The 72,089-nt window shown below is 34.8% G+C and overlaps 5 protein-coding genes and 4 pseudogenes across 5 annotated transcripts; 4 read left to right on the top strand and 5 right to left on the bottom strand.

The window, feature by feature from the left end:
• The first annotated feature begins 7,611 nt into the window (after positions 1-7,611).
• LOC120127932 lies at positions 7,612-11,906 on the top strand (annotated as a pseudogene).
• Positions 11,907-12,442: 536 nt separating this feature from the next.
• LOC120127733 (beta-glucuronosyltransferase GlcAT14B-like) lies at positions 12,443-17,714 on the bottom strand. The gene is made up of 2 exons (XM_039145582.1): positions 17,435-17,714; positions 12,443-12,732 (listed from the first exon to the last, which is right to left on the bottom strand). Exons 1-2 carry the CDS (start codon positions 17,712-17,714, stop codon positions 12,443-12,445), a joined length of 570 nt encoding a protein of 189 aa, XP_039001513.1.
• A 532-nt stretch (positions 17,715-18,246) lies between these two features.
• LOC120127709 lies at positions 18,247-21,938 on the top strand (annotated as a pseudogene).
• Positions 21,939-23,644: 1,706 nt separating this feature from the next.
• LOC120127734 (G-type lectin S-receptor-like serine/threonine-protein kinase At2g19130) lies at positions 23,645-24,424 on the bottom strand. The gene is made up of 2 exons (XM_039145583.1): positions 24,301-24,424; positions 23,645-24,219 (listed from the first exon to the last, which is right to left on the bottom strand). The coding sequence occupies exons 1-2, from the start codon at positions 24,422-24,424 to the stop codon at positions 23,645-23,647; spliced, it is 699 nt and encodes a 232-aa protein (XP_039001514.1).
• Positions 24,425-25,670: 1,246 nt separating this feature from the next.
• LOC120127735 lies at positions 25,671-34,598 on the top strand (annotated as a pseudogene).
• An 8,476-nt stretch (positions 34,599-43,074) lies between these two features.
• On the top strand, positions 43,075-44,213 carry LOC120127928 (VQ motif-containing protein 19-like). Its single transcript, XM_039145739.1, has one exon. The coding sequence runs from the start codon at positions 43,290-43,292 to the stop codon at positions 44,055-44,057; it is 768 nt and encodes a 255-aa protein (XP_039001670.1). The 5' UTR covers positions 43,075-43,289; the 3' UTR covers positions 44,058-44,213.
• Positions 44,214-45,877: 1,664 nt separating this feature from the next.
• Positions 45,878-50,292, bottom strand: LOC120127927 (probable bifunctional methylthioribulose-1-phosphate dehydratase/enolase-phosphatase E1). Its single transcript, XM_039145738.1, has 12 exons — positions 49,885-50,292; positions 49,069-49,205; positions 48,704-48,799; positions 48,446-48,565; positions 48,109-48,198; positions 47,688-47,864; positions 47,368-47,523; positions 46,985-47,134; positions 46,806-46,907; positions 46,606-46,715; positions 46,399-46,517; positions 45,878-46,057 (listed from the first exon to the last, which is right to left on the bottom strand). The coding sequence occupies exons 1-12, from the start codon at positions 50,096-50,098 to the stop codon at positions 45,966-45,968; spliced, it is 1,563 nt and encodes a 520-aa protein (XP_039001669.1). The 5' UTR covers positions 50,099-50,292; the 3' UTR covers positions 45,878-45,965.
• Positions 50,293-51,085: 793 nt separating this feature from the next.
• Positions 51,086-53,321, bottom strand: LOC120127737 (serine carboxypeptidase-like 44). The gene is made up of 10 exons (XM_039145584.1): positions 53,107-53,321; positions 52,875-52,979; positions 52,691-52,783; positions 52,510-52,602; positions 52,331-52,416; positions 51,932-52,231; positions 51,708-51,841; positions 51,528-51,626; positions 51,326-51,440; positions 51,086-51,235 (listed from the first exon to the last, which is right to left on the bottom strand). Exons 1-10 carry the CDS (start codon positions 53,297-53,299, stop codon positions 51,086-51,088), a joined length of 1,368 nt encoding a protein of 455 aa, XP_039001515.1. The 5' UTR covers positions 53,300-53,321.
• A 15,368-nt stretch (positions 53,322-68,689) lies between these two features.
• On the bottom strand, positions 68,690-70,942 carry LOC120127738 (annotated as a pseudogene).
• Positions 70,943-72,089: the final 1,147 nt, after the last annotated feature.

The raw sequence follows: 72,089 nt of genomic DNA on the forward strand, positions 1-72,089 counted from the left end.
TCTGGAACCTTCAAAGAATGGGTAATACCTTCTTACTTTCTTATGTTGGAAGATCCACCTTTTGGTGGCAACCACAAAGACAATAAGAAGATATTACACACTCAAATCTGGCTCGGATACCAGGTATTGCAGGTTCTTTGCATCATGGTATTGCTGCCACTAGAATACTCGCATGCAAACGTGGTGTCTTCTTGTTATATGTTGTCCAATAATCGCTCTTGTAGTTTGTTTGTTACTCTCTCAACGTAAGATCAATGTCTTTATTTTTTTCTTCCATCTTTTAGAAAACATCCTAGATTTTTTTAATATTTCTATTTTTTATTTATAAAATTTTTATAAATAATTTAATCTTTTTTAGTTTTCATATTATATATATTATTTTTATATGGTATTAATTATAACATATATCATATTTAGTGTTCGAAAATTTTTTAAAAATCTAAGATAACTTGCAAATTTACCCATCAACCATATTATCATTAACCATATTTTAAAAAAACTTAATTAAATTTAAAATAAAATTATTTTAAGGCCTTCTCAGAATCAAAAATGCAATTTTGATACCGATACTAATGATGAATATTGATTTTGGAGGTTGATATCGATACTAAGGGATCAATATCGATACCCTTATACTAGTTTGGGCAAGAAGCCTAATGTTTAGTTAAGAGCTGAGGAAGGGGTTAGAACTATCCTAAATGCCCCAATTAAGTTTGAAAGTGAAAACCCATAATATTGTGTGCATAAGAAAGCATAAGGAATAATACATAAGACTTATGTCTTTGTTTATACTCGGGAAACAGTAAAGATAGCTAAGTTACTTGAGTGAATATCAATCGTCTACAATAAAAATACGTGAGATGTCCGAATATATCCTCATCAGTGCTATGACAATGTAGATCAACGCTGAGGAGCTTTAGTACCAGTGCTGATACACTTTAGTTATTTGATGGAAATGCCTCTATAAGTTGTATTCATAAGGTATACAATACTTTGTTATGATCTATGCTTGGTGCATTTCGTTGTTTCATGACTATATTTGTTAGTATTTGCATTTAATGGATGCATGTAGTATAGTAGAATTATATTTGTGGCACTGAACTCGCAACTCAGCGTTTGGAATGTTTTCATTCGTAAGTTTTTAGGTGTTATTTCGATGAGCTTATCGTCATGTTACAAATTCTATATTCGGTTGAGCTTCAGAGTACAACTCAATTATTTTAGATGGTATGTATTTCATAGACCTTATGTATAATTGAGTCGTACCTCTTTTATTTAAACTATAATGTTTTGAGATGTTATTTTGGGATGGATGATTATTTATGTTTATGGGTAATGATTTCAAAAAAATGATTAGTCGCTTCGGTGGTTTCTTGTAATGTTCAAATTTTTTGGATTTCAGATCGGATCAGACTTGAGTGTTACAAATTCACAATTTATTTTTAAAATTATAATTTTATGAATTTGTTAATTCATAAAATTATTTTATAAATAAATTTTATTTAATCCAATTCTCCATTTTTTTACAGTGAAAATACTGAGATTATGTAGGGCTTTCTAAAATAAGATTCTAATAATGAAAATGCACAAACTTAACAACTAACAAAACAATAATAATAATAATAAAACCGTTTAACCAATGTGATTGAATTCTGCTAACAATTTTAACGAGAAACAGAAAAACAAAATTAGACGGAAATGGATAAGACCCAAAAATAATAAAATGTATGCGCGATTTAAATGGAATAATTTCTATTTACAATTCAACTCCTAAGACCCCCAAAATAAACGAAAAATAAAATTAATTTCCGAAAAAAATGTGGGGGGGGGATTACCTACCATCAAGAAAATGTAGGCCCTTCTGTTGATTTTTAACTTTCCTTCTTTGGTTTTCTGAGGAATGCTTCTTTGTTCTGGTGGTGATTGTGTTAGTTGGGGGGAACTGAAAATTCACTAAATTAATTTTTCCGTTCTACGAGTACCAAATTGCAAATTTACCAAACAATTCACTGACGTTACTAAAATATTGCATAATGGCAAAAAAAAGCTTTCAATGTTTATCACCTTTTAAATTGGACTTTGAATTGTTTTCCTTCGATAATTTAGGCCTGAACATTTCAATCTTTTTGAATAATCAATTAACAGAAAATATTTCAATTTTTTTTCAAATAAATCAATTTTTAATAAGCAAGTTGAGAGCATTTTTAGTATTATGTATTATTCACTCTTGATTTGAAAATTTATCTTTTTTAAATAAAATATTTAAATATTTATATTTAATAATCGAACACAAAAACAGTATACCTATATACAAATACTTTATCACTTGTGATCATTTATTGAACAACTTTTTATAAATCTTATTTATATAAAATATTTTCATTCTCAGTATGAATGTATTGAAAATCTAATATTTAAATCCAATCTAATCCAACAAAATGATTTCAAAGTGTTAGTGAGCCTAAGTTGGGTACTGATGGCACTTAGGTGGTGTTTATTTTTGCAGAGGTAAAAGGTCTGCAGTCTGCGGACCACATCTGCAGACATCTGCAGTAGAAAAGGTGGACCAAAAGTTGCAGTCTGCAAGAAGAAGACTGTTTGTTTTTTAACGTCTGCAGACTGCTAAAATGAACTGAAATATAAATAAACTGATTTTTTAAACTTAAAAGAGTTTTGCAATACTGAGATTTAAATAATTTTAGTTTTACACTACTGAAATTTAAATAATCCATACAACTAAAATAATAAATTATTTAAAATAAATCAATCTATATTTTAAAATAAATCAACCCATACTAATAAATTATTTAAAATAAATCAATCTATTCAACTACAATAATAAATCAATACATATTTTAAAATAAATCAATCGATACAAATAAATTATTTAAAATAAATCAATCTATACTAATAAATTATTTAAAATAAATCAATCCATATTTTAAAATAAATCAATCCATACTAATAAATTATTTAAAATAAATCAATCCATATTTTAAAATAAATCAATCCATACTAATAAATTATTTAAAATAAATCAATCCATACAACTACAATAATAAATCAATCCATATTTTAAAATAAATCAATCCATACAAATAAAGTATTTAAAATAAATCAATCCATACTAATAAATTATTTAAAATAAATCAATCCATATTTTAAAATAAATCAATCCATACTAATAAATTATTTAAAATAAATCAGTCCATATTTTAAAGTAAATCAATCCATACTAATAAATTATTTAAAATAAATCAATCCATACAACTACAATAATAAATCAATCCATATTTTAAAATAAATCAATCCATACAAATAAATTATTTAAAATAAATCAATCGATACTAATAAATTATTTAAAATAAATCAATCCATATTTTAAAATAAATCAATCCATACTAATAAATTATTTAAAATAAATCAATCTATATTTTAAAGTAAATCAATCCATACTAATAAATTATTTAAAATAAATCAATCCATACAACTATAATAAAAAATCAATCCATATTTTAAAATAAATCAATACATACTAATAAATTATTTAAATAAATTATTTTAAAATAAATCAATCCATATTTTATAATAATTTATTTTAAAATAAATTATTTTATAATAAATTATTTAAAATAAATTATTTTAAAATAAATAACCTTATTAAATTATTTAAAATTATTTTAATAAATAATTTTTTTTTATAATTGTTCTTGAAGAGGTTTGAAGACCTTTGAAGACATAAAACCAAGTCTACACCAAGAAGAGCTCGCACAGACGTTTGAAGAGCTTCTGTCTTCTAAAATACAAACAGTCTGCGAAGCTTAATGTCTGCGCGTGGTCTGCGCGACGCAGACATAAGTGGTTTGAATAGCTTACACAATGAAAACAAACATCACCTTATTGATGATAATAAAATGGTGAAAACGATGGATATTAGACAAGCTTTTGTCATTGGTAATTGAGGATAATCAATGTAATAAGATAAGGTTTAAACTGGTGCTAATTGAAAACAAATGTGAATTTTATTATCTAATTAATTAATTTTATAATTATTTACATTTAATTTATTAATTCAAATTAAATATCATAAAATATTATAAAATAAATTTTCCAATGATTCATACATATGTAAAATAAAACATTAAAATTTAAATTTAAATTATTAAAGAAATTATAATTTTTCGATGAAATTTTAAGACAATCTCTTATTATTATGCCTTTTCTAGAATGCAAAAGAAGCATGTTGATTGTTAGCAACTAAAAAGCTGTCTGAAAAAACATTGAATTTTCATTGACAATGAAGTAGTGGACCAATCCCAAGCAATCCTTGAGTTCTAAAACTGGGCCCCGACTGTTTGTTCATTTCTCTCTTTGAAAGAAGGCGACGTCTTAAATATCCCATATGCATGACACGATGAACGATATATTCGAACCGTATTTAGTTCAAGTTCGAATTAAACTTGATTAAATTTATTAAATAGTCTTAATAGTAAAAATATTATTTTTTAATAATTATGGATCCGAGTAGCATTGTTATGTGTGTTATCAATATTTAAAAAAATTATCTGAACAAATACTACATTGCAATCATATCAAATATATAGTTTTTTTAAAAAATTAAATTAAATTTAAAAAATATTATTATTTATAATAAATGATTTTGAACTAAAAAACAACAAGCACATGAGTTGCATTGGATCCATGTGGGATGGTTTTTGAGTTATTTTTTCTATTTGTCTCTTAGTGAATAATGAATGTAAAATGTACAATAGAAATAGGTCCATGTCAACTAGAATTACTGTGTAAAACAAGTTTGCTAATAATTTTTTTACATATGATTGACATTTGCATCAATTAGATTATAATTTGTAATTAAAAAATGTTTTTCCAAAGAATCCGATAAGAAGAATTCATTTTTAATATTTAGTAAAAAGAACTGCTGTATGGAGAAAGTCAAAGTTTAATATAATAAAACAATGATTTTATTTAGGGTAAATCATATTAGATACCATTGAACTTTAGATTGTGCACTTTTTATTCTATTGAACTTTTAATTACTTCAATTGTTACACTAAATTTTGGTTTTAACTTCAATAATACCTTTAGGTCGTTAAATTTTAACGATGCGATGACATGGACAAAACTATGTTGTTTTGATGCGACTATTAATGCCTAAAATGATGATGTTTTAGACACTAAACTTTAGAAGTATACTATTTTCATCGCTAAACTTTTAAATAAATCATTTTTTTCATTTCACTTTTCTATCAGGTAACACTAAATCATTTCATGTCATCTATTTACGAAAAGATTAAAATCAAAATATTCACATTTCACTCATCTTTCTTCACATCAAATTTATTTTCATGAAATCTACCCTCAAAACCGACGAAAATCATCTAAAGATTAGATGTGCTAATACTTTGAACTTATCCCATGGACGTTTGATGAGTTTAATTTTAAATTATGTTGTTTGTCTTCTTAAAATAATAATTTTCACTGTTCATATTTTCGAATAAATGACGGGCAACGGTTAATATCAACGATGGTCGAAAAAGTGAAGTGCCAAAAAGTGAAATGTTGAAAAGTTTAGTGACAAAAACAATATACTCCTAAAATTTAATGCCTAAAAGGGTGTAATTTTAAGTATCACTAATCACTTCCCAAAACATCGTTTATTCATATCATCACAACATTTGAATTTTAACGGTCCAATTATATAGTTGAAATTAAAATTAAAATCAAAATTTAATATTATTATTAAAAAAATTAAAAATTCAATAATATAAATAATATGACACCAAAATTTAATAATATATAATGTAATTTATATTTTTATTTATAAAACAAGTGTGTAACATGAAATATTGTAACATGAAATACTAATAAATAAATAAATGCGGTTACAATTATAATTATGTCAACTTACTATACCATAACAAATTAGCTATTTAATAGTAAGTGATTAGTGCATGGAAAATTATATTTTTGTTCGAATTAAAAATTCGTTGAGAAACTAAACTCCAACCGTCCACCTAAAACTAGGAAAATTGACTCACAAATGCAATTTCTAGCGAAAAAAATAGAGTGGGATGATGTGATTACAAAATTAAGCAAATTTTGACCAAAAGATTAGAATGGACGTAATGGTGTCATTGGAAATTGATTGGGAAAAGTGGGACCCGGGAAAGGAGATGATTATGGTGTAAGTGAGTTAGACTGTAACATCTCTTACCTAAGACCCAACAGTATTTGTTTATGGAGTAGAAATTTATAGGAGTAAAGAAAAGCCAAAACCACCTTCTTTCCTCAACTATTTTTTCTTTCTGTAATCTAAAGTAGTTTTAACATTTCCCCACTCTCACTCTCACCGAGTGAAACATACCCCCTTTTGTTAAAACTGAAAATGAAAAGGAACGGGTAGTATATATTAAAGGAACATTATGCTCAAGTGTTATTATTTAGACATTATGTATTACTTTTACTAAATTAAAATAATAAAAAAATTATTTTTATATTTTAAATTTCGAATTTGAACAATATAAACATCAAAAATATAAATATTTAATATAATACGATTAAAAATTATTTTAAATAGATATAATTTTATATTTATTGTATATTGATAAAAAATATAAATACAAAAATGTTCGAAACCTTCCATTTATGAAGCGCGTGAGCTCAAGAATGTCTTTTTACACATTGGTTTTCACAAACCCTAAATCCTATAACATTTAAAATGAAAATAATTAAATACTACTAAAATGGATGCCGTTAAAATGTTAATATTATCAATAAACTATTGCTCCCCAGTCCCACCTCAAATATTATTGATTTCTCCCAAAAAGAGAAAAACTCTCGTAATCTGAAAAAAAAAAAAACTTTCTATATTTGCTCCTTAGATCCATTTCTCCATCTTTCCATTTTGTTCCCTTGCAATCCCCTGATCACTTAACCCTCTCTGAGGTTTTCCAAGTTTCAATCCTTTCTAGCTGCAAAGGTGCTTTTCTCTTAAAGGTACCCGGAAAAGGTGAAGACTTTCATTTTTTAAAAGTTATTTTTTAATCTGTTATGTATTTTAAAACTGTGGGGTTTGAATAATTTGATTGGATGAGGAGAGCAGGAGAAAATTTGAGTGTGCAAAGAGGTGTCGTTTTCTGGGTTGGTATTTGGATTTGCATTAGCTTGTATTATCTTTGAAAGCTTTTTCAGGATTTTTTTGGGGTTAAAGGTTGTAGTTTTAAGAGAGCTTCTAGAGAAGTAGGCTCTTGTTTGAACAAATGAGGTTTTGATTAGATTGGATAGTATGTATATAGTATTGGGGTTTTAGTGAAGCCCAGCTTTATTGGTTTCTATTTCTAGAAACACGGATTTTTTATTATTTTCATTTGGTAGAATGCTGGTGCAGAAATAGGATTTATTATAACATTTCAATTTGGATGGGATATTGGAAGTTCTGTTTTTAGTCAGATTTTTTAGCGTTTTGAGTACGTCGGTAATGGATGAGGGGGATAATGTTGCAAAAAAAATAAATTTCTTGAAGAAATGAAGCATATTTAGTTACTGTAAGAAGAACTGAAGGAGGTACTGTTTGAAGGGTAGTTTTGGTGTATGATGGGTTGTATTTGTTGTAAGCCTTCTGCAATTGAAGATAGTAAGGAGAGTCCTAGGGAGAGGTTTTCGAGTAAAGCCTCAACAGAAGATAGAGCAAAGGATCGGTCTGATAACAATGAGGTGCGAACGATGTTAATTGATAAACAAGTGAATGGCTCGGTTGGGATGCATGGTGAGAATTTGGATAAGAGGGAGAAGATGGAGTATGTTGTTACTCAACACCCCGGGATGGGTAGTCTCCCGAAAGCTACAGAAGGTGAGCAGGTGGCAGCAGGTTGGCCTGCTTGGTTAGCTTCAGTGGCAGGAGAAGCAATCAGAGGATGGGTGCCGCGGCTTGCAGACGCATTTGAGAAGCTGGATAAAGTAATTATGCTCTTAACTTATTTCTTAGTTTTGGGTGTTGTTCATTGTATACTATGTTGCTCAGACTTCATTTTTCTTTAACTACTCGAGTCTGACACTAGAATTTGGGGATATGACCTTTAAGGATACTCCAAAGTCCAAATACATAGAAAAGTTTGAAGAATTTAGCCATACCCCTGTCGGATACATATCTGTGTCTAACACTTACACTCGAGTCCGAATAACATAGAATGTATACGATTTGTCCTTATGTTGCAAATTTCATTGATAATTTCCTTTTTTTACATATCAGTTTATTTTAAGTAGTTCCCTTTTAGTCTCTGCTTTGTTTGTTAATATTCAACTTTGTGCTATTATATTTGGATTCACACTTCGTTGTAATCCTTTTGGACATCTTTGAAAGATTGTAAAACATCTTTTTTTCAATTCTTGACTAATAAGTCACTATCCTATTAGAATTTCACCTACCTCTAAATCAGGTTAAGTTCAATAAGATCAAAACAGTACCAATTTACAACTTGAAGAAAAATTCCCTCTAAGTCCAGTGATATATCTTTTTCAACATTAAGGCATATTAATATTTCGTTCACCTCCACTGAGGTGCCCTCTCTATTGGTGGCTTCTGGATGTGTTGTTGTGATAATGAAACTTTAGTTAGGATTTTTGGAATTCGGTCTGTTTTCTTGATTCTGTACTACAGTCATTTAGTGTGTGTGATGTCTCTTATCTTATAACCAAACAATATGCTCTAAATTGACTGTTTCTTGTGGCTAGTAATTGTATCTGTCAGTTGAACTTATATATTCTATGCAGATTGGCCAGGGGACTTATAGTAATGTTTATAGGGCACATGATTTAGATCAGAAAAAAATTGTTGCTCTGAAGAAAGTAAGATTTGATAACCTTGAGCCGGAGAGTGTTCGATTTATGGCAAGAGAAATTCACATACTACGTAGACTTGACCATCCAAATGTTATAAAGCTGGAGGGTCTGGTTACCTCAAGGATGTCTTGCAGCTTGTACCTTGTTTTTGAGTATATGGAACATGATTTGGCTGGTCTTGCTTCAAACCCGGGTCTGAAGTTTTCTGAGCCACAGGTATGTCAGATTGTTCTGCAATTTATTTTCCTCTTAGCTGCAATCTGATATCTTCTAAAATTTACTTGTTTGTAAGTAAAAAATTACATTGGGATTCCATGAATTTCCCCCTTTAAATTGCATTCTAAAGAAGTTGAGAATATTCTGCAAATCAGACATTTATATTTGGCATCTATGGGGTATTCTTATGTTCTATTTATTGAACTTTGGGCAGGTTAAGTGCTACATGCAGCAACTTTTGCGTGGTCTTGATCATTGTCACAGCCATGGTGTCCTACATCGTGACATAAAAGGTTCAAATCTTCTAATTGACAATAATGGCATCTTGAAGATTGCAGATTTTGGTCTGGCAAGTTTTTATGATCCTCATCAAAGTCAGCCCTTGACAAGCCGTGTTGTAACTCTTTGGTATAGACCACCAGAGCTTCTACTTGGAGCCACTTCCTATGGTGCTGCCGTGGATTTATGGAGTACAGGTTGCATACTTGCCGAGCTATACGTAGGCAAGCCTATTATGCCCGGAAGAACTGAGGTGTGCTTTTGTTATTCAATGAGAGTTTTCCTACGCAGTACTAAGAGTTTTAAAATGAAACTTTAGTCTATTGGTATATGCATGACTATCGTTTTAGTGATAGGATGTGTCATACGTTGTCGTTAGAGCTCTAGAATTAAATGAATGATCAAGGTCAATGTCCTTTTGCTTTATAGGTGGAGCAGTTGCATAAAATTTTCAAACTTTGTGGCTCACCTTCTGAAGAGTATTGGAGAAAATCAAAGCTGCCTCATGCTACAATTTTTAAGCCCCAACAACCTTATAGACGCTGTGTTTCTGAAACTTTTAAGGAATTTCCTGCACCAGCATTAGCACTCATGGAAACCTTACTTTCCATTGACCCTGCTGATCGTGGATCTGCAGCTTCTGCTCTCAAGAATCAGGTATGTTTTTAAGAAATTGTATTTTATTATATTTCAGGCAACTATAATCAATGCATGTCTGCAAGCATCTTCCCCTCCTTTTCAGGGTGAATGTTGGTAATGAAGGTTGGCCAAGTATCTAATTTCCATGACTTGTGTTTTTACTTTGTTTTTTAAGTTCTTTATCAGAAATCCGCTTCCCTGTGATCCTTCAAGCTTGCCCAAGTATCCTCCTAGCAAAGAGTTTGATGCAAAAATGAGGGATGAGGAAGCTAGAAGGTGAATATTTTATAATTACAATGAGAATTTAACTTTATTTATTTATCTTTTAAAAAAATCCCGAGATGCTTCTGAAGGAGAATTTCTTTTAACTTTGTCACACTTGTGTGGGAGGTTACTTCCAAAAGAAATCGAGTGCTTTGAAATCTTTAGTTCTCGGAATAGGTGCAAAACTGCTAACAAACTATTTTTTTCTATTGGCAGACAAGGAGCAGCAGGAACCAAAGGTCAGAGACCTGACCTCGACAGAAGAGCAACAAGAGATTCTCGTGCCATGCCAGCGCCTGATGCCAATGCTGAACTAGTTTTGTCAATGCAGGTAACTTAAGATTTTGTTAACACTGTCCATTTCATCTATGCATCAATGATTTCTATTTAAATGATTTAACATAATTTGTGATTCTTTTTATCAAATTTTCTCTTTTTAGAACACCACCACCCTTATGCATTTGTAACATTTTCTTTGAAAAAAAATTACTTCGACATTCCAGAAAAGACAAGGCCAACCCAATTCTAAGAGTCGGAGTGAAAGTTTAATCCTCATCCTGAAGTAGTTGCCTCAGGCTTTCCTATAGATCCACCTCGACCATCACAAGCTGTAGAATCAAATGTGGATGCTCAGGGGAATCATCACAAGAGAGCCTCCCATTCAGGGCCAATGGCTCACAGAGCTGCATGGGCAAAGTCTGGTAAAAACCTCGATGATGCTCCAAAACTTTCTACTGGGGCTGACTTGTCAGTGATGCCAGGTTTAATGGCAGCAAGGAGAAGTAATCTTATATCTGAAGATGGCAGAGAGGGAACTGGTTCTTCACAACCAGAAGCTCCAAAAGTATTTGCAAGATTTCCCGGTTCCTTTAAGGAGGCCTCAGAATCTTTCCAACAGGATCCGAAACGAAATGTGCAGCAGAAAGAAGTAAGAATTAACATCAAAGATCCAGTTCTGGTAAGTAGTGAACCTGTCTTTTTGCTTTGATGATTGGTTCTCATGGTCAATTTTCCATAAAAGAAGAGCCTTGTCATTGATTTTTTTTCCTGGTCAAGTATTGTTATTCGTTGGTTGCTATGGTAACTTGTATTCATTTCAAGTATCTAATGCATAATTCTTAATGATGTGTGTTTCCAGCTTGGTTATGGCTCAAAGGGTCACAAAATTCACTATTCTGGTCCACTATTAGTCCCATCAGGCAACATGGATCAAATGCTCAAGGATCATGATCGTCAAATTCAAGAAGTTGTTCGACGAGCACGCCTGGATAAGGCAAAGATGAAAAAGGTTCCGATAGAAGGCAACCAAATATCAACCAATTCATTATTTGTTTCTCGTCGTTGAGCTAAACTTTTGAACCGCAAATCAGGACAAACATCAAGATGATGGCAGCAAATAATAGGCTGCCGATTCCCTTCTGAAATATGAACCGAAGTCGTTTTCTCTGCTATTTTTGTATAGCTCGATGCTTATAGGGAGATTGTTAGTGAAGCATATGTAGTTAAGCTTATAGCTGATGGAGAGATCTTTCTCTGTGATTAAACATGTGCATTTCTTTACCACTACAACTGCAATTTGCTAAGATATAACCCTTTCCTGTAGATCTGCCACAAATTAAATGCAGAGATCTTTAGATTATTTAATGTAATGAAACAAGCAAATTCTAGCTTGTTTACCAAATTACCTTGCCTCTTCTCAAGAAAATTGCAGCAGCATTAATGTGTATGTATATATGCATGCATGTATGTATATGGATAATAAGGCATTCTCATTTTGGTCAACTTTGGTTTACACGATGTAATTAATCAATTCTAAAGAAGGGAACGTCTATGCAGTAGAAAATGTAGACATCTATTGATAATCAGAAACTTCAACATCAAGAGTTTTCCCAGTTTGAGAACAATATTGCAAGCTAACTACATTGATCAAAATTCTTCAATTTACATAGCTTTGTCCCGCCTCACCCCATCATGATTACTATGTACATTGATATTGACCAATATAAGCTTTAATAGCTAATCTATCTAAGAGACGGGGAAGCCTTTGAGCTTCAGGAGTTGGTTCAAGCTTGTTAATGTCCCCAACATCCGAACATTTTGGTTCCCCGGACCAACCACCTGGAGTGAAGCTCGCATTAACACAGCCAAGCAAATCGACGTCAATCATATCCAATACACGAGCGTCTCATTTGAACTTGCGAGCGAATGCAGCATTGCTCCAAATCATCCTGCCTAGATCGTTAAGAGAAAGTACATGTGGGTGCTGTTTAGGAGGATTGTCCCATTTAATGTAATACATATCATGATTGATGACAGTCTTGGCGAATTCCGGAATATTGCATACCACCGTCTGGAAGTAGCCTTCAGGGGAAGAGATGAAGTTTGTGTAATACATGAGAAGGATTCTGGGTAGATTATCCCATCCCATAATAATATACTCGATGAACGGACGCGACATGATTGTCCATGCCGAACCTGCAACCAATGACAAGGATCTTGTAAAAGCAAAACTAATTTACCACCTCCATGAAAGTGGAAATTAGGCTTCTAAGTTTCAGTTTCTAGCATTTGAGAAGAGCTGCAATATGTCGATATGAACTATTTATCTCCATGAAATGTAATATACAGTTCATCCATTTCTGCATCACATCACTAAACAGGTGTGTATACACAGATACATACATATGTATATATTTCATAAATTTTGACACACCCCATAGCATTAAAAGATTTCACTTTAGATAGAAAAACAGATGGTAACACATGAGAAGTGCTGCAATATGCCACTGTGAATTATTGCAGACATGTATGATATGCGGTCCAGCCATATCTACATCACAAAGCAAATGCATATATATATATATATATATATATATATATATATATATTATCGCAGTCCTCACATTCTTAAATACTAAACTTACAAATCGAACAATATCAGGTGTATGAGAGAATGCTAGCCAGTATATAATTTAAATGCTGTAGGCAATTTTCTTCTCTTCGTGGCCCAAAATACTTCAGTCTTGTTGACCAATAGAGTCCCGGATCTAGAATTATCTATTAGAAGAATATAAATATTTTAGATTAAATGACTAAGATATTATATCTAGAATTCTCTATAATTATCTTGAGAATATTTTAGATTAAATGACTAAGATATTAATATGTGTCAACAATCTAATTGCCACTAAAATCTATAAATAGGGGTGAATTTTACCATCATAATAAGAGTGAAAATGAGAAAATGAATACCAAAAGAACGAGTTAGATAAAGAGAACTTAAAGGAAGATAAGAGAACATTAGTGAGGTAAGTGTGTAATACTAGTGAGGTGTGTAATATTATAATTGTTTTTTGTATTAATAAAAGTGTTCGCTTCTAGTTTATTCTTAGTTTGTTTTAAGTTCTTAGTGCACTTGAGTTACTTTTATTATATGTCGGCTCTGCCGTCTATTTAATATATGGTCGATTTATCGTCTAGTTGATATATGGTAGAATTTGCCACCTAAATGATATATGATCAGTCTGCCGCTTAAGTATTATTGTGCACTAAGAATTTATCGTATAAAGACTAATCAACGTCATAGAATTGATATATTAGTGGAATATCCTAAGTTCTCTATAGTAGGTGCATTAGATTCATCGAAATATTTTGATGCATTGTGTGATGTATCATGACGTGATCCTAAGAATATATATCATACTCTTGGCCTCTTTCACAAAGATGCTTTATTTTCCATGGTATGAGGTGAATGGAAATTGTTTTTTGAGGTGGAACGACACAATCAAGTGTGCTCAGAGATTGGATTCAGCGTGGAATTTGCAAAGCTAAAGCTAGACAGTATGTTTTCCTTGTATATTGCACAAATCCAATTGCTGTCAAATTTGGAAAACTTACGATCATTTTGTATAAACAAAGTTTTGGAGTGCCACTGTAAAACAGAGAAGTGAGTGATTTTTTTAATACTGTGAAACAGGGAAGAAGTGAGTGAATTTTTTTTTGAATATTGTGAAATAGAGTTGAGTGATTTTTTTTTCTTTGATTGACTAATTGTTTGCAATAATTTCCATTCCTAATTAGATCAATGATTAGCTTTAAAAAGTTTAGATTAAATTGACTAAAATACAATATAAAATTAAATCCAAAAGTTATGTATAATATAAGGTCCAATAGTAACATTTTACCAATTAACTATATGCTTATGGAAACAACTAATGATTAGTTCAAACTACAATTAGCTCCTTTTAGTGTAGAAGGGAAAATGAGATTCGCTCTTTTGATAACCCGAAGGCATCTTACTCGGCAAATCTTGATAGTGCAGCTGAAGTATGAGCTATAAACTTGATTAATGTTGTTGTATACTATTGAAATTATACCGTGTTATGATTGGTGAGCTTAGAGATAAGCTATGAGGTTTCACCCACCTTTCTAGGAAGTGGATTCCTACAACGCTATAGTATACTATTGGAATTATACTATATCATGATTGGTTACCTAGAGTCAAGCTCTGATGGTTAACATTAGTGAGGTAAGCGTATTATAATTGTATTTTGTATTAATAAAAGTGTTCGCTTCTCAGTTAAGTCTTGGTTTATTTTAAGTTCTCAGTGCACTTGAGTTACTTTTATTAAATGGTCGGCTCTGCCATCTGATTAATATATAGTCGATTATATTATCTCGTTGATATATGGTAGAATTTGCCACCTAAATAATATATGCTCAGTCCTGCCACTTAAGTATTATTATGCACTAAGAATTTATCATATAAAAGACTAATCAACGTCGTAGAATTGGTATATTAGTTGTATATCCTAAGTTTTCTATCGTAGGTGTATTAGTCTTATCGAAATATTTTGTTGCAAGTTTCTTGGACCATCTACCAACCAATCGTCTTCTGTCAACCAACAAATGCAACCTTTGAGCATCTTGAAATTCTAACTCGACTTATTAATCAAATAAACCTAAGGGTAAGGAGTCAAGTCAGCATATCTGACTTCCTGTGGTTAAGTTCAGAAGGGGTGCACGTATATTTTGAAGGATACAATATCTCACAGTGTCTGCTCACAACTGCAGAGTGAATCTTCAATGCCTATGGGGATACAGAGAATAGTGTGATGCACTATGAAGTCAACGAGAACCTACAGCCTCCTCTTAGCGTCAATCAAAGTGATGCATAGCTTAATAAAAATTGCATCTTGAAGTGGAGTGACACCATAAAGTTTGCTTTAGAGATTCGATTCAAAGTTTGAAGATCCCATTACAGTCTACCTTTGAAGATTTACATCATTTGTTTGATCAAAGTTTCAGCAATTTACAGTATCACTAAGAAGCTTATTTAATAGTTTACGTCAATTTTTTCTTTTGAATTACAAGAATTGACTGTGATTATTTACAATGATTAGCCATATTTTTCATTTCTTTATATCGAGTCAATATAATTAGATCAACAATTAGTCAAGTTTTCCATTCCTTTATATTGAATCAATATGATTACATAAAATCAAAATTCATTTATATGTAAAGAATTTATTTAAAATGACTTTATTTTTTCTAGATGCTAATAGTATCACATATATCAAAATTATTATTTAAATTTTAAATTACTCTTTAAATTTAAAACATTTTAATTGTATTAATAAATTAAATTATGCCCCTCTTTAAATTTACACCATATTTAAATTGACATTTAAAGTAAAAATTGATGAATAAACTAATAAAAAAACATGATCACAACATACTTTAATTAATGGTTTAATTGAAACACTTTAAAATTTAGGAATTAGTTTGGATACAGTTCAGAAATGAAGGACTTTTGATAAGTTAACCCTTTATTGTTCTATATTCCGATTACTCCCCCTTGCTGTTTGTAAATCACATAAAGATCCCATACGTACTTCTCTATAATAGCGTCCTTTACTTTTGAAATCAGACTGTTCCCTCTACTTGTAAGGTAAGCCAATTCAATTTATTTATTCATTTTCTTGTTCAATTTTCGATTCCCTGAATCCAAAAACTGGATTTTTTTAGCTTTGGTTCTTAATCATGTACTTAAGAGAAGGCCGCATTTAGATGTAGAGTAAGATGGATCCCCTCAAAATCCACCCGTTGACATTTTTCACATTAATATTTTAACATGATTGAACATTACATCATAATTATATGAATCTGTAATTATAATTCTAATAATTATACGAGTAATAGTTTTAATTATCTAATTATTTAACAAATATAACGGAATTACGGTTTAATTTTGAAAAATATACTTAATTGTAATTATAAGGGTTCAGGATGTTTAAAAACTAAAAAGAATCATAATTTATTAGTATTAATTAAATGCAATGTTGAAATAAATAATACTGAGATTTGTAAGTTTGAACTTTAAAAACAAATAAACAAACTTTACCGGTTTCCAAGGGGTGTCCGTTTCGCGGACAAGTTTAAGGATACTCTTGTAATTTGAAGTCTCAAACCTCGGCTCTCGTAATCATCGATGACGCTGACGTAAGTCAGATGATCTGAGAAATAAGAACACGTGTTAAAACAAAAGCGAGGACTACCAATGCATAAGAGAACATACTATGGATATCAAGGGGACAAAAAGCCACCAATCACTCACTTATCCCAATTATATATTCTTTCAATTTCTTATTAATATATATATATATATATATATATATATATATCTTTCAATTTTTTGAGAGTTTGTGTTATCGTCCGTATTATATTGTTTTTATAATTTATAATTTATTTTTTAAATACCAATTTATAATTGAAAGTGATTAATTTTTTAAGTAGTACATATAGCCATTTACCAAAATTAGCGTCTGAAACAACATTAGCAGCAATACAATCAGGGTAATCATAATTAAATGAAACAAACAAATTAGTTGTTGCAGCATATTGAGTGAGTTCAGGTGGATAGCATATTGAGGCCATGAGTAGGGATGGTCCTGAGCGACACCATTTACAGAACGTCGAATAAAACGAATGCAATATTCCGGATGGAAATCCAAAAGATGACGAGTTTCCGTTCAAAACCCATCGATTTCGGTCCCATGCACATCTCTCCCCTAAGCGACACCATTTACAGAACGTCGAATAAAACGAATGCAATAGTCCGGATGGAAATCCAAAAGATGACGAGCTTCCGTTAACGTAGACTGCAGTACCAACAAACCTGTATGGGGATTAAGAACTTGATTAACGATGTTAGTTGCATTTCTTTCTATGATCATATGTGAGTATCCATGTTCCACAGCAAAACGAAAACCGCAACAAGTAGCCAACGTTTCAACTAAACCAGCATCACGTGGACAAAAAAAAAACAGAGTACGACCAGTAATAACCAGTCCCTCAAAGTCACGCGCAATTACCCCTATGGACGTTGATCCCGACTGCGGCAGACAAACACCATCAACGTTAATCTTGATAAACTCATGATATATAAAATTATTCATATCTCAAAAACGAAAATAATCTATTTAAGAATTTTATCTTTACTTATCTTCTTATTAAATAGAATGAAATTGAATTTAAATCTTTATTTTTGATTATCAATATCTTCAATAATTTTGTTTTCTAAATCCTAATAAATAAATCATCATCGACTCGTATCCTCTCTCCCACAAGTTAAACATAAATTTACATTGATAAAAAACAGCACTCTTTCATGATACAAATTTTAAAAGAATTTTAAATTAAAGTGGTAAACTTTAACTCAATTTATATAAATATAAATTTATACTATTGGATTTTTAAAATTTATTTATAAAATATAATAATATTTACATATTTTAAAATTATTATATAAAGTTAAAAAAATACCAAAAACAGCAAAACAAACCATAGTCCTCTTGTAACTGCCAGCTTTGGCATAAAAAACGTTAGCCCACTGTTTTTTAGAACTAAAAAAAAAAAAAAAATTGTTTCACTTAAAAACCCATTTCCCCCCTTCATTCTCTCTCTCTCTCTGTCTCTCTGCATTGATATAAAGCTAAAATCTGTTATATTTCTTGTGCTTCCCTCTCCTATTTCTCTCTCTGGTAAACAACAAGATAATTCCGAAACAGAGAGAGAGACTGAGATCTTAATCTCTTATATCTCTTTCTTTCCTGTAAAAGGCTTTTTCTCCTCTCTTGATCATCTCTCCAAATGGGTAATCATATAAGTTTTTTTTTCCTATCTGGGTTTTTGTTTGTCATTCTGTTGATTTTTCTCTCTCATTCACAATTCAATATTTTGGATTTTCTTTTTCTTTTTTTGAAAAAAATATCATATAATTTAGCATGATAGTTTTATTGATAGATAATGGTTTGATCTTGTGCTATAGCATGTTATCATTGATTTGATTGTCCTTTTTTTCTATCTGGATCATGTCTTTGTATTTTTCTATTATACTAGATCAAGCATATATATCAATTTGATGTTGGTTTAAAGATCTCATGTTGAATATTTTGTTTGAAATTCCTCTGTTTTCTAACTCTTTTGATTTGATTAATAAAGAAGCTACCTAAAGAAATGGCTTTAGATAGTTTTATTTCCAATGCTATTGTAAATCCTTGAAATTTTGTTTATTTATCTGTCATGTTACCATTTAGTAAAATGAATCGCTTTGTATTGATCTTTTTTTCTCCTCGTTCTTTTTTATAAATGAAATGATATTTATATTTTGTTCATATAATGTGGTATTGTAATCTTTGTTAGGTTTATAATTTGTTCGTGATTAATGAATATAGAGATTGTGGGATCAAACATGGCGCAAGTAGCTGAAGTAGACAAATCATTTTTGCTTGATAAGGAAAATGTGAAACTGGACAAGGATACTGTTCATAATGAGACCATTAAAGTTGTTTCCGGTGCCAAGGAACTGGATAAGGGAGACGGGAATAACGCATCGAATGCTAACATCCCAACGGATGCAGTTGATGAGTGGCCTGCAGTTAAACAGATTCACTCGTTTTATTTTGTCAGGTATCGCCTTTATGACGATTCGGAGATAAAAGCCAAAATCGATCAGGCTGATAAAGAGCTACAAAAGTGGAATAGAACCAGGTTCAAGATTACTGATGAATTAAAAGCTCAGAGGGTGAGTGAAAAGCTATTAATTTCGATTAGACGCGTGGCATGATTAACCGTTCGTTTTTGTTCTTATATAAGATATATATTTGTCATGTCCTATTCGGCTTTTAATTGGTTCCTATAGTTTAGGTGACATTATTGCTGTGACGAGTCTTTCGAACTTGTGTTTAATGCGATCGGGTGTGCTTTTAGTAATAAATGATGGAAATTAACGACCGTGAGCATGTAGTAACTATTATGATGCCAGTTTTAGCCTAATCTCACTTACTTTTTAAAGCATTATCTTTATGTCTTCAGTCGGATCGAGCAGAGTTACTTTCTCAAGTGAGAGCCTTGAATGTTGATTTTGACCAATTTAAGGAGATTTTAGGAGAGAAAAAGAAGGAAATAGAACCATTGCAGCAGGCTTTACGCAAGCTTCGCACCAATAACTATGCTTTTGGTGGTCTATGCTCATCCGAGGAAGAGCTCAATGCTGTTGTATGTTACTCCTAACTGTTTCTAGAATTTGTCGATTATTTTTTTCTGCAGTTAATCCTATTCTGTTTTAATCACTTAATGGAATTGGTGAACTACAGATCCATTGCTTGCAATATCGCATTCAGCATGAAAGCATCCCATTGGCTGAGGAGAAGCAACTTCTTAGAGAAATCAAACGACTAGAGGGAACCAGGGAAATGGTCCTCGCTAATGCAGCAATGAGAGCAAAGATTCAGGATTCAATGGGTCAGAAAGAAGCTATTCAGGATCAGATTAAGGTACGAAACTTTTGTTTAGCATCTCTTGAAGTTTTCTTTCCCACTTTCCTCCTGTATTAATAAGACCTTCATTGTTTTACACTAATAAACTTTCTATATTTGTTTTATCGTAGCTTATGGGAGGTGATTTGAATGGAGTAAGGAAGGAGCAGCACGCAGTCCAGTCGAAGAAGAAACAAATTAAAGATAAATTGAATGTGATAGAGAAGAGAATCAACATTTTACAAGAGGAGCTGAAAGATGTGACTGAGAAGAGGGACAAAGCATATGAAACCATTCAGGAACTGAGGAAACAACGCGATGAAGAAGTAGTCTTTTCTTTGCTTGAAGCTTTAAAATTTATGTTTCATATGCACACATGACCATATCTGAACGTTCATTTATGTTTGAAGATCTTCATGGAAGATTGGCATCGTTTGAGTAAACCATTTATTTAGTTAAATTTTTATCTGGTTTTGCCAATATGCATAGTCTAGCTTTCAAGCTTCATCGTGTGTGCTATTTCTAAGGACTCGTTTTAATTACTATTTTCTTTCAAAATTTCAGAATGTGTACTTTTTCCAGAGCCGTTCACTCCTAAACAAGGCCAAATTTGTAGCTGCCAAGAAAGATATGAAGGCACTTGAGGAGCTTGCAGCTGTTGAGGTTTGTTGAGACTGCTGATTAATGCTTTGTTTAGAGAATCTCACATGCTTCGTATTCAATTGATCACTTATCTTCTGTACTGGTTTTAGGCTGAGAAGTTTATGTCTCTCTGGAACGGTGACAAAGCCTTCAGGGATGATTATGAGAAACGGATTCTGACATCCCTGGACAGTCGGCAATTGAGCCGGGATGGCCGGATAAGGAATCCTGATGAGAAACCACTGGTTACACCGGGCGTACGGTACCTTTGCAAACTGAAACAATTCTGAGACCTAGTTCGAGACAACCAAAGGAAGAAGCCAAGTCCTCTCCCCAACCAGGTACTAAAAAAAAGGTCCAGAAAGATGCTGACACCAAAGTAATGGAGTCAAAATCCTCTCCAGAGAATGTTGTAGCAGAGAAGGAGATTTCTGGATCGGGCAAGTCGGAGGACACTTCTGCAAGCACCAAAACCGATGCTGCAAAACTGAAAGAGAAGAAGAGAGAAGAGGAAATTGCAAAAGCAAAGCAAGCTTTAGAAAGGAAGAAGAAGATGGCTGAAAAGGCAGCTGCCAAAGCAGCTATAAGAGCTCAAAAGGAGGCTGAAAAGAAGCTCAAGGAAATTATTTGCTTCTCTCTCTCTAGTTTTGTTTCTGATAATTAGTGTGGGTTAAAACTGAAATCTTGCATTGTTATTTTTTTTCAGGAGCGTGAGAAGAAAGCAAGGAAGAAGGCAGCAGCATCATCTTCAACTGCTGTCAATCCCGAGGAACCAACTGAACCCGAGGCTGAGGCTTCAGAATCCGAGAAGGTCGATGTTAATGCTGATGCACCTGTTCCTGCTCCTGTTTCAGTGAAGGACAAGGCGCAAAAGGAGAGTACATTTCGGTACAGAAATCGAACTAAAGGACCCGAGGCACTTCCAAGAGCCATACTGAGACGTAAGAAGTCGACCAACTACTGGTCATGGGCTGCTCCTGCTGCGCTGGTGGTGCTGATACTTTTGGCATTGATTTACTACTATTATCTTGTCTGAAACATTAACAGAGTTGAATGAGACCGAGAGTTTTGGTTGATCGACATTGCTATTAGCTGGGTCCATAGCGGCAAAAGTTAGTTAATTCTGTTCTTTGCATCCATCGAAGGATGCCCTAAGAAAACTCATAATGTTGCTGGTAGTTCAGTTTGAATATTTTTTGAAGCCAAAACTTAGTAATTCTGGTTTAATTGGTTGTATTTTTGAAATTGTCTTCCATTAATTTGAGAATGTCATCAGAATCCTTTATAGACAATTCCTGTTCTTATAGCATTTCCATATTTGTTTAATAAAGTAACAATTACTCAACAAGCATGATGCCATTATACAAAGCAATATTCATTTCATACTGAACTACTGGTAAAATGCTTCTCATTTGTTGAATACAACTCGAAAACCCCTTTAACAGCTTATGATGGTTTGGATAAACCAGGGAATTGGTGGGATATTGATCTGTTGGACTCCTTCAAGGATCTGAACAACTTTCGCCATGGATGGTAAAATGCTCTGGTGACTTCTTTTGCATTTGCATCCCGCAACTTGGGATCCAACAAACTTAGTACATCTCCTCCGTTGCTTAAACAGATTGCAGTGCAAGCCGGGAAGTAATTGTTGTTCTCATCATCTCTTGTCTCCCAGTTTCTCCTTCCTGATATAATCTCCAAAGCAACATTCCATAGCTAAAAACATCAGATTTTGGAGTGATGGGCTCACCTGAAATAATTTCCGGCGCAAGGTACCCTCTTGTTTCTTTCATCGAAGTCAAAACACGACTGAAATCCCTACCAAACAGCTTTGCTAGTCCGAAGTCTGAAAGCAGAGGATTATAGTCGGCGTCAAGAGAATGTTCTCGGGCTTGATATCACAGTGTATGATGCATACTCTGCACTCCTCTTGGAGATAGACTAATCCTCGAGCTTTTCCCAATACGATATGATGCCTTGTTTTCCAGTCTAGGATCTCCGACTCCTTATAAAACAGATGACTGTCCAAGGAACCATTTGGCATGTAATCATATACCAGAAACCTTTTCATCCCCTTCAGGCAAAACCTAAGAAGGCGCATGAGATTAACGTGATGAATCGTCCCTATGGTGCTCACTTCAGCGCGGAACTGCTTGTCTTCTTGGTCTTGGCATTTGAGACTCTTGACAGCTATGGCATCCGAATTCGGAAGCGTTCCTTTAAAAACAGTACCAAAGCCACCTTCACCTAATCTTTCGGGAAAAAAATTTCGTCGCACTCTTTAAATCACCGAACTTAAAGATAACAAGATCATCAGTCGGTTTAGCATCTGCGTAACTTGTCATCCTGCGTGTTGAAACTAGGAGTCCCAAGATAGCAATCAAATCACAGTTGCTGCAGCTGCACTAACAGTGAACCGCTCGATTCTTATCCTCTTTTTAACTCCGCCAGCTTCCGGAAGCCGGAGATACAGATCTCTTCCGAGATTGTCGCCATATGACAGGTATTGGATGTTCACCAAATCTTCTCGCCATATGGAGCAGTTACCATCATATCCAATCGTGTCAGTCTCTTAAGCAGGCTGTTTACACTCTTCCAAGCTCTTATCATTTGTTAATGACACTTCATTTGCCGGTAATAATATGTTTTGAATCACTTGAAAGCCATGTTTTGCATCTTTACTGCACTGCAACCGATATCTTCTACGACAACCACTCGTATAATTTCCCGAATTCCATTCTCCAGGAACTTTAGGTTCAAAACCATCCAAGCATCTACAATGATGCAAACCAAATTGATTGCAAGCACCGTTTGCTCCACAGAAACCAAAGATTTCACAATCTTCCTTTGGTTTTTCCCAAATAGTTTCCCATTTCCGAGAATCATTTTTCCATACAAGTTTTTGCACTTTCCCTGATACATCAATCTTAAATCTTACAGGAATCGAGGGGCTGGTGACCGAGTAGATTCTCTTCCTTATTCGAAACATATTCCATGGTGGTATACTTGTCATCCACTGTTTCAGTACTAAAAGAGGAAACTCTCTCAAGCCAATTACAAGTCCAGTGCCTATGCCCATTTTTTAGTACATGATACTCCTCAGCTCCATCGAGCACCAGGGAAAACGGTCCAGGCGAAGGATCATTCGAACTGCTCCAAGAAACATAGCTTTGACTTTGCCCTTTCCTGTTCATCTTACTTCCACCAAGCTTGGCACCAGGCAACCATGTATCAGTAGGATGATCAAAGCTTTCCCATACTATGACCGAAGAGCTCGAACTCGAACCATTTCTCAAAACAAGATTCCCACAATCCTCAAGAACAGCAACAATGAAATCATACACGGTGTTTGATGACGACCAAACTGGGATTGCAGATTGGTTGTAAAGAACAAGGCTACCCTTTTCGGTGAGCTCGAGTTTCCAACCGAAAGGATCAAGGAGTGGCTCATCTCTGTTAGCCACCCACACCACAATATCAACTGATAGGCTGTACCAGACACCTACATACTAGCCTGTGGAGTTACCTGACTTGAAGAAACCAAATTTAAACCTTTAATTGCTTGAGCTTAATGTTCGGTTACCAGAGAGTGATTGGCCTGGATACATGGCGTTTGTATCCATTTTAATGGAGACATAAGTTTCAAATGATACGAAGTAAACGATGAGAACATGGAGAGGAAGCAAAAGCTTTGCTCTGCTTCCCATAGGAGAAAATTTGTATGGATTTGTTTATCTTCTGTTTCACCAAAAGAAAGCACTTTTTCATCCTTATTTTCCAAAGCTCAAAAATTGACTTCTGGATTCTTTCAATAGAAAAAAAAAATTAAAGACTTATTCAACTGAGTGCAAATGGGTCCCCTTGAAATATTAACAAAGGAAGTATGAATACTCCTTTAACGGTTAGTTGATTTAAATATTAACAAAGGAAGTACCGATATTCTCTTTAGGAGTACGATACTTCTTGATCTGGGCAATTTATTTTGCACGAAAATTGATCCCAACGACTCCAAACAAACTCCAACAGTTAGAAACGACCACAACAACATTCTAACACATAAATACAAATTCAAAAAACTTGAAGAAGTGTCAGAATACTTATCCAAGCAATCAAACACAAGAGAATAGTTTTTCAATCTTATTTTAATTTCTCTTGTAAATATTTTGTTTTTGTGAGCTTAATTCTTGTAAACACCTTCTTTTCTAGAGATTTTTCTTGTTTACATTTTTTTTTCTTGTAAAGGGTTTTTGGTTCTATCTTAGCCATTGAAAAGATAAGGAATTGTAAAGATTATCTTTATCCTTGAAAAAGAAAGAATCTTTAATTGCTTGAAAATTTCAAATTAAAATTAATGGTCGAAAAGCAAGTTTATGTGATCTCATCACTTTTCCATAAAATGTTCATAATCATTTAAAATGGCTAATTATAGTAGACATCCTTAAATTTAAATTGATTTGACAAAAGATTAAACATCTAAAATAAATAAAAGATGTAGTTTTTATACCTATTTTTCAATTAAGCCTGTTTAATAAAACACTCATTATTTTTAATAGGTTTAATTAAATAGACATCCTCAAGCTATGGGTCAAATTTTAAATTGTTTCAAATATATCCAAATTAATTGATATATTATTTCAATTAGACCCTTTTATCTTATTGTCAATTTTAATATTAAATATCGATTTAAATTTGATATATTTATTTTTAAATAAAGAATTAATAAATATTTTTAACAAATCAAATACAATAAAAAAAACACATGACACTTACAGTGTGGTGAAAAATATTTTTGAAGAAAAAGTTTTTATTATTTAAATAATAAATCAAATTTAAAGAATAAAAATAAACCCAATTGGTACCACACCAAGCCCATATATACCTCCCCGACTCAAACAACCTTCCAAAGTATTTATTTCCCTCGAAAATTCAAATTCAAAAATTCAATAGCCTCACTTTCCTCCTTTCTCTCCTCAACGGTGATGGCGACGCCGACTCCGACAAAAAACCCATCGGGAAAATCCAAAAGATCTCACTCTCATCTTCACCAAACACGTGACGCTTCCTCCACTTCTTCGTCTCTGTCCCGTTTCGAGGCCTACAACCGCCTCCAAGCTGCTGCGGTGGCCTTTGGTGAGAAGCTTCCGATCCCGGAGATCGTGGCGCTCGGTGGGTAATCTGATGGAAAAAGCTCTCTCCTTGAAGCTTTGCTGGGGTTTCGCTTCAATGTACGTGAGGTCGAGATGGGCACTCGGAGGCCTCTCATTTTGCAGATGGTTCATGACCCTTCTGCTCTTGAGCCTCGTTGTCACTTCCAGGTGGCTTTTGTTCTTATTTATATTTTTGCGAATTTGGATTCCTTGTTATTATTAGTGTTACGGAAGACGGCTATCGGATAGAGCAAAATCGCAACTGATAATTTGAGAAAATAAAAATGAAGATAAAAGAGACACAAAATTTACGTGGAAAACCTTTAAAAATTTAGGGTAAAAACCACGGGCAACGGTAGAAGAATTTCACTATGAGAAAATAGGAATTACAACTTCTCTCTATCGACCAAGGAGAAAACAATGATAATTCTCTCTTGATAAAAAGGAGAAAAACAACTCTCAAGAAACTCGAAACTCTCTAAATTCTCTCTAGTATTGGAAGAAAGCTAGAATGCTTTGGGATGGTTTTGAAGCTAAATGGGATAGGGTATTTATAGCTAAATCTTAAGGACTTAATCTTGTAAATACCCTAAATTTTAGTGACTAAATGTTGTAATTATCCCTTGCATAATTCAACAAAAATAATAATTAAAAAATAAATAAAAGCAGCCTAAAGCAGCCGGCTGCTATTTGATTTTTCAACAATCTCCCACTTGAAGATTTGATTGGAACAATGATATCTTCACATCATTCTTTCTACCTTGTACCTTCATGTTGCTTACGTCTCTGATAGGCCACAAGAGGATCGACACCAAGTAAATTTGTCTGCATTGATCGCCTTCGTCATGAAATCTGCTATGTTGTCTTTGGTATGGATCTTCTGTATATCTACTGTCCCTTCTTCCACCTTTTCACGAATGAAATGGTATTGAACTCGTATGTGCTTTGTCCTTGAATGAAATGCTGGATTCCTTGCTAAATGCAAGGCGCTTTGACTGTCACAAAACAGAGAGACATACTCTTGATTGTGCCCAAGCTCCTCCAATAGCATCTTCAACCAAATTGCTTCTTTACTGGCTTGTGTAGCTGCTACATATTCTGCCTCTGTTGTGGATGTAGCCACAACTGACTGTAATTTTGAAACCCAGCTTACAGCTCCACCAACAATTTTGAACACATATCCTGTTGTAGATTTGCTTTTATCCAAATCCCCTGCATAGTCAGAATCTACATAACCATTTATTACTAAGTTTGATCCTCCGTAACATAATGCAACATTTGAGGTCCCTTTGATGTATCTCAGGATCCTCTTTACTGTATTCCAATGCTCTTTGCCTGGATTCGCCATGTATCGACTAACCACTCCCACTGCTTGTGCAATGTCTGGTCTTGTGCATATCATAGCGAACATTAAACTTCCCACTGCTGATGCATACGGTACTCGAGACATCTCCATCCTCTCTTTTTCTCTGCTAGGACTCATACTAGAGGATAATTTGAAGTTAATAGGAAGAGGGGTAGAAATTGGCTTACAGTCTTGCATGCTGAATCGTGACAAGATCTTCTTCAAGTAATTCTTTTGTGAAAGCCAAATCTTCCTATTACTTCTGTCTCGGTGAATTTGCATCCCTAGAATCTTGTTTGCTGATCCCAAGTCCTTCATTTCAAATTCCCTAGCCAGTTGTGCCTTTAATTCTTCAATATGATCTTTGTTGGGTCCTGCAACCAACATGTCATCCACATACAACAAAAATATAACAAAATCATTATCATCATACCTCTTGAAATAAGCGCAAGGGTCTGCATTAAGTCTGTTGTATCCAAGGCACATTATGAAGGAATCAAATCTCTTATACCAACACCTCGGTGCCTGCTTTAGACCGTACAGAGATTTGTTTAACCTGCAAACCAAGTTCTTCTTTTCTTCTTCTTCAAAACCTTCAGGCTGGAGCATATAAATCTCTTCTTCAAGATTTCCATGAAGAAAAGTTGTTTTAACATCTAGCTGCTCTAGATGTAAGTTCAATGTAGCACACATTGCCAAAACTACTCGAACTGTTGTTAGTCGAACCACAGGAGAAAATATTTCATTGAAATCAATACCTTCTTTCTGAGCATATCCTTTGACCACTAGTCTTGCACGATACCTCTCCACTTGATCGTCACCATTTATCTTGATTTTGAAGACCCATTTGTTACCAATTGGCTTCCTTCCTTGTGGTAGTGGCACAAGGTCTCATGTATTATTTTTATGAAGGGCTTCAATTTCCTCTTGCATCGCCATCATCCATAGTGAAGCATCTGAGCTGTTTATTGCCTCTTGGTATGTTGATGGCTCACCATCCTCTATTAAAAGGCAGTATTCAATATTACCTTCTATAACATAATCTGAGTGCCAATTGGGACGTCTTCTCACACGATCTGAATGACGAGTTGTTGGAGTTTCAGAACACTCTGGTTCTTGTTCATCATGTGCTGGTTCTGCTTCAGAAGAATCTCCTTGTTCAACCTCCTTTTCCACATGTATATGTGTAGTCTCTGACTTTTCAGCGCTATCATCGTCTTCTTTTCTTTGTAGCTTATCTTCTACAAAGATAACATCCCTGCTAATGATCACTTTGCTGGCAGTGGGATCCCACAAGCGATACCCCTTTACACCATCAGCATACCCCAAGAATTTGCATTTCCTGGATTTTGGATCTAGCTTTGAAATTTCTTGGGGGTTGTACATCACGTACACAATACTTCCAAATACATGGAGGTTTGAATAATCAGCTGGTTTACCAGTCCACATCTCCATTGGTGTCTTCATCTCTATTGCAGTTGATGGAGCTCGATTCACCAAATAACAGGCGGCATTGACTGCTTCTGCCTAGAATGATTTTTCTAGGCCTGCATCTCTCAACATTGCTCTTGTTCTTTCTAACAAGGTTATGTTCATCCGTTCTGCCACTCCATTTTGTTGAGGAGTGTTCGCCACTGTGAACTGTCTTTTGATGCCTTCTTTCTTGTAAAAGTCATCAAATTCTTCGCTTGTGTATTCTCCTCCATTATCTGTTATGAAACACTTGATCTTATTTCCAGAATCAAGTTCCACCCGCGCTTTGAAGTTTTTGAAAGTGGAAAACACATCTGACTTCTTCTTAATAGGGTACACCCAACATCGCCAGGAGTAGTCATCAATAAATGAGACAAAGTACTTTGCTCCGCCTAGGGATGTAACTGGTGCTTGCCATACGTCAGAGTGAACCAATTCTAGAACACTTTTGCCTCTAGAATTTGATGTGTTGAATTTTAACCGGTGCTGCTTACTTGTTATACAATGCTCACACAAAGGAAGTGTTACCTTTGTTAAGCCGGGAAGTAGCTTTTGCTCCACAAGGACTTTCATTCCTTGTTCTGACATGTGTCCAAGTTTCTGATGCCATAGCATTGCAGAATCTGAACTACATGAGGCAACAGAGGCTTCTGCTTCTAGCAAAGTTTCTCCTTTTAGCATGTACAAGTTTGCTGCTATCTTTTCGCCTTTCAGCACCACAAGCGCTCCACGGAACACCTTCATGATTCCTTTCTGTGTTTCAATCTTGCTAGCATTATTATCCAACAATCCGCAGGATAATAAATTTTTCTTCAGGCCTTTCACGTGCCGCACATCTCGAACAACTTTAATTGTTCCATCATACATCTTCAATTTGATGGTTCCCACGCCAACGATCTCTAAGGCATGATCATTGCAACTATACACAGATCCTCCTGAGACAGGTTCATAATGATGGAACCATTCTCTTCTTGAGGTCATGTGATATGTTGCTCCTGAATCAATGAGCCATATATCTGCATATTTCTTTCTACCTTCCACGGTGGTTGACGCTTCACAGCATAGAGCATCTCCATCATCTGAAGTGTTTGCGGTATTGCCTTGTGGATTTAAGTTTTTATTGAGACTCCAACAATCCTTCTTCAAGTGACCCTTCTTTCCACAGTGGTAGCACTTTAAATTCTTTTTGCTTCTGGACTTCGATCTACCATATTTGTGACTGCTGCTTTGGCCACGTTCTGTTGATCTCCCTCTCGTCGTTGTCAACGCTTCTGCTTGTTACAGATTTACTTGTCTGTCTTCCTTGTTTTTGCATCAATTTTCTTCTTGTAGAACAGCAGCTGCAACGTCATCGAAGACTAGATTGGTGACATTACTATTTGTCAAGTTGATGATGAGTTGATCATACGAATCCGGTAGACTTTGAAGTAGAAGTTCAGCACGTTCTTGTTCTCCTATTTTACAGCTTAAGGATGTAAGCTGAGAAAATAGCGTGTTCAGTGTGTTTAAGTGCTCCGTCACTGAAGTAGATTCTGACATCCGGAGAGTATACAATTTCCTCTTAAGGAAAATTTTATTGTGCAACGATGTGGCCTCGTACAATTTGGTGAGATGATCCCATATCTCCTTAGCTGTCTTCTTCTCATCGATGCTTGACAATACTTCATCTGCTAATGCTAGATGAAAGTTTGCCATAGCATTCCCGTCCATCTCGTTCCATTTGCTGTCATCTGCGAAATCCGTCGGCCTTTCACTGATAGCCGCTAGACACCCGTCTTTTCTCAGGATGGCCTTCATCTTCAATTTCCACAATGAGAAATTTCTCCCATTGAATTTTTCAATATTAAATTTTGTTGCCATAGCTTCTATTACGGATATCTCCCACTATTTCACTATCGTGAATAGTTCTCTAGAACCTTAAAGAATGGGTAATAACTTCTTACTTTCTTATGTTGGAGGATCCACCTTTTGGTGGCAACCACAAAGACAATAAGGAGATATTACACACTCAAATCTGGCTCTGATACCAATTATTGCGGAAGACGGCTATCGGATAGAGCAAAATCGCAACTGATAATTTGAGAAAATAAAAATGAAGATAAAAGAGACACAAAATTTACGTGGAAAACCCCTAAAAATTTAGGGTAAAAACCACGGGCAACGGTAGAAGAATTTCACTATGAGAAAATAGGAATTACAACTTCTCTCTATCGACCAAGGAGAAAACAATGATAATTCTCTCTTGATAAAAATGAGAAAAACAACTCTCAAGAAACTCTCTAAATTCTCTCTAGTATTGGAAGAAAGCTAGAATGTTTTGGGATGGTTTTGAAGCTAAATGGGATAGGGTATTTATAGCTAAATCTTAAGGACTTAATCTTGTAAATACCCTAAATTTTAGTGACTAAATGTTGTAATTATCCCTTGCATAATTCAACAAAAATAATAATTAAAAAATAAATAAAAGCAGCCTAAAGCAGCCGACTGCTATTTGATTTTTCAACAATTAGTTAAATCAAGATTTTGTCTGTGTTTATTTAATTCTGGTTAGAAGAACTGCAACATTGTTTAGTCAAAAGGAAAACCTGAATTTTGAGGAACCTAATTGCAAAACGTAATCTTATTCTTTATAATAGAATTTAGACTGAATAATTTGTTAAACATTTGTGTTAAAGAGTTGAATTTTACAACACTTTTTATTATCAAGCAGCGAAAATATCCACAATTTAGCAGTTTACGAAGGATTTGTTAGGTTTTGGATGAGGTTAATCTTGATTTTTGGCTTTAACTATTTTGCTAGCATTTTCCCTTTTTTTGTTTAGGATTGGGTGTTCTTCATTAATAGATGCTCCATTTATACACCCTGCCATGTTTCCCTTGTTATGTTTTATCTCTTTTTCATTGATTTTAACTATTAAAAACAGGAAGAAGATTCTGAAGAATATGGAAGTCCAGTTGTTTCAGTATCAACAATTGCTGATATTATAAAATCAAGAACCGATGCACTTTTGAAAAGGACTAAAACTTCAGTTTCTCCAAAGCCAATTGTAATGAGAGCTGAATTTGCACATTGTCCGAACCTCACTATCATTGATACTCCAGGATTTGTTCTTAAGGTACGTTGTTTCTTCATTTGAGGAAAAAATCTGAGTAAATTGGTTGAAATCTTGAAACAAAATGATTTATTTATGAACCAAAATATGTGGTTGGAAATTTGTTGGCAGGCAAAGAAGGGAGAACCAGGGAACACACCAGACGAAATTCTTTCAATGGTGAAATCATTAGCGAGTCCTCCCCATCGTATTCTGTTGTTCCTTCAGCAGAGTAGCGTGGAGTGGTGCTCATCATTGTGGTTAGATTCAATTCGTGAAATCGATCCAACCTTTAGAAGGACAATAGTTGTAGTCTCTATGTTTGATAATAGACTCAAGGTACAGATTTCTTGCTCTCCTTATTTGGCTGTCATCTTTATGATATGTAACATTGAGCTAATACATTCACACTACATTGATGTATTACATATTGTGGCACTGAAAGTATAAGCCTTGTCTGTTGCTTGATATGGTGTTTCTCTGTGTTGTAACTTGACGTGTATATGAAATTGTGTGGAATGTGATTGCAATAATTCAATTAATGCAGGAGTTTAGCGACAGATGGGAAGTGGATCGTTATTTGAGTGCAAGTGGATATCTTGGAGAAAATACTCGGCCATTTTTTGTGGCACTGCCGAAAGAAAGGAACGCCGTCTCAAATGATGAATTTCGAAGGCAAATATCCCAAGTGGATGCTGAAGTTTTACGTCATCTGCACGATAGAATCAAGGGAGGTTATGATGAAGAAAAGTTCAAGCCCTATATTGGTTTCTGTTCATTGAGGGAGTGTTTAGAATCAAAACTTCAAAAGAGATACAAAGAAGCTGCTCCGGCAACACTGGCATTGCTTGAGCAGCGGTGCAGTGAAGTTAACATAGAACTGACAAGAATGGACTCCAAAATACAAGCAACTTCTGATGTTTCTCATCTTCGAAAATCAGCCATGATGCATGCAGCTTATATCTGCAATCATGTGGTGAGGCATTTCTGTTATACAGGTTTTTCATTTGGTTCAGTTAAAATAGTCTCATCATGTTAGATTCAGCTAATTTAGAAAATCATTTGCCCTTGAGGTAATGTATAATTATTTATCAAATTGGACCACTCTCAAGCCTCAAGTTGAAACTTTTGAGGTAGAATCATATTTTCCAACATCTTCAGCTTAGTATATACCAGTTTCACGACCTGAATCCATCATGTTGAATCCTTCATATTTATCAAACTGGACCACTCTCAAGCCTCAAGTTGAAACTAATCACATCTTTTCTTTGCTTATTAGGGGGTTTTGATTGATGGAGCAGCTGATCCTTCCCCAGAGCACTGGGGAAAAACAGCAGAGGAGGAAAGATCCGAGAGTGAGTTAGGGAGTTGGCCAGGTGTTAATGTTGATATAAGACCTGCTAATGCTGTTCTTCGTCTTTATGGCAGAGCTGCATTTGAAAGAGTTATGCATGAATTCCGATGCGCTGCATATTCCATTGAGTGTCCCCCAGTATCAAGAGAGAAGGTAAATATTTCAAACTTTGAAATTTTCTCCAAGAATATCATGTTTGAGCATAAGTAAATAGAAATATTTTCCTGAAACAGGTTGCAAATATCTTACTTGCACATGCTGGCCGAAGTGGGGGTAGAGGAGTAACAGAGGCTGCTGCGGAAATAGCTCGTATTGCCGCACGGTCATGGCTTGCTCCTCTCCTCGATACTGCTTGTGATCGCCTTGCCTTCATTCTAGGCAATCTTTTTTGATATTGCTCTAGAGAGGAACCGCTACCGTGAATCGGAATGTAAGAAGTCATTTTTCCATCACTGACTGAACTCTTTAGCCATCATTTACCTATTTGTTTCTATTAATTTGCACAGATGGGAAGAATACTGGAAACTGGGATGGGTATGTTGGGTTTCACGCTGCTTTAAGGCATGCTTACAATCGCTTTATAAATGATTTGGCAAAACAGTGCAAGCAACTAGTTACACATCATCTTGATTCAGTCACAAGTCCATATTCTCAGGTCTGTTATGAGAACGATTTTCAAGGCGTCTTCGGCTCGAGTGCAAGCTCGTATCACATATATAAGCAAGCTTCAGCTTCTTCATTTTGCCTTGAGCTATCTGATGGTGGCCAAGTAACACGCGACGAGACAAACGATCGGGAGAACATGCCTCCCAAAAACACTGCAAAGCGGACCACGGCAGGAAAAGGTCAAGAAGCTAGAGAAGCTCTCCAAGAAAATCGAATGACAGTGCCAGAGACCCCATCTCCTGACCAGCCATGTGATGTGGTATATGCTAGAGTCAAGAATGAGCTCTGGAATTGCATCGAGGTCGGACCGAGGAAACGTATAGCAAGAATGACTGTCAATAGAAATAATGAACAATTGGCTAAAGTTCACAATGGTGGTAGTCTTTTATTTGGTAATGGTGATACCAGAACAGGCTCTAGTTACTCTGAAATCTGCTCATCAGCAGCACAGCATTTTGCACGGATACGTGAAGTCCTTGTCGACCGCACTGTGCCATCAACCCTGAACTCTGGGTTTTTGACCCCATGGTCAGTTTTTTAATCTATTCCTTTATAATTTTATTCGTATATGTGACATAACTTCTTGAATGTGAATGTCGGATACTAATATTTGAATGCAGCCGGGACAAGCTCGTGGTGGCACTCGGGTTGGCCCTGTTTGCTGTTAATGATGAGAAGTTCATGGATATGTTCATAGCTCCAGACGCCATTGACGTGCTGCAAAAGGAACGACAATCTCTTCAAAAACGCCAGAAGATTCTTCAATCTTGTTTAAATGAATTCAAAAATGTTGCTCCAGCATAATGTTCCAATCCATCTAGTGAAAAGAAAAATCTCACTTCATTCATGATGTTCTTTATGTTGGCAACCATTTTTTATCCACAGTTCGATTGTTCATCGTAATATTTGACTTAAATATCAAATTCGTTTTACAATTTTTACTTTTGAGAATCGGTGAAATCGCCGATGCAATTCTGCCATTCTCTCACATCAATTATCATCATCCTTTTGTTCATTTGTTTACAGTCCTCTTCTTTTTACCCAACAGGAGGGAAACGGTGGGGTTGCCTATTGGGTGGGATCCCCGAGGCTCAAATTTCAACGGTTAATTAAAAATAATGAAATTTGAAATATATATATAAGAAATTGTAAAGTTAGCCCAATTAAAATGGCAAAATATACATATATCTTCTAAATTTTTAAATTTAGCTACCTATAAGATTACTGTAACAATCGTCCTATTTCAATAATTAATTCTTCGAAGATAATATCTGATGAATTTTTTATTTTCAATGCATTATTACGTGAGTTTGCCCTCACATCGTGTTAGCAGTCTAATGTAAGTGGGTGTGCAGCTGATTGTAACAGATTGTAACTAAGTCATGCACGTGGCATTTGCTGAATGAGTCAGCTGTTAGTTAGTTAGCAATGCAGTTAGTGTTAACTGTTTATATGAGGCTTGTGCTTGTGTATATAAACTAGTACCATATCTCAGCTGAAATATACAAGTTCTGTAGTACTTTTTCAGTGTGCAAATTACCATTCCAATATGGTATCAATCGCCATAGATCTTGGGGTGCTTTCTTTCGCTGCTTAAAGCCTTTCTTGATGGAGTTCAACACCAACGCCAAATCGTTCACTCACAAGAAAATAAATGATGTTCTTGATGAGATGAATTTTCTCCTTTGGAAGCAGCAGATTTTGCTCACCATTCGGAGCCACCGTTTGGAACGGTTTCTTACCGGTGCCGTGACAACTCCACCAGAAACTATTGTTAATGATGATGGTATCACCCGAGTCAATGACGCCTATGAAAATTTTGTTGCACAAGATAGCGCACTTGCCTCATGGTTGTTATCCACCATCAGCAATCACTTGCTCCCTCAATTTGTTGGGGCTGAAACTGCAGCAGCCGTATGGAACATAGTTCTTCAGTTCTTTGCCAATCGCTCCACGACTGCAGTAATGAGTCTCCATTACAAGCTTCAGTCATTAAAGAAAGGAGGTGATAGTATGCGTACTTACCTTACCCGTGTAAAAGAGGTCTGTGATGCCTTAGCTTCTTGTGGCAGTGTTGTACCTCAAGTTGAACACATAGCAAGTGTTTTGAAAGGTCTCCCTCGAGAATACCAGCCTTTCATGGCAGTTATAACCTCTATGAGGGAAACGTTGTCCCTAGATAACATCTACACAATGCTTCTTGATGCTGAGACTCAACTTGCGAGCCTTGATGACCAGCTGGAGACCTTACCTATGAGTGCCAACGTTGCCCAAAGGGAGAATCAAAATTTTGCAATATCGAATTCAGGCTATGATCATCGCCCTGGAACTCGAACTGGTGGCCGAGGTCGTGGTAGGTTATGCTTGCAATGCCAACTTTGTGGGAAGATTGGCCATCTCGTTGATCGATGCTGGCATAGATTCGATGAAAATTTCTCTTGTGTTACCACTGATCGAGGATCCAGTCACTCGGACCGTAAGTCAACTTCCTCTGCTTACAACTCCACGTTGTCATCTTCTGATGCTGGGTGTGAGTATTGTGCCAAGCATAAGTCTGGCTTAACTGTGGCTGGGCAACCACAAACTCATGCCTCCTCCATGTCCTCTGACCGTTGGATTGTAGACACTAGTGCCACACACCATGTCACCTCAGATTCCAACAATGTATTAAATGCGACTGAATTTCTTGGCCCAGGTAAACTGCTAGTCGGTAACGGTATGCCACTTAATGTAGTTTCTACTGGCCACTCTCATGTTTGTGCTAATTCACACATACTTTTGCTGAATAATCTACTGCTTGTTCCTCAAATAACCAAGAACCTACTGTCTGTGTCCAAGCTTGCTAGGGACAACGACGTTTTTCTAGAGTTTCATGCAAATAGGTGCTATGTCCGTGATGAGAAAACCAGAAATATTCTACTTCAAGGTGATGAGCATGAATGTCTATATTCGTTTTCCATGAATAACAACTCCTTGGGAGTGAATCTTGTTGAAGTCAACACTAGCTCAGTTTCGTACTCTTTAGAAGACCTTTGGCACAGGCGACTTGGTCACCCAGCTGCTGAAACATTAGTGAAGATAGCTAAAGAAATAGGCATCAAGATACATTCTAATGTAAATAAGACCTGTGTAGCGTGTCATATGGGAAAAAGTCATAGACTTCCCTTTGTTGAATCAAATACATCAGTTGATTCTCCTTTCAATCTTGTGTACTCTGACTTATGGGGGCCACCTCATATGACATCAAATGGATTTCGCTTTTATGTTTCATTTGTAGATGCCTTCATAAGACATACGTGGATATATTTGTTAAAAACGAAAGGAGAAGTTGTGCTGGCATTTCGTATGTTTCAAAAACTGGTGGCAAATCAGTTTGGCAGCTCCATTAAAGCTTTGCAGACTGACTGGGGAGGTGAATTTCGTACCTTGTCACCCATGCTAGCCAGTGAAGGAATCTTGCACCGATTAACATGCCCCCACACATCTGAACAGAATGGGGTTGTTGAGCGTAAACATCGCCACGTTATTGAGCTAGCACTTGTTTTATTAGCTCAAGCATCTTTACCAGTCAAATACTGGTCATATGCTGTTGTTTCAGCAGTCCATTTAATAAATCGTCTCCCTACTGCTGTGCTACAAGGAGTATCTCCTTTTGAGAAACTTTATGGCAAGAAACCGGACTACACTATGATGAGGGTTTTCGGTTGCCAATGCTTTCCCCACCTGAGGTTATTTCAGAAACACAAGCTCGCATTCAGATCTCAAATCTGTACTTATCTTGGCATCAACCATCGACATAAAGGATTCCAATGCTTGGCATCAGATGGGAAAGTTTATATCTCTAGGCACGTTGTATTTAATGAATTCATTTTTCCTTTTGCAGGACAAGCAGCTTGTGAATCCTTGAAATCGCTTGAGCCTACAAAATCAGTACGTTGGTCCTCTCAACCACTAAGGGTTGTTGCTCGAAATATGCCATCTGCACTTGAACAACCTACTGTAAATGATGGACTCAGTTTTGACTCTAGTGATGCTGCAACAGGAAGTGTTGGATCTCCAGACTCTAACAGAGTCAATACTGGTACGAATATCACTGAAGTTGACGATGCTCATGAAAGCACTAGTGCTGCTGCAGAATCTGGAAGTATTGAGCCAGCAACAGATGTGTGCAGCAGCCCTGCTGAACCCAATACTGATGAAGCAACAGATGCGTGTAACAGTCCTGCTGAACCTGATACTGATAATCATCGTCAAGACATTGTTCTCGATTCCAGTACTATGGGATCTTCAATGCGTGTTCATCCTATGATGACACGTAGCAGGTGTGGAATTTTTAAACCCAAAGTATTCTTTACTGCTGAAGAGGAGGATGTTCCAACTACAATAAATGTAGCACTAAAATCACCACATTGGTCTACTGCTGTACATGAAGAATACAATGCCTTACAGAAGAATGGCACTTGGTCTTTAGTAAATCTCCCAGAAGGAAGAACCACTGTTGGATGCAAATGGATATTTCGAATCAAAAGAAATCCGGATGGGACTGTACTTCGATATAAAGCCCGTTTAGTTACTAAAGGGTTTTCTCAAACACCCGATTTTGATTTTGGAGACACATTCAGTCCAGTAGTTCGTTTCTCTACATTCAACACTGTTCTATCAATTGTTGTTTCTAAAGGCTGGGAGCTTCGACACGTTGATATAAACAATGCATTCCTGCATGGAGATTTAAATGAAGACGTTTATATGCAGCAACCTCCTGGATTTGAGCAAACTGACGAGAGTGGCAAACCTCTCGTGTGCAAGCTTCTAAAGGCTTTGTATGGTCTTCGTCAGACGCCTCGTAATTGGCATATAAAACTCAAAGAGAGTTTGCTACAACTTGGGTTTACAGTATCTCGTGCAGATTCTTCCTTGTTCGTTAAACAATCTAGCAACGGATACATGTATGTACTAGTGTACGTAGACGATATAGTTATAACAGGGCAATCGTCTACACTAATTGAAGAGACCGTGTCACTACTACAAGCTCGTTTCTCTCTTAAAGATTTGGGGGACTTAAGTTTTTTTCTGGGCATCGAGGTTCAGCGTATTAATGGCTCGATTCTGTTGAGTCAGAAGAAATATATCCTTGAGTTGCTTGAAAAAACAGGAATGATGGCAGCTGCAGAATGTGCTACACCTATGGTAGCTGCGTCTAAACTTTCCAATGCAACAGGAGACTTGTTAAACAATGCAAGTGATTACAGGAGTATTGTAGGCTCATTGTTGTATATCTGTCACACGAGACCAGACATATCGTTTAGTGTGGGACAAGTTGCACAATACATGCACGCTCCACGTGAAGATCACTTTGTTGCTGTTAAAAGAATACTTCGCTACCTACGTGCTACTCTAAATTTTGGCCTATTTTTTTCACCTGTTGAAAGTGGACAGAACATAGTTGCCTTTGCCGATGCTGATTGGGGAGCTAGTATTGATGATCGAAGATCCATAACGGGGTATGGTGTGTTCTTGGGCAAATGCTTAGTTACTTGGTGCTCAAAGAAACAAAAGACGGTCTCTCGGTCGACAATGGAGGCCGAATATAAGAGTGTAGCTGATGCAGCTGCAGACATAGCTTGGGTGAATGCTCTTCTAACTGATCTTGGTATTCAACAAGGTCGAGAACCGATTGTCTGGTGTGACAAAACCAGCACAGTGGCTATGAGTGCCAATCCAGTTTACCACGCTCAGTCCAAGCATGTGGACCTTGATGTGCACTTTGTTCGGGAGAAGGTGGCAGCTGGTCAATTGCAAGTTAGCTATGTCCCTGCAATGCATCAAATTGCTGATGGATTCACCAAACCATTAGCGCGAGCTGCATTTGAGGAGTTTAGATCCAAAGTATGTGTGTATTCCTTTGAACAAAGGAAACAAGAAGTAGGGAAAATGTTAGCAGTCTAATGTAAGTGGGTGTGCAGCTGATTGTAACAGATTGTAACTAAGTCATGCACGTGGCATTTGCTGAATGAGTCAGCTGTTAGTTAGTTAGCAATGCAGTTAGTGTTAACTGCTTATATGAGGCTTGTGCTTGTGTATATAAACTAGTACCATATCTCAGCTGAAATATACAAGTTCTGTAGTACTTTTTCAGTGTGCAAATTACCATTCCAATACATCGCAAGACTATAATGATTTTGGTTTTGAAAAGAAAAAAAGAATTTGATGCCCTTTTCACCAGGAAGCAGTGCTGTGTTTTATAATGGAACTTTGGTCCCCTACCCTTCATTTCCCGTCTCCCACATAATATACTTGCACTTATTTTATCTTCTCATTATAATCAGAATTAGATTCTTTCTTTTTGTTTTATTTTTCTGGTTTAGATGATTTTTTAATATGAATGTAATTTTAAATACCCACCATGAAGTTTTTATATCAATCAACAAATAGATTCAAATGTTTACACACACACATATACGTGTGTATATATATATATATATATATATACAATTAAATTAAATTATTCACCCACTTTGACTATAAAAAGTATAAAATATAAAAATACGTTCATGAGACGTTCATGAGATATTAATTTTGTTAATGATTTGAATAAAAAATGATGGCCATTTTCCTATCTCAATTGTGAAGTAAGTAGATTAAAGATAAGTAAATGTAAATGTAAACCCAACGATGTGTCAGATGAAAGTATGCATATGAAAGACTAAGCTTGAGCATGAATAGTATTTTCCAAGGATATACGACGAATGATGGTGTTTTTGAAGGATATATGGTGGACATAGACAATACTTTTGAAGAATAGTGGTGGAGGGTATAACCACTTTAATTTGAAGGTATTTGAGATTTTTAAGTCGAATTTATGTGCAAATTTACGTCATATTTTATTATCAATATGATTATACAATAAGATGATTGATTATTTTTGCAATTATATTTATAATACTTAAAACTCAATTACATATAAAATATTAATTATATGTTTTCTAAAAATCTAAGTCAACTTTGAACCTTCTGCAACAAATTGAAAAGTGGATCCCATCGAATTCGAACAGATTTATTTAGTAAAAGAAAAAAAAATAGTAATTGGATTATGAGGTAAGAAATTGTTCGTTGGATATTTCAAAGAACAAGTAGATTAGATTATGTCACACACTTTGTTTACATCCACATCTCTTGCCCTTTTAAAAAAAATATATTTCATCAATATGTATCTATATTAAAATTTACACAGAAAAATGTTAACAACTATAGAGTAAATGATTAAAATTCCTAAGTTGACACTTTCTCTCTCCTCTAGGTTATGAGATCAATACTCGTTATGAACAATTTTTTTTCTTTCTTTATAAAAATTGTTCAAAAAAATTAATTGAACATCTAATAAATTTGATTACAATAAATAATAACATCAATATTTATTGATGTGTAAATTATCATATTGTATTATTATTTTTTGAATAGTCTGAGATGATTACAAGGTAATACTTGTCTATAATCTTTCTTAGTCATTGACAATGCTCACACATTCTATAGATATAGTTGCTCGAATCCATGACCTCAAGGGAGAACAACATTTTCTTTAATCATTGAAGTCACTCAACGTGTTTAAATGTATTTATTATTTATATAACTCAAACCAATTTTGACGTTGTTATGTATACATTATACTTTTTTTATTCATGTGGGGGTAAGTATAACTTAAGGTAATATATGTTTAAAGATAACTCTCAACTATTTGATATTAAATGCTCACACCCTTGACATTCATGGTGCTCAAACTCGGGACCTCAAATAATAACAATATTTTTTTATCACTAAGATCAATTAATTTGTGCATGTTTATGTTATATTTTATTTATTGTATAGTTTTCATATTTGATTAATGTTGTTTCATTTTTATAATATATGAATTATCAAATTTATTAATTCATACAAAAGTAAACTTGTTTAAAGATTGAACTTTGAATGAGTATATAATTTCATAAATTCATGCCAATTGATTTGAACTAAATTGCTATTTAATACTAATATATTTAGTTGTAGAGTGTATAAAAATTATTAATATAATATTGTTATATTTTGTGAATATTGAATTGAATTTAAATATAAATTTAAAAAAGAAAATTCAAACGGCACATTTGACGTTATCAATCTAATGAGAGAGCCCAGACCCACCAGAATGCAGCTTCAATTTGCATTAGAACTGTAAAACAAGTCGACTAATACATGTCAGCAATTCCAATGGGTCAAATTTTACAGAAAGTACCTGCATTTTCTATTAATTTAATTCCTTTTCTATTATTTGATCAATTTTAATTTTACTTTTCAATACATGTTTTTTAGGTCATTTTCATAATTCTATTTTGCAAAATTTAAAAGGATTAAAAAGAGAAAAATGTAATATTTATCAACTTGTATAAAAAATACAAAAGTGTTTTGTGCATATATCATTACATATTTAAACATATATAACAATTTCATGAAATTAACAAAAAAGAACTTACAGATTGAAAATACAAAATTCAAAAAAGTAAAAGATTAAAAAAATCAAGTGATATCAATATAATCTTAACTCAAATGCTATTATTATTATTAAAAAGTTCAAGAGAATATGAGTCTAACTGTTTTTAACAAATATTACTATTGAACAGTCTCAGTGGTAGGAGGGAGTGTTTTTTCTCCTAAAAGTCTAAGGTTTAAATAACTGTATCTAAAGGGTATGTGCGTCAATGACTAAGAAAAATTCTAATCATATATTATTTTATAATCACTCATACTATTAAAAACATAATATCTTTTTATTTGGAGATTTGAAAAGTCTAATAATTTATATATTAAATAGAAAATTAACATTATAATAAATGAATAAAATCTATAAAAGAAATATAGTTGAAGGACCTTGTTTACAATTTGACCCTTTCAATTTAATAAAAAAAGTGAAAGTTCCCATCATCTTCAATCCCATCAAGACAAGATTTAGTCAATAATACTCAATTCCACGTATATATTCCAATCTTTCTATTCATCTCCCATGTATATATATATATATATATATATATATATATATATATATATATATATATATACTATTTCATATCTTCCAACACTTTGCCATAGGATGGCCAAAAGAGAATCCATATTCTACCAATAATCCTTATCTTTTAACTAATCCCAAAATTTCAATTTATTTATTTAAATATATTTTTCAAAATCAAAAGAAAAAATAATCTATAAATTATTTAATATTCTAATAGAAAGAAAGAAAAAAGAGCAAGAGGAGACTAATAACCAGTTGTTGCTTGCTGCAAATGCGCCATTGTCACAGCACGAAAACATAAAAACAAGCAAAGAAGCCTTTCTGATATTCAACAGCAAATCAACCCTTGTTTTTCACTCCTCTTTCTTTCTTTCTTTTTCCTCTTTTTTTCTCTTCAACCAAACAAACCCAGAAAAATTTCTCTTCCAGGGTGTTGAGGAGAGAGAGAAAATCACCCATCAATGGAGAATTCAACAAGGTTAGTTCAAGATAACAACGGGAGCTTGAACTTTCCATCATCATCTTCTTCTTCTTCATCTCCTTTGAACTCTCCACATAGCAACAGTGGAACCAACAACAGCAGCAATGGGGTCGTCCAAATTCACACCCCACCTTTAACTCCGATCCCCATCTCCAGATCTCAGACCAACCCTTACCCAACAACGTTTGTCCAAGCTGACACGACCAGTTTCAAACAGGTTGTCCAAATGCTCACTGGTTCATCGGAGACTGCTAAACAAGCTTCCTCGAAGCCTCCAACACAACAACAACAACACCATCATCAAGATCATCAAAGAATATCAACAAAATCATCTTTTCCTATCCCTCCCATGAAAACAAACTCCCCCAAGAAACAAAATTTCAAGCTTTATGAGAGGAGGAACAGTAACCTGAAGAACAACCTCATGATGATCAACACTTTCCTGCCTTCTAGTGGCGGCGGCGGTGGCGGAGGTGGTGCTTTTTATTCGCCGAGGAATGCGGAGATCTTGTCTCCGAGCTTACTTGACTTCCCGAAGCTAGCTCTTAGCCCGGTTACACCATTAAATGAGGACACTATCAACAAGGCTTCGCCTTCTTTAGGGAATTCATCTGAGGAAGACAAAGCTATAGCGGAGAAAGGCTTTTACTTGCATCCATCACCTATGTCGACTCCTAGAGACACTGAGCTTCAGCTGTTGCCACTGTTCCCGGTTACTTCTCCAAGACTTTCAAGCTCCTCTTCTTAAAAATTCAGAGAACAAATTGATTATGTTAGTTTGAGAGTGGTTTGTCAAGAGGGTTAGGCTGAATTTGAGTGGGAAAAAAATGAAGTAATGAGGATCTTTCTTCAATTGTATGATTTGATCTCCTTTTAATTATGGTAAAGCTCTTCCTTTTCACCATTTTCTCTCTTCATTTCTCTTGGATTTTGGCCTGCTACTTGAAACCATAAAAATTACTGCTAATCTCTTAGTTTTGTTCTGTTTTGTTGTTGTGACATTGTGTTCCATGCTTTATTGTAATCTTTGCAGCTCGTTTCAGCCAAGTAAAACTTTTACTCACTATAAGATTATTACAGACATTATAGTTGTTACAAGAACACTGTTTCTTTAAGAACAATGTTCAATTTCCGTGATAATTGAGTTTTATATATAGCAAAAAGGTCAGAAAGATGAAGATATTTTTCTGTTGCTCAGAAAAAAATAAGTGAGCGGGGTTTGAGTTGCTGAAATTAAGACTTTTTGGCTGATTTCAGTAATGGACCATCATAGTGTGTTACAAGGATGTCTGTTTCCGAGTCCAAATCATGGGAAAAAATATTTTGGGTGCATTTTCTTTTTCAAGATCAAATTGGAAACCTTTTAGTAAATTGTTTGTGCTGTGTAAGAGTGTGCTTTGTCTTTGTAAAAACTCTTCATTTCCATTAGCTTAAAAACTTTCCAGTTGTTAATCAACAATGGTATGGCAGACAAGCTTTTCTATCATTAAAAAAGGCCCACCATAACAAAGGAGAAAAATATCAAACAAGATGTGACAACATTGGATACTCTTAATCTTTTCACTTTTCTACTCCAAAATATTAAGTAGAAGGCAAGTAAATGATATATATATATATATATATGTATGTGTGTGTATGTATTGGAAATGAAATTATTACAAAAGTAATGTCAATGCTTTGCTGCTTTTTATGTGGATTTCCCCCCCTTAACTACCTTAACCAGTTTCTGGTCTTGTTTAATCTGTTTTAGAAGTACTGAAAGTGCAGTTAAAGTATGATACTAGAAAATTTGTATTTAGGTGTCTAAGACACAAGGCAAAGGTTTGTAAGAAACTGTGAAGATTAAATGACCCAAATGTCTTTAGCTTCTTTGAAGATGGAAGAGCAGTCTGTTTCATTTAAATCTTATTTAGTATGCAATCGTGCAAATTTTGGGCTTATATATTTATGTTCAATGCAATCCTTTTCTTGTCTTGGATACATCAGTTAGCAGGGTTCTTAAGAAATGGGAACATACTCGGCAGTCTTATATATTTTTCCTTAACATGGACTTTGAATTAATGGGAAAAAGTATGCAAAATCAAACATTTTATAAATAAAGATATATACATAAAAACAGAAATTTCAAGATTTTTCCTGTTTTATGTTTGTACGGAAAGAACGTTTATAGAAACAGTGATGAGAACTGTTTTGTGTACTGTACTTCATTATATATATACAGTGTCTGCATGCATGCAGTTTCAACTACCTCATCAGTCATTTCATTAGCTTCCTGCATTTACTGCCTTTTTATTGCAAAGCTGAACGAAATGTTCATAGGAAACATTTTCCATTCAAAGCTGTGTTTGATGCTGGTTTGCATATTGAAAGATGTTACGATGTTAGTCTCGAATTCAAACCTTGAACATCCATCACGATGTAGGAAATTCGATAACATTTTTTCACCTGAAACCTAAACCTTATAGTTAACGGAATGTTTCCAGCATTTATGAGTTCATGTCTGAAAACATTAGCGGTCACCAGGATTGAAATTATTCCCATTGCTCAGAATGAAAGCACAAACAGAAATTGCAGAAAGCCAAGATTTATTGCATTTGGAAGTGATTGTGTATGAGCTGTTACAGTCGATATTATTACAGAAGTAACTTAATTTCTATTAGATCTCAGAGAACGAGTTGATAGTCTTGAACCCATGGTTCTCAGGAAGAGGACCGTTTCCAGGACGGACGGAGATTATAGCCTCCAAACCTACGGCACAGATGATCATGAAAATATTAATAAACAAAGTGTATATCTCCTTAATTTTCTAGTTCGAGCAACACTGAAATCGGAAACTTCAAGGCACATGTTCCATTGAAAACTTATGGAAATGCACTGAAGTTCACTATTTTTGTTACCTAATTTGTTGCTTATTGAATCGGTGTGATTCGGATTCTCTTGTAACAGAAAAACATATCTAAGGGGAAATAAAAACAAACAAGCAAACCAACAAAAAAGAAAGAAGGAATATGAAAAATAGTACCATTTATTTTAATCTGGCATTCACTAAAAAGAGAAAAGAGAAAAAAAAATTAAGAGCAGTACGAAACCTGCAGCTTTTGCAGCAATGGCTTCTTGATAGATATCAGTCAGAAATAGTATCTCAGATGGCTTATCGACACCCAAGGTCTCAGTTATTTCAACGTAACTTTGTTTTTCTCTTTTTTTTCTGCAAGAAGAGATGGAAAAACAAAGTGTCACCTTGAATTAAAATCGAGTGATAAGAACGGAAGCAACTACGGAAGTTTTGAATTTACCCGACTGCGGTGTCAAAATATCCAGATAAATACTTTCTCAAATCACCAAATTTTGTGTTTCCAAAGAGAAGCCTCTGAGCCAATCTGCTACCACTGGAATATATGTATGCCTGTGGTGAAAAGAGGAAAGAGTCATTAAAATTGAACTTCCTGTAAAATATAAATGTCGAATAATGAAATCAAGGAAAAACACATGATACCTTTACACCCGAAGCATGCCACTTTTCAAGAGCTTCTGGAACATCATCGAAAACTATGCCTTGGAGCTGATTGTTTTCAAATCCAGTGCGCCAAATATGACCCTGTTTTGCTTCATATATTAGCTTCGTCCCAAAGGTAATCTTTAGAAATTTATTTTCTTTGAATTCAATTTGCTTACTTGCAATTGCTTCAAGGCTGTGATTTTTCGATCGGCTTTTATCATTGCTTCCACGTTAGCAACCAAAGCTGCAATCACCTCCTCTTTTCCTGCATCGTCAGAGGGGATAGGTACAGCACCAATAACTCCTTGCTTCAAGTCATCTTCAACCTGTGGAAAGCCAGTTATGCATTCAATATAGACATCTGATTTAGGAGTCAATTTCGAGTTCTTTGGTTGCCCTGATCTCCATTATGAATAATAGGAGTAATGATTCTTATTCATTGAGAGTCAATTGTTGCTGAACTGTTAAACATCTTTCTTTCCTACAAAATATTAAAAATAAAAGGTTTTTTTTATAAGATTAAAAATAAAAGATTCAAAGGTCCAAAGAGATGTCTTACTTGAGAACATAATAACTTAATATCATCTTGGGTTTCAGCACTAGTATACGTTGCGGATAAATGCCTCCCAACGTTGTTTCGGGCATATGGAAAGAGAATGTCCGTTACAAATGAAATAGGAGTGGTAGTTCCTTCAATGTCAAGGACAATGCAACGCTGTCACAGAATAAACCATAGATGAGAGCGCATTTCTGACCAATGCATGTAACAATGTTCTTGTTCAGCATAAAAACAATCAGAGTCTACCAAAATGTCATTCATCTATTCAAGTAAAAATCCTGAATTTAACCAACTGAAGGGAAAATATGTAAAATTCTTACTGGTAATTTCTTCACATTACAATTTGAATAGATCGTCCTAGCCTTTTTAGACACATTACAATCGACACCTGGAACTCCTTTAACACTCTGAATGGGGCCATGATCTGGAGTAGACCAGTCCAAGCCTAGTTGATGAAGTTTAATAGCAGCATCAAAGAGGTAATGGTAACATTCAGCCTGAAATAGTAAGGAACAAAGTATGACCAAAGCAACGTGTAAGAATCTCTACCTTACTAGGGAGGAGCATTGACTTTCAGTGGAGGTTTTACTTTTTACCATCGTTTTTATATTCCAATTCATATGCATACGAAAATACTTTTAGCTTGTGTAAGCAGTGTTAAAGCCATGAGGGAGAGGCATGAAATACACATTATGAGATTTCCCCAGTTGGAACTTGAATATATACACAAGTTCAACGCACCTGAGTTTTAGCACTGATCCATGAGTCTCCCCATACATATATGCCATGATTGCGCACAAGAACAGCAGTTGCTTTAGGATAGGCTTCAATCTGAAAACAATTGAAATGGACTTCAACCGAGTGAAAGCAATATTATGCATGGATAAATTTGACTGAAATGAACTGAAATCGGGATGAAGACTGTTTTCAAAAGCAAAATGGTACCAGTAAATAGACATACATAGTCATGTCAATATAGAATATTCTATAATTCTATTCAGCTACATGAACATTTTATTATCATCATAAAACCAGTCTCATAATCACTATTGACAAGATTAATGCAAAAGAAACATACAGCTTTGGTGAGAGAATCTGTTAGCTCGTTTTCATAGGCTGTGTTCTCGATTATTGGGATCACAAGTTCATCATAGTAACCATGTCCTTGGATTCCTTTTATCATTTCCATATGAGTGATCTTCAAACATCCAAAAGAGAAAAAGGTAAATAAATCACTAAAAGAACACAGATGTGTAGCAGTAAAGAAAGAAAATAAAAGTGAATGAAATAGAGAGAAACACATTCTAGAATAATATTAAGGACAACAATAACTTACACGAAACTCTTTCGAATGTGGATCAATCATTGTTGCAAGACAGGATTCTATGCCATGACTGTGGATAACAGCCCCAGCATTACGCATATGATAAGCCTGAATTATGAGGCAACATGAACACTTAAACATAAATACAGAATTCGAAACATTAAAAAAAACACACACACAAGGAAAACACAATTTATGTCGAACAAATAGGATCAAGAGCACCTAAACTAGATTAGAACCAAATCTGCTGGTTATTGATTTGCAAATGGGATCTTTAATCATTTTTTGCACCAAAGCAAACGACACTTGGCTATGTTCTGATTTCAATCCAATTGCCGTTTCTTTTGTATGGTTTTCCTACAAAAACACAATAATACCTTCATAAAAAGAGGAGCACAATCGGAGCACTTAGGAAGCTTATGAGGATATGGCTTAGGAGAAGGTGAAGATATTATAGTCCCATCCCCTGATAATACATACATGTCCTCTGGTTCCATTCTCTCCTTCTGAACACCTATCAAAGTACAAAGCCAAAAACCATACTTAAAGCTATTTTAGAAGAGAATATAGACAGTAACTCTCAAACAACAACCTTCCAGTAAACAGAAGAATGCAAATGAATAAACACACATGCAATTGAATGTGAGGGACAACATATAGAAGGTAATGAAAAACAAGTTCTATCCACCGGACAGTGTACTGAGGTGAGCAATGGTATTCATAATTCATTAGAAAAAAGATTTCAGAAAGCAAATTAGACTCATATGGCTGGAGAAAAACAACATTCGGATTCATTTAAACTTGAAAAGCATATACAGAGAGACAAAAGGGCTATAAATAGGGGGAAATTTTGAGCCCTATTAACCATACCCCAGTTATGAGAGTCATTCATGGTCGAATAGTAAATATCCAAAAGCAAAGAGAGTAAAGGAAAACAAATAAGTGATCTAAAACAACAACAGCTAGGATCCTGATTAATAAAAAACACAAATTTGTGCTTGAATAGCTAATAGTCAAGACTGGGAACCAAAAAATCTAGAAATATACCAATAATTAATCAAAAACGAAAATGATCTAGATATTAACGAGCACAGAAAAGTTTGAACACACAGATTTGAGTTCCAAAACCAAATATTCAGAAGCCACAAAAAAAGGGGGGGAAAACAGAAGATGGTTGATTGAGAAAAAGTTACCAGAAGGGGACATAAGGATGAGTTGCTGAGGCTTAGGGATAGAACTATCATGGACCTTCAAGGTGATGCTGCCACCTGTTCCCGAGACCCATCCGAGGCTATAGAACTGGCGGCAAAGCTCAGATATCAAAGATCTCGCTTCCTTCACTGCTTGGTCATCTAAATAAGCTTGTGAAACACTCCCCATTTCAGAGCCTCCGTTCACTTTAGCCATTGCAAAAACAAAAAACCTTCTTTGTATGTGTGTATATATACACAAAAAAGGAATCTTTAAATTAATAGAACAAAAAAGGCAGAGTTTTGCGGGTGCTTTAAAATATGCCCTCTAAAGAATAAAGCTTTGGGTCTCTCTATATATTTCCCCTTCAATCTCCGTTCAGAAGTGGAACAAGACCATTTGTGTTGGAGATGCTTCGGTTTGATTCGTTTAAGGTAAGAATGAATATTTGGTGAGTGTTTTACGTACACCTCAAGGGGCAGCCATTGACTGGACCAAAATTGGCATTGATGTGTGGAATTTGATTCAAGGTTTTACCAGGTTTTGGGCAATGGGGATATCTACTATCTAGTTGCGGGCCAAATGATTTGTTTTTTGGAATTGGATTAAAGAGTTATTTATTTACTTTATTGAAGTAAATTTATACTCTTTGAGATCAGGAATTTTAATTAAAATATTTTAAATATAGTTTAAACAATGGAGTATATGTTTAAGGGTTTTATCTGTTTCGTAAAATTATTGTTTTTATTATCAAAATCTATTTTGCATATCTGTTTTTTATATATAAATATTTCATAATTTTAGACAGATCTTGGACCAAATAATTTACCCTTAAACAGATTTAACACATCAAATCATGTTTTATTCCTCAGTTCATAATCATGCCGATCAAGGGAAATTGTAAATTAATGCACAATTTATTATAAATATGTTTAAGGGCTTTACCTCTCTCTTTTCTCTTGTCAAAGTTTTTTTATTAGTAATAAAAGAGATAAAATGGGGCTATCATTAAAAAAAAACATTGAACACATCAAAATTACACCTAAACGAATTAAAACAAAGCAGTTCACATCAAAGGCCAATTCCTCTCCTTCACATGCTACTGTCCCCCCTATTGCCTAAAGAAGAAGAGAAACACCGTGCCAAAGGATCACACACACCCAAAAGTGCAGTCTCGAAGCATAGCTCCTCATTCACCAAGTTTTATTCAATTAACATTGATGGAGTGATCACATAATTAGTAAAGATAAACAAGGCTTCAGATGGTTTAGACATCGGCACGTGATGATTAGCTCCTTTTACTGACATGAAAGTCAATAGATTATTTTCGTACGAGTATACCCACCCTCCTTCCTGCAAGTTTAATTTAGATTCCATGTTTGATCATTAAATTATACTAAGATGTTATTAATAAATAATAAATAAAAAGATAACATCAATAACCTCCTTCTCATGAAGCCAAGTTTCATTTCTGGTCAAATTCAACTTCATAACCTTGGCCAGTTTCTTAACATGTTTTAAGGTTCCAGTCATCGGGATTATCCCATCTTCATCTCCACTGTAATAAAAAATATAAGCCAAAGATTAATACATTATTAACTTAAAGAAAACCCTACAATAATTCATGTAAGAAGAATAATCTAACCTGAATATGGTAACAGGAACAGACTGTAGGAGAATTTCCTTCAATGTCGGAAGCATGTCCATATCCTTGTCAAATATGCTGTAATTGAGGCCACTCTGCCTACATTACCAAAAATCTCAGTACAGTCATTTAAAAGATAATTGATGAGTTGAGGTTTAAAGATGCATTTATCAAACTTACTGGAAACAGCCCTTCCAATGAAATCTCGAGTTGGTTCGATTTCCGCGGAAAGTTTTTTGAACTTCTGGAATATTAAAATAGAAATCTGTCCTTAAAGGAAGACACATATCGACTCCATCGTCAATTTTAGTAACCTGTGACACGAAATATCAAATAACATGATCTTAGTTCAGCTTTAATCGAGCAAGTAATTAATCTTAAAAAGGTGATATTTTGAAACATACCTCTTTTCCGGAGTTAAGATCTTCGATTTTTCCATCGCACTGAGTACGACGGAGATCAAATTGTCTTTTCTTAGCTTCTGAAAGTGAAGATACATTAAAAGCAACCATTAAAGATTTACTCATAGGCAGCTGGCATAATTTGGACCATGGGATAATATCGTCGGAATAATTGTCTTCATTGATCCCATTGCAGTGTTTCAAAACTTGTTGGTACAATTTATTAGGACTCTTCCCTTTCGACACATATAACTCGTGTTCCGCAAGAAGATCTAACTTAAGCCGAAGAACCGGATTACTCAACTATATTCAAACATTCCCACACACACAAAAATATATATTGTTAGGGTAATCAATATTGTCTTGACACAAATAAAAAAAAATTATTAAGAGTTTGCTTACTGCTATTCCTTTGACGTTAAACTCGTATTTCCTTGTTTCATTGTTTTCTCGAAGTAAAGTCTTGGCCAAGTTGGGTACGAAGTGTCCTGAGAGAACAATTTCATAAAAATATCAAACTTTAGTGTATATCATTATTTCATTTAAAATATATAATAATATATTATAAATACACTTTGTACCTGCGTAACCTATTCCCCCGAGATATAATTCTCTATATTTGAAAATTGGGAACCTTTCAAACCATTTCCGTATGAATGTAACCAAATCATCATCTGTACAAAAACAAATGTAGGGGAATTGTTACCCTTTTTTTTAATATAGGAATAAGAGGGGAAAAAACGGGGTTTGGAGGTGACTTACTCGTACTAGAATCTCCGGCAAGATAATCACTCCATGTGTTGGAATACGACCATCCAGACCCAACAGGTGAATCAATAAACAACATATTTGACACTAAAAGTTGTACATCAAAAGTTGGAATATATCAAATTGATTTCGAAATATATATATTAAAAGTGAATTTTAAGGGGGGGGGGAAATCAACCTCTGTTCCAAGCATGGGGGTTTCTCTTAAGGCCACGAGCATTATTTGTAGTAATGAAAGGACCAGCACCGACAAAGCTATCTCCAACCGAACTGCAACCCGGTCCTGAAAATAATAAGTCGAAATCATTTTACACCATCATTTACAAGAGATAAATAAGTTTGAATTTCAATATCGGCAATTCCTTGTCCTAAGGTTACTTAATTTGGTTTTTGGAGAAAATGGAACTAACCTCCATTTAACCAAACAGTGAGGGGTCGATTCAATGGATCGTTTTCGGCTTCAACAAAATAATAGAAATAACTTCTTCCAGCATTTGGATCAACGTCGATATACCCAGAAAAATGCCTGAAATTAACATTTGGTTGTCCGGGCAATACTCCAATTTGATCTTTCAAATGGTATCCGATAATACCACCAAACATGAAATAATAAATGGCATTAAAGAATCCCACCACACCCATTTTGAATCGAAGAAAAAATATCTTAGATTTGATGGATTGATTTTCAATTATGCAGTGAATTTATATATTGGAATTTCAGTTTTGCAGACAAGTAAATTTTTAGTTATCATTACTTATTTAGGTGTAATTGATTAGTTTTGTTGGTTTGACAGGAGAATAATCTCCATTTTTAACGAATCCAGCCATTTTGTTAGAACAACCTATATTCATTTTTGTTTCTAATATTTTTGGTTCTAATGAAAGAGAAGATCAAGCGATATGGGAGAGCATATGAGCAAAGATTTCACAAGAAAAGAGTACGGGCAGTTTTCAGTTTTCACAGGAAGGTCGTTGACGAATTTATTTCAATAAAGTAGGATGCTAAAAGAGTTATAAGTTGATTGGATGGGTTTTGGATGTATGTGTTAGATAATGTAAATAAAATAAAATGAATCCTAATATTTTTTAAATATATATAAAATGTTACGATTATACTTTACATTTTAAGATGGTTGGAGGAGAAGAAATCAAAAGTTATGATTAACACATTATTTTTTTCTACTGAATATCTTCATATTTTTTATTGTTAATCTCGACCTTTAATTTTTATTCATCTAATAAACATAAAAAAATGTAAAACTTTTTATTTTTATAGTATATAATTGGATGTTATCTCATATATATAAAAATGGTTGAGATTTCATTAATTATCGAATATTTCCTGCTCATTATCGGACAATCACTTATTCATAAACTTCATGAGTAAAAATGAAATTAACTAATAGAGGGGTGATTTGAGTAAAAAAGTCAATCTTGCTAATTACTATGTTGAGACTTATGTAAAGATGTATAAACTAAATTTGATTGTGTGTAAATAAGAGTTTTTATAACTTATTATGAGTTTACTTTAATTTGCTTAAATAAAATAGAGAGAAAAATTATCAACGTGTCTTATATGAAATTGATTTTTTATCTTAATATGTTAAAGAACGTGGGGGTATTTAAAAGTATTTTGCACATTAAAATGTTAAAATATGTGAGGGTGCTTGAAAATAATATTACAATAATAAGTGAATTAATAAATACATGCGATATATCGTATAGCATCTAAATATAAATTTATATGCATGAGAATGATATTTAAGAAATTGTATGACACTAAAATATTTTTTTTAGAATGTTTACACTTGAATGAGATATTTGAACTCCTAAGGATTAAAAGTTATTACAAATGATAAAAGACATTATTTGGCTATTTTTTTAAGAAATCACTAATTTTATTCAAAAATGAAAATATCCTAAATTACAATGAATTTTTACAATCGCAATCCTAAATTAAGTATATAATTAGGACAATTTCCTATAATCATTGAAACAAAACTAGCAATTTAAGATAACATAAGGACCATATAAGGAAAGATTAAACACGAACAAAGATAGATACAAACAGATTTGAGGCAAATGAACTACAAAATGAGATCAAAATATTGAAAGATCATCGAAAAATAGTAAATCAGACTCGAACGACGTGAAAAGTTATCCAAGAATGAATAATGGGTATCCAAATCAAATCCAATGGACCAAGCAAGGAAGATCAACAATATAATATAGGCTGTTGGATATATGAACTGCAAAACTACATCGTTAGTACTGACTGGAAATATAAACAGTAATAAAAAGGAACAAATTCGTAAACCGTGTCGTGGTAAAAACCACTGCCTTAGAAACGAATTCGCCCCGATGTGTGTAATCGCTGCAGTAGGCGGACCGTCCCCCGAGGTTAACACGGTCGCTCCGAATTCTGTACACCCGAAACCAGAGTGGACTGCTGGTGGTATTGCTCTTCTGATTAGAAATCACTCAGAGAGAACTGTAGAAAACACTTTTGTAAGTGAATTGTGAATGTTTGAGAGTGAGTTGAGAAGCTGATTATATCCCTCTATTTATAGGCTAGAAATAGGGTTAAAATCGTCCATAAAATTTCAGGATTAAATCTCTTCTTTTGTAACAGCTAAAACGTCTAGATGAACCTGACTCAAAAATAGTCCAGGTTCATTGCATCATTGTTCAGCTGTTATAACTCCCGAAATTATATCATGTAACCCATGGAATTAAATCAAATAACTCCTGTAACTCCTGATATTAACAGCTTGTCTCCTCTGTACAAAGCTGGAAATCAGTCTAGATGCATCTTAACGTTTTAGATTTAATTTAGGAAAAGCTGTTTAATTTATGATAACTCTCATAAACCAGCTGTTATCATTTGAAATTAAACAGTCCTCAGCAGCCTATAAATATCAGTTGAAATCTTTCACATTTTTCCATTTGTTTATTTCAAAGAGAAATTCCTCAAGAATTTTCTCTAAAAAGATAGTATCCACGCGGACGTGTAGAAGACACGTATTACCACGACCATGACCACGAGCCGAGCCGTGCCGAGCTGAGACGGACGGACGGCGGCGGCGGTGCACGAGAGTCCCCCTTGTTCTCTATCACTCAACAAGGAAGTGGGAAAGCCAAGTCTTAAATATCATTCCCAATAGTATTTCCAATACTATGTGGGATTGAGCATTACCAACATTCCCCCACTAATGCGAAAGAAATCTTCTAAAACTCGAAAACAAACTTTCCAGAAGAGCAATAGCGAGATTAGTTGCTTAAGCACTAGTGAACGTATCTGGAACTAGTACATAGTGATGATGAACAATCCTTCTCTTAGATAAGTGAAACTAGTCTGGAACTTTCTAAGATCAGAGTAAACTCATAACACACAACTAACCCCTTCATCCACCTGAGTCCTCGATGTGTAAGATATATATATACAAAGTATATATTTGGCCATCTTACCTCATGATTCTAGTAAGTGTGCTAGAAAAATGGCCCAACATTTTTCATAGAAGGCGGCTAACCCTTCTCACTTACATAGGTTATTTCATCAAGTTTATCTCAACATAAACCACCCTTTAAAAAGGGATATGAAATAATTAAGAGCTTTTATAATAGCTCAACCTCACAAAGGGTATGATGACTTTCTTCAAGTTCATTATTAATGAACCACCCAAACTCTGGGCTAAGAAGTCATTAAGAATAAATATTCAACCTCATTTATCGGTAAATTCAGTAAGTCCTTCTCACTAGAACCATCCAAATACTTGGATTTGAATTTATTAAGAGTTTAACAAACTCAACCTTTCTGTAGGTAAGTTCATCATTTCCTACCCACTCACTCTGGGTTATGAACTTATTAAGAATAGATATTCAGCCAAAATCGGTAAATTCATCAAGTATTTCTCACTAAAACCACCCAAATCCTGGGCTATGAATTTATTAAGAGTTTAAGCTCATCCTGGGCATGCACATTATTCGTCATAGGGATAGGCAGTAGGAATGTGCACTATGAGTCTTTCCATGGTTTCGTTTGACCACATGGAACTTAGATAACTAAGTTGGGTATCCACCATGAATTTCTCAACCAATGGGCTTTAGACCCATCCCCCTCGACGAATCTAGGACCAGCTTCCGACTTAACCCTTTGGTAAGTGGATCTGCTAGGTTCCTTTCCGACTTCACATACTCTAAATAGAGCACTCCATTCTTTATTAAGTGTCTAACAGATTCATGTCTTATGCAAATGTGTCTTTTCTTACCATTGTAAGCTTGGTTCTTAGCCACACATATCGCAGCTTGTGAATCACACAATAATGAAATTGGAGGAGTCGGTCTTCCCCACAACGGAATATCTGCTAATAAACTTCTGAGCCACTCGGCTTCTTGCCCAGCTAGGTCAAGAGCTATAAACATCGACTCCATAGTAGAACGAGCAATACAAGTCTGCTTTGATGATTTCCATGAGATTGCTGCTCCACCCAAAGTAAAAACATACCCGCTCGTAGAGCTTACCTCATCATTATCAGAAACCCAGTTGGCATCACAATATCCTTCCAGTACCGCAGGAAAGCCAACAAACTCAAGTTTCCAATCCAAAGTACCCTTAAGATACTTCAGTAAGCGTTTAAGAGCAATCTAGTGCTCATCAGTCAGATTATGAGTATCTTTACTCAGTCTACTCACAGCATAAGCAATATCAAGCCGAGTATAGTTCATTAAGAACATTAAGCTTCCGATTAACTTAGCATATTCAGTTTGGGAAACGTTATTTCCTTTATTCTTAACTAGATGTATGCTAGGGTCATAAGGAGTTTGAACAGGGACGACATCAAAACTGTCAAATTTCTTTAGTACTTTCTCTATATAATGTGCTTGACATAAAGAAAATCTCTTCTCAGTTTTGGTAACTTTGACTCCTAAGATTACATCTACTTCTCCCAAATTTGTCATCTCAAACTTAGTGGACAAGAAATTTTTAACTTTGTTAATAGACTCAATGTTAGAACTGAAAATCAACATGTCATCAACATAAAGACTTATGATAACACATTCAGTGTCAAACATCTTTGAATACACACAAGCATCCGAACCATTCACAACAAAACCAAAACTAAGAATAGTTTTATGAAATTTCTCATACCACTGTTTAGGAGCTTGCTTAAGTCCATAGAGTGACTTTTTGAGTCTACAGACTTTGTCTTCCATACCAGGTGCTTCAAAACCTAGTGGTTGCTCCATGTAAATCTCCTCATCTAGATCTCCATTCAAGAAAGCAGTCTTAACATCCATTTTATGTACCTGCAACTTATGAATAGAGGCTAGTGCAAATAATGCACGAATCATTGAGATTTTTGTAACATGAGAATATGTATCAAAGTAGTCTAAACCAAACCTTTGAGTGAACCCTTTGACGACTAACCTTGCCTTGTACCGCTGAATCGAACCATTTGGCCTTAGTTTCTTCCAGAAGACCCATTTGTTGGAGATTGGTTTGAATCCCTTAGGCAAGTCAACTAATTCCCAAGTATGATTAGACATTATCGATTCTAGTTCATCATTAACAGCGTTTTTCCAAAAACTAGCATCGATAGATCTTATAGCTTCTTCAAAAGTTTTAGGATCCTCATCTAACAGAAAAATTTGAGCTATAGGATCTGAAATAGAGTCTAAATCATTTATCTCAGAAATAAAGGAAGTAATAAAGTCTGGTCCAAAAGAGGTTTCAACTCTTTACATTTTACTTCTTCTAAGCTCGAAATCAATTTGTTCAGAAGTCCTAGCAGGATTACTAGAAGAAGTAATGGAATATATTCTATTTGTGTTTTAATATTCATTATCGGTTCCTTTAAAGGAAAAGCATTTTCAAAGAAAACAACATCCATTGACTCATAAATAGAATAATCTTGTAAAAGCATGAATCTGTATGCAGCACTATTTGTAGCATACCCTATAAACACTGCATCAACAGTTTTAGGTCCGATAGTGGACTTCTTAAAGCCTGGCAAACCCATTTTGGCCAGACACCCCCACACTTTTAGATATTGTAAATTAGGAGCGTATCCTTTCCACAATTCATATGGGGTAGAATCTAATTTCTTATGAGGAACTCGGTTCAAGATATGAGTTGATGATAGAATGGTTTCCCCCCACATGTTATCATATAACCCTGAACTTATTAGTAAAGAATTCATCATCTCTTTTAAAGTTTTATTTTTCCTTTCGGCTATACCATTCTGTTGAGGAAAATAGGGGGCTGAAGTTTCATGAATTATGCCATTCTTTTCACAAATATATTTTAAGAAATTATATCCATATTCACCACCTCTATCAGATCTAACTCGTTTGATCCTCCTATCTAACTGATTTTCTACTTCTGCCTTATAAATAAGAAAGAAGTTTTCAGCTTCATCTTTAGTTCTTAGGAGATAAACTTTTGTATATCTTGAATAATCATCTACAAAAGTTATGTAGTAGTGTTTTCCTCCTTTAATTTCAGTGTTTCTAAAATCTGCTAGATCAGTATGAATGAGTTCTAATAATTCAGTCTTTCTATTAGAAACAGTCTTAAAGTGAGGTCTAGTATGCTTAGTTTCTACACAAATCTCACATTTGTTAAAGCTAGTTGTGTCTAGTTTAGGCAGAACATTCATATTCATTAATTTCTTTAAAGCATGAATATTCACATGTCCTAATCTAGCATGCCACATATCAATGGATTCAACAATATAAGCAGAAGTGGTAGCTTTATTTTCATTAAATTGAGTTTCTATGACAAATAAATCATTTCTTAAAAACCCTTTCCCCACATAATCACCATTTCGGGAAAGTACAAGTTTATCTGCCTCAAAAACTAACTTAATGCCTGCCTTATTCAGAAGCCCACCACTTATCAAATTTCTACGGAAGGCAGTTACATACAGAACATTATTTAAAGCCAGAGTTTTACCAGAATTCAGCTTGAGTAAAACCTTGCCTTTGCCTAACACTTCAGAACTGCTAGAGTTCCCCATGTGCACACGTTCACCAGTGTTCTCATCCTCGAACTCGGTGAAAAACTCCTTCCTTGTGCAGAAATGTTTTGAAGCGCCAGTGTCAACCACCCATTCTGAACTGTTCTCCACCAGATTAACTTCTGAGACCACCGCATCAATGATCTTATCATCTTCTTCTACAATGTGCATCTGTGGCTTGTTGTCATTCTGGCAGTCTGAGCGGTGCTGGCATTAGTAAGCTTTGTGGCCGGGTAAACCGCATACATAACACTTGAACGTCTTCCCTTCTGGTTTCACCTTTCCTGACTTTTTGAAGTTGGTAGCCTTCTGTGGTTACGTCTTTTTGTCTTGATTCCCACGTTTCATGATCTTCTTAAATTTAGACTCAACCAAGTTAGCTTTAAAAGATAAATTACTCATAGAATTAATAAGCTTATCTTTTAAACGGTTGGCTTCTTCAATCTTCATATGGCCCATAAGTTCTTCAAGCGAAATGTCTCTCTTCTTATGCTTAAGAGAGTTGCGGTAGTTGGATCAGGACTTGGGCAACTTCTCAATGAGTACATTGGCTTGCAGCACCTCACACATTTGCATCCCTTCAGTGATGATGTCAGCGACTAAGTTCTCATGGTCATGGACTTGATCTATTATTGGCTTGTCGTCTGTCATCTGGAATTTGAGCCATTCGCCAACAACGTACTTCTTGATGCCCGCATCGTCCGCACCATACTTTTTGTCGAGAGTGTCTCATATTGCCTTGGCACTCCTTTCTCTAAGGAACATATCAAATAGTTTATTTGACATGTGGCTAAGCAGATGTCCTTGCACCGTCTTGTTGTCTTTTTCATATTTCTCGTAGGTAGCGAGAGCGGCGGCGGCGGTTGCTAATGCATCATCATTGAGGACCATATCCGCATCATTACCGGGAGTTGGGGTTGGCAGCATGGTAGGTGGTGGTTTGAGCAGCACGTAGTCAAGATCAAGCTGCTCGAAGAATATCAAGATTCTTTGGGACCATCTTCTATAATTCTTTCCATCAAGTGCATCGAGCTTGGAAAGATCGGGGATTAGTTTGCTCAAAGGTGTTGTCATGTTTGCAGTATATGAATTTCGTTTCTAAATTATTGGATATATGAACTGCAAAACTACACCGTTAGTACTGACTGAAAATATAAACAGTAATAAAAAGGAACAAATTCGTAAACCGTGTCGTGGTAAAAACCCACTGCCTTAGAAACGAATTCGCCCCGATGTGTGTAATCGCTGCACTAGACGGACCGTCCCTCGAGGTTAACACGGTCGCTTCGAATTCCGTACACCCGAAACCGGAGTGGACTACTGGTGGTATTGCTCTTCTGATTGGAAAGCACTCACAGAGAACTCACAGAGAGAACTGTAGAAAACACTTTTGTAAGTGAATTGTGAATGTTTGAGAGTGAGTTGAGAAGTTGACTATAGCCCTCTATTTATAGGCTAGAAATAGGGTTAAAATCGTCCATAAAATTACAGAATTAAATCTCTTCTTTTGTAACAACTGAAACGTCTAGATGAACTTGACTCAAAAATAGTCCAGGTTCATTGCATCATTATTCAGCTGTTATAACTCCCGAAATTATATCATGTAACCCATGAAATTAAATCAAATAACTCCTGTAACTCCTGATATTAACAGCTTGTCTCCTCTGTACAAAGCTGGAAATCAGTCCAGATACATCTTAACGTTTTAGATTTAATTTAGGAAAAGCTGTTTAATTTCTGATAACTCTCATAAACCAGCTGTTATCATTTGAAATTAAACAGTCCTCAGCAGGCTATAAATATCAGTTGAAATCTTTCACATTTTTCCATTTGTTTATTTCAAAGAGAAATTCCTCAAGAATTTTCTCTAAAAAGATAGTATCCGCGCGGATATGTCGAAGACACGTATTACCATGACCACGACCACGACCACGAGACGGACGGATGACGGCGGCGGTGCGCGAGAGTCCCCTTTGTTCTCTATCACTCAACAAAGAAGTGGGAAAGTCAAGTCTTAAATACCATTCCCAATAGTGTTTCCAATACTATGTGGGATTGAGCATTACCAACATAGGCGACATCTTGATCAGTCGTGATAATGTCTAATTAACTCTTAAAAAATATAAGTGAAAACAATAACCAAACGGTTGAAACACGTGCCAAAAGGCAGAAGAAAACGTGTCCCAAAGATAGAAGAAAATGTATCATAAAGGTAGAGGAAAATGTGTCGTACATGCATACTTATTGAAAATAAAAAAACAAGAAAAAAATAAAATGACAATAAAGAATACTAGCGATCTACAACCAATATTAAAGTTGGTGTCGCTGCTTATTAACAAAGAAAAATAGAAAAAATAGATAAAAGATAAGGAACTTAAATTGCAAGTAAGCAGAAAGAATGATGCGTGATTTTATTTGGCTAAATCTTTTACTTTGTATTATGAGAGTATTAAAATTATTTAATTTTTATACTTGACTTGAGATTAATTGATAATCTTATAGGATATTGTAATACAAACTAAATAATTAATAATCTTTTTAGTAGATTTATGTTCATCTTGGACATAGTAAATTTTATGAAATTCTATAAAACGAATTTATTTTATTAGTTCTATTGTAAAGTCTGAACTGATAGGTCCTGACTCAGTTAAGCAAGAAATCAAGTGGCATAAAAATATAATTTTTTAGAATCACGAGGAAAATCATTCATCCTTTATATATTTCTGTTGAATCAAAAAGAGTAAAAACTCTAATTGATCGAGAAGAAGAAAAAATATCTTTAGAATAATCTCAAAAAATTGCAAAAGGGAAAAACTCTTAAAAAAGCTTTCAAATGCTTATAATTAAGCTTTGATTGTTAGATGATAAAACTCAAATACAAGTAGGGTATTTATAGGTTACAAGAAACAATCTAAACCATCATTAAAATAAGCACTAAATAATCTAAACCATTAAAATTAAAATATAAGAAAAATACTTAATTTTCACCTAACTAAATTGATGTAAGCAATGACATCAAAATTAAATTGATGTATGATATGACATCAAATTAATTTAGGTGTGAACTTATTTAGGCTAATATTGAATTTTCAACACTCCCCCTCAATGTTAGCCTCCATTCTGTGAATCACGCCATGCTGACGACGGAAATGTTCAAACTTTCCAACACTCAAGCTTTTTGTAAACAAGTCAGCAATTTGCTCATCTGTCTTGATTTGCCTCATCTCAATCTCTTCTTGCAAAACTTTTTCCCTAACAAAGTGGTAATTTACTTCCACATGTTTAGTTTTTGCATGAAAAATAGGATTCTCCGCCAGCCGAATTGCCGATTGGTTGTCACAGTACAAAGGAATTGCATAATCTACTGGTTGATGTAGATTATTTATCAACTGTATCAACCATGTACTCTCTTGAGCTGCCATTGATGCTGCTCGATACTCAGCTCAGTGGTTGACAATGATACCGTTGGTTGTCTCTTGCTATACCAAGAAATTGTTCCGGAGCCAAGCTTAAACACATACCCAGTTGTTGATCTCCTGGTGTCATGATCTCCTGCATAATCAGCATCACAATAACCAACTAACTTGCAGTCTTCACCTTTCTTGTACAAAAGACCATAGTCAATTGTACTCTTCACATATCTCAGTATTCGTCGAACTGCTTCCAAATGAGGCTTCTTTGGATTTTGCATATACCGACTCATCACACCAACTGCATAAGAAATGTCAGGTCGGGTCAAGGTTAAGTAGATCAGACTACCTACCAATTGTCGATACATTGTTGCATCTTCCAAATCTTTTCTTTCATGTGAACACATTTTGATATTTGGTTCCATTGGCGTTGAAGTTGACTTGCATTCGAGCATTCCAAACCTCTTTAACAAATCTTTAGCATATTTCTGTTGACACAAAAATATTCCTTCGTGTGTGCGATCAACCTCTAGACCAAGGAAGTGCTTAAGTTGTCCAAGTTCCTTCATCTGGAAATGAACTGATAAATTCTCCTTCGTCCGAATAATTTCTGCCTCATCATTACCGGTTATGATTAAGTCATCCACGTACACTAGCACGATAGCTAGCTTACCTTCATTGGCTTTGACAAACAAGCTAGAATCTGTAGGTGTTACTGAATAACCACTTTTCGTTAGAAATTCAGCAATCTTACCATACCACGCCCTAGGTGCTTGTTTCAATCTGTAGAGTGCTTTTCGCAACTTACACACATATTCAGGAATATCTTGACTTTGAAAACCCTTTGGTTGGGTCATGTAGATCTCTCGATCTAGCTCTCATGTAGAAAAATATTCTTCACATCCATCTGCCACAAGTTCCAGTCTTTGTTGGTTGCAAGTGCAAGTAGGACTCGTACGGTTGTAAGTTTCACCACTGGACTAAATGTTTCATCATAGTCTAGTCCATACTATTGAGAGAAACCACGAGCTACCAATCGCGCTTTGTACCTCTCGATTGACCCATCTGGACGACGCTTTATCTTGTAAACCCATTTGTAAGATATGGGTTTCACATCTTTTATCTTTGGCACAATATCCTAAGTTTGGTTTTGCTGAAAGTGAATCGATCTCTTCTTTCATAACTGTCATCCACTCAGAACTCTGCGATGCTTCTTCGAATCTTAGGCTCTGTTACTTCTTCAATTATGGTTGTATTGGCATATTTGGGATTTGGCCTTCGTATTCTTGTTGACCTTCGGAGTTAAGATTGTGGAATTGATTCTTCTGTTTCACTAGGCCCACCTTCTTCGTTTGGTTATTGATATACACCAGTTTGCCAAGGATTCTGAGTCACTTTTTGTTCGACATCATCGCTATTTAGATCTTCTGATTCACCTGAACTTGTTTGGAGTTGAACAACATGCTCCCCCATTTTTTATTGTAGCTTGTCTCCAAATTCTCTCGAATCTGGCAACACCTCTTTCTCTGAGGACCACATTCCACTAATTGAATCTGACAACCTTTTCTCTGGTTGTATCCCACAAAGATACATCTAACAGCTTTCTTGTCAAACTTGCTCCGTAAATGATCAAGAACAAACACATAACATACACAACCAAATACTCGAAAGTAGCTAACTATAGGTTTTATGTTCTATAGTTTCTCAAAGGGTGAAACAAATCCTAACCTTGGTTGAGGAAGTCTGTTGATCACAAAGGTTGCAGTCCTCATTGCTTCAGCCCAAAATCTTTCAGGTACGTTCTTTGCATATAGCATACTTCGATAAATTTCTGCAAGATGTCGGTTTTTGCCTTCCGCTACACCATTCTGTTGTGGCGTGTTGGCACAAGTGTACTGATGACGTATTCGACATTCCCTTAGGTATTGAGAGAACTCGTTTGATCTATATTCTCCTCCGTTATCTGTGCGCAAGCAATATATTTTCTTTCCCAGTTCTCCTTCAGCTGAGTCTCTGAACTCTTTAAACTTTGAGAATGTGCCAGATTTTTCTTCATAAAGAAAACCCACACATACCTGGAGAAGTCATTAATGAATGTTACCATGTACCGTATACCGCTAATTGACTGTTCTTAACCAGTCCGAACACATCAGAGTGAATCAACTCCAACGGTTCTTTTGCTTTAAACTTCGACTCGTCATATGGTAATTGGTGTGCTTTACCATACTGGCATCCCACACAGACCGTGTCTGTTCTCACGTCTAGTTGGGGAAGCCCCTTAAGCATCTATTTCTTCACCATCACACTTAGCTTGGAATAGCTAATGTGACCTAACCGCATATGTCATAGATCTGATGTCTCATTTTTTCTCGTCCTATCTACATATACAGACTCTGCTGACATCAAGTAAATTGACTCCAAACGTCGTCCCTCCATTGTTGGTGTTTCTGAGATTTTGACGTAACGATAAACCTTCACGTCTTGGGGACCAAATAAGACACATTGGCCTGATGATGTTAGTTGAGCCACAGATAGCCAATTTTTCTTCATTCCTGGGACATGATAAACATCTTGGAGTTGCACCTGGTTAGTATTATATCGAGGCATAACTATCGTCTTACCGATGTGAGTTATCGGTAACCTTGAGTTATCAGCTGTCACCACCACAGACCTCCATTGTACTCAGACAGGTTTTGCAACTTCTATTTGTCACCTGTCATATGATTTGAGCAGCCCGAATCTACGATCTAATCATTCTTGTATTCAATCTGTTCTGGTGTTGTTACCGTGAGAGCTAATTCTTCTTCCTCCGTAGCAAATAACGCTTCAGCATCCCAACCATCTTCACTATTATCCTTCGAACTGGAAGTAACAGTATTACTTTCAACAGGCTTTTTCTTGGTCCAACAGTCTTTTGTCATGTGGCTCATCTTCCCACAATTGTAACACTTGCCATCGAACTTTCTACTATTACCGCGATTCTTGGAAGCTCCCCCTGAATGGGGGCCTCCATTTCCTTGGTAATTTTTCACCTTGTCATAATCCTTTTTAGATCCACTGCCAGTATACCGCTGAAAAGTGCCTCTGCTTTTACTGGTGTAGAGTGTTTCCTCATCACCCTTCAGCGAGACTCCTCCCTTTGCTTGGCCATGGCTTCTTGACCTGCAAGCAAATTTTTGAACTCAACAAGCGATGGTTATGTCGGCTATCCCTGTACAGCGGCAACAAACCCTCGATATTCGGGTCTCAACCCATGGACAATTATTCTTTTTATCCTGGCTTCCCCAATAGCAGCTTCCGGATTAATTCTGAAATTTCGTGGCATATCGACTTCACCTTGTGGAAGTATTGAGCAACCGTCATGTCTCGTTGCGCCATTGATAGAAGTTCATTCTCGAGAATTTGCAATTTTGTATCGTTCCTCTTCGAAAAAAGTGTAACAAAAGTGTCACGTGCTTCCTTTGGTGTTTTAGCATCCTGGATGTGCTCCAACATTTATTCTTTAATTGTGGTCTTTAAAACAAACATTGTTTTGCCTGCTTTAATTTTCCACTTTCGCAAGATGCCATTGGCATCTTCTGCCGCCGGTTGTGTAACTTCTCCACCACTGACAACCTCCCAAAGGTCTTGACCTTGTAAGTATGACTCCATACATGTTGCCCATGTGTTGTAGTTTTTGTTGTTGAGCCTCTTGATTCCTCCAACTACTTGAAGATCACCCATCTTAACGGCAAGGCTTTGACTATACCGAACAAGTTTGAGTAACAAACGTGCAGAGTACTAAATTACTCTAGACACAAAGAAGCTTCACAAGGTTTGTAATAACCCCGACATAATCTCAAAAAATCTTTTCTGATGTGGAAGATCAGTTAAAAACTGCAGCCACAGAACATACTTGGAATTTCAAGAGACCTTAAAAACGTGGCTCTGATACCAATTGTTGAATCAAAAAGAGTAAAAACTCTAATTGATCGAGAAGAAGAAAAACTCTCTTTAGAATAATCTCACAAAATTGCAAAAGGGAAGTACTCTTAAGAAAGCTTTCAAATGATTATAATTAAGCTTTGATTGTTGGATGATAAAACTTAAATACAAGTAGGGTATTATAGGTTACAAGAAACAATCTAAATCACTCATTAAAATAAGCACTAAATAATCTAAATCATTAAAATTAAAACATGAGAAAATACTTAATTTTCACCTAACTAAATTGATGTAAGCAATGACATCAAAACTAAATTGATGTAAGCAATGACATCAAATTAATTTAGGTGTGAACTTATTTAGGCTAATATTGAATTTTCAACAATTTCTTACTCTTGAGCTACTATATGTGGGGTTAGAAACTAAACCTAAAATAATAAGAGAATGCATGAGCCTGTAAAATAAATAGATAGTACTCACGTTGTAGTACGAGAGGATTGAAGAGAATTCAGTTGATCACTTAACTTTAAAGTTTAAGGGAGGTGCTTCATGATTCCTTGAGAGAATGGCTTTTAAGCCCATCAAATTGAGAATTCGTGATGAATACTAAACTTAGTTTTCTAAATTCAATGTGGTCGAGTGAAATTATGAAAAGATTCATTGTTTATATTTTTATATATCTTTTTGACGAACAATGTAAATGCACAAGATTGAGCTTTTACTTTTAATGAAATAGTCTCAAGTTTTAGATGATCTTAATGAAAAGGACTTGATAAATTCACTGACATGAAATAATGAGTTTCTTTTAATGAATTCATAGTTCATGAATTGGATGATCCTAATGAGATGGATATGATGAATTCACCAAATTTAAATTTTGAGAGTTTGAGTTCATTAAATGATCTTATTCCTTCATACATGTTTCAATGAAAGTCAGGATGTAATTAATCTGGTTTTCATAGCTCGTATTTGAATAATCCATATTAAGATAGAATAAATAAAATCGCATACGTTATGGATACAAGATCAATGTTTCGATGGAGAAATACAAAACAAGAAGCTGCTATCTGAAATAAGGAACAAGGAGATGAATATAATTATAAAGAGGTGTTATCGGATGGTGTAAATCGTTACGAAAGGTCAAGGACTTGGCCAATTCGATCTTGAAACCAGGTCTCACAAGCCTTTCCTTGATGCGACAGTTTTTTTTATCATATTCAATAACATGGAGAACAGGGATAGATCGAGGGGGAGCGGTTGTATCCCCGAAAAATTTTAAATTATCTTTGTATTTTATATGAATTATTTGATTCCGCACCTTCTGAGATTTTAATATAATTTTTTTTATATTTGTACATCCTAAAACAAATTCTTACATCAATTCCTAATGGAGAGTATAGAGAAGCTGATGTAGCCATCAATGGTGGTTTTTGGTAAGATCGGATCTAAGCAATTATTTATGTTAGTATCATATATAAATGGTATAAGTGTTATCCATTATAATGAGTTTCATTTTCAATGCATATATATATATTAAATATGAATCTTAAACAAGAAAAATTGTATATGAAATTGCCGTCCTTATTGTCCAAAATGTAGATAGTACAAGTCATATTTTTCAGTTTTATCTATAAGATTAACTAAACAAAATCAGTTTCTTCTGAGACATCAATTTTAATCCATCTTCTACACAAACTAATTAACAGGAGGACACCAGCTTGACAGGAGAGACCACATATTAACCCTATCCACAAACCCTGCAAAATATAATAAATCGGAGTAAATTAATAGCCAAATATGAATTCTCTCTCTATATATATATTACCTTAGCATAAAGCTTAAATTTAAATGCAAGAAGGCCTGACATTGGCATTCCAATGAAATAGAAAGTCCCCATGTTAACCCATGCAGCCAATTGCTGCCAACCACTTCCTCTAGCCACCCCTGCAAACATTTATCAACTTTCTCAACTTCAGTTATAGTTTATCACCAAGATGAACACATGAATTTATGTCAGATGTGTGAATTTGAGAAATTATATTAGATTCGGGAATGCAATATTATAAAATTTCAAAGGTACAAAATTATCGAGATTATGGAATTGCAGTAATACCTGAGAGGACACCTTGGAATGAATCGATGGTTATTGAGATTAAAAGAAAGGGTGACATTGAAGCAAAATTGCTTATAATTAAAGAACTGTTACTAAAGAAAGCAGCCCAGATATCATGACCAAATGCCAAAGCAAGGACAATTGCAAGTGCAAGAAGGATCGAGAGCTTGAGGGTGACAGCCATGGCGTTTTCGCCCGAGCCGGATGTCCAGCTCCTAACTCATTCGAAACCCTAGTGCTGTGTCATATAATTTACGATTATAATTTACAAATTTTATTAAAAAAATGAAGATTGATATATATAAATTAATTCAACTTACCTTGCGGTGGCACTAAGGCCGTAGGTTATCATGTAGGCAATTGCTTCTGTATTCACACTTCAAAGAAGAAAACACCAAGTTTCCATCATGTCAAAAGCTTTAAAATTTTTAAAATAAGACTAATTTCATCAAACATTTAATATATTTTGAATTTAAATTTGTGTCAATGACATTTTGCTTACCACATAGCAATCAATGAAGTATTTAATTCTGCATTAGGCATCAACCCTGCAAACAATACAAGAAGTTCGAAAGCCCAGTATTCCAAACTGGGGAAAAGAAAAGGATCAAATTTGACAAACTAGAGGGACTAAGTACTCAATTTTCATAAATTATAGGGATGAAATAGGGAATTATACCATTAAAGTTGATTAACTCACCAAACCATTGCTGCAGAAGGAATGGCCAACTTCAAGTTCGTAAGAACGGAGCGAAACGATTCCAATGAAAATCCTTCCCATGTCTTCTCAAATTCCTTAGCCAAAAATACATAAACCGATAACGAAAGAAACGATATCCACAGCGAAATCGAAGCCGCCAACGGCGCTCCCCTGAAACCCAGAACAGTATAATTCACCAACGCGTACGCAACGCCGAAATGAATGCTCATCAGAGTGACCGAGAACCAGACCAGCGGCATCACAATGCTTTGCGTCTGAAGAAATCTGAGGATGTTTTGAACGAAGCCGTACGCAAATAAGCCCGGGATGAGGTACTTTAGGTAGAGAGCGGCGGTTTTTGAAATCTGAGCATCTTGTTGAAGCAAAATGAGGATCGGCTCTGTGTAGTACCACAAGATCGATATGATGATCGAGAAGAAGCATGAGATTATGCACGCTGATTGAAGGTAAATTCCTAGCATTCGGTAAAGTTTTGCACCGAATCCTTGGCCGCATAGTGTTTCCAAAGCTCCGCTTAGTCCTATCTAGAACCACAATTGGAGAAGATTAAAGATTTGTAGTTTAGAAACTAATGGAGTAAATGGAGAAGATGACATATTGACATTAAGCTGCACAAATTTTGATGGTATTAATGTAAAGATTTTTAAATTAATTGTGGTGATTATTATTCTAATCGAATTAATTAGATCAGATATTATAAATTAAATCGATTTTTACTTGATTTTAAATTCGATATAAATTAAAAAAATCGTTTTAGAGAATGAGAAATGAAATCCTAACCATGAAAGCCAATCCAGTGACAGTAGCCCAAGAATTAGCAAGAGTTGCACCGGCAAGCTGAAGGTCCCCAAGGTGACCGGCGAACATGACTGAAACCAAAATGATCGACGAAAACGAAACATTCGAGACGATCATCGGAAGCGATAACAACGCTTGTCTCTTCGCCTCTTCCGTGTCCAAAACTTTCTTCAACCACCATTGATCTTCATCATAGTGGCGATGATCAGCGTCTGATAACAGAGCATCAGCCGATTCAAAATAACCATTCATTGATGACATCTCTATTGACCTCCTTAGCATTCTTCGGTGGCTCTACGAAGAGAAAAAAGAGGGAAGAGGAGAAAGTAAATGTCTATATATTTCGAAATGACTAATAATAATTTTGATTAAATCAATTCAAATTATTAAAAATCTTTTCTAGCTGCCCCTGGAATTTATGACATTATTTGAACAATTCTTCAACTAATCCTTTTTTATATTATCATCTCGATGAATAGAAGGGTGTTAAAATAATTACATCATTTAAAAAGTTTAAATTTATATGTAATTTAAACATTTCATATTAATTATCTAATTTAACATCCTTTGAATTTTTTAAAATTTCAAGTCTTTAAATTTATAATATACTTTCTGAATGATTACCACTTCCAATATAGAATCATACAGCGGTCCATAATTATCATTACTCAATTCTTCAAAGATTTTTTTACCATTTTTAAAATTAATTTCTTCTTTGTTATCATATTTTTTTGAATGAATTGTTGGACTTATTTCAATTGCAAGAAAACACCAATTAAGATACAATCTTCGTTAATATTAGTTGTGGTAAAAAATTGCTCCCCTCAAGATTTCAGCATTTATGCAGAAAGTCGTCCACGAAAGAGTTCCAACTTCGGTTGAATTACAGAAAAGGGGTATTCAAAATTTGGGATATGTTGCGTGTGTTTCTTTTCTTTCCTTTTTTTTTTTGTCGTAAAGAACCAGAGAGACTGTTAATCATCTTTTTTGTCACTGTGAAGTCGTTTGGGGAGTGGCAGAGTTAGTGTAGGGTGTGGAACCTCAATTTCGTGATCCTAGGTATAAATCCTTCCTTACTGTTTGGAATTGTCAACTGATTAGTAGAAACTTTAAGCAGCTAGGTTAAAAAAATTAAGGTTTCTCTAAAAAATATTTGCACGCTATTGGAAAAACAATATATAGTTGAACCCATCAAACGATCGTAACAGTTAAAGAGAAAGTTGATCTCCCAAGAGGTCTTAGGTTTGAGCAACTATGTTTAAAGAATGTGTGTACGTTGTCAATAATTAAAAAAAATTGAACAAATACCACTTTATAATCATAATATACTATGTAATATATATATATAGTTGATTTTATTTAACAAATTTTTATCCTTATAACTTAGGTGTATTTCAATTTTAGAAGT

The sequence above is a fragment of the Hibiscus syriacus genome, unplaced genomic scaffold (assembly GCF_006381635.1).
Source record: "Hibiscus syriacus cultivar Baekdansim isolate YM2019G1 unplaced genomic scaffold, ASM638163v2 tig00110472_pilon, whole genome shotgun sequence".
NCBI classification, from domain to species: domain Eukaryota; kingdom Viridiplantae; phylum Streptophyta; class Magnoliopsida; order Malvales; family Malvaceae; genus Hibiscus; species Hibiscus syriacus.

What these genes read in the sequence shown, in the direction of transcription:
- LOC120127927 (XM_039145738.1), bottom strand. Translation starts at nt 50,098, where the DNA reads ATGGCTAAAGTGAACGGAGGCTCTGAAATGGGGAGTGTTTCACAAGCT. An exon ending in CAGCCTTGAAGCAATTGCAA is followed by an intron (nt 46,908 to 46,984) that starts GTAAGCAAATTG and finishes GAAGCAAAACAG; the next exon opens with GGTCATATTTGGCGCACTGG. An exon ending in TATTTTGACACCGCAGTCGG is followed by an intron (nt 46,518 to 46,605) that starts GTAAATTCAAAA and finishes CTCTTCTTGCAG; the next exon opens with AAAAAAAAGAGAAAAACAAA.
- LOC120127733 (XM_039145582.1), bottom strand. Translation starts at nt 17,714, where the DNA reads ATGAATAATTTTATATATCATGAGTTTATCAAGATTAACGTTGATGGT. An exon ending in AGTTCTTAATCCCCATACAG is followed by an intron (nt 12,733 to 17,434) that starts GTTTGTTGGTAC and finishes CATTGGTTGCAG; the next exon opens with GTTCGGCATGGACAATCATG.
- LOC120127737 (XM_039145584.1), bottom strand. Translation starts at nt 53,299, where the DNA reads ATGTTTGGTGGTATTATCGGATACCATTTGAAAGATCAAATTGGAGTA. An exon ending in CACTGTTTGGTTAAATGGAG is followed by an intron (nt 52,980 to 53,106) that starts GTTAGTTCCATT and finishes TATTATTTTCAG; the next exon opens with GACCGGGTTGCAGTTCGGTT. An exon ending in TTAACGTCAAAGGAATAGCA is followed by an intron (nt 52,232 to 52,330) that starts GTAAGCAAACTC and finishes GTTTGAATATAG; the next exon opens with TTGAGTAATCCGGTTCTTCG.
- LOC120127734 (XM_039145583.1), bottom strand. Translation starts at nt 24,424, where the DNA reads ATGGGAAGCAGAGCAAAGCTTTTGCTTCCTCTCCATGTTCTCATCGTT. An exon ending in TCCAGGCCAATCACTCTCTG is followed by an intron (nt 24,220 to 24,300) that starts GTAACCGAACAT and finishes GCTAGTATGTAG; the next exon opens with GTGTCTGGTACAGCCTATCA.
- LOC120127928 (XM_039145739.1), top strand. Translation starts at nt 43,290, where the DNA reads ATGGAGAATTCAACAAGGTTAGTTCAAGATAACAACGGGAGCTTGAAC.